This window comes from Elephas maximus, chromosome 4 (genome assembly GCF_024166365.1).
Source record: "Elephas maximus indicus isolate mEleMax1 chromosome 4, mEleMax1 primary haplotype, whole genome shotgun sequence".
NCBI lineage: Eukaryota > Metazoa > Chordata > Mammalia > Proboscidea > Elephantidae > Elephas > Elephas maximus.
Window position 1 is genome coordinate 108,053,700 of NC_064822.1, and position 71,260 is coordinate 108,124,959.

The following is a 71,260-nucleotide window of genomic DNA, read 5'->3' on the forward strand; positions in this document are numbered from 1 at the left end:
CCTGTGCTGATGTGTGAATGTCAACAAACCATGTAAGTCCCTCAACCTAGGGTGACTAACACAGGGCTCCAGTCCCCCAGGGGCTAAACTCCGGAAGAACAGAAGAGCTTTATGAATAAAAGATTAGAGGTATGCCAAAGGATGAGGGGCTAATTTTGACTGAGGGTTTTAGGGGCCTCCAGAAGGCTGTGCTTATATCCCCCCAAGCTGGCTAAGCATAGGCACTCAGAGATAGTGAGGTTTGAAGTGTTATTTGTAGGAGCAGTAGCAAAGATGGTGGCAAAATATCAGTTACAGGGATAGGGATAAAACCAGTTTCCACCAAGTCAATTTCAACTCCAGTAGCTGAAAGAGCATTTATTATTTACTTCGCAGGTGCCAGGCACAATTGTCAAGGACTACATGTCGTCATTGTTAGGTGTCGCCAAGTTAGTTCCGACTCATAGTGACCCTATGTACAACAGAATGAAACACCACCCAATCCTGTGACATCCTCACAATCGTTCCTATGCTTAAGACCATTGTTGCAGCCATGGTATCAATCCTCTTTTTCGCTGACCCTCTACCAAGCATGATGTCCTTCTCCAGGGACTGGTCCCTCCTGATAACCTGTTCAAAGTATGTGAGAAGAAGTCTCACCATCATCCCTTCTAAGGAGCATTCTGGCTGTACTTCTTCCAAGACAGATTTGTTCCTTCTTTTGGCAGTCCATGGTATATTCAACATTCTTCACCAACACCATAATTCAAAGGCGTCAATTCTTCTTCAGTCTTCCTTAATCACTGCCCAGTTTTCAGAAGCAAATGAAGTCATTGAAAATACCATGGCTTGGGTCAGGTGCCCCTTAGTCCTTAAAGTGACATCATAGCCTTTTAACACTTTAAAGAGGTTTTTTGCAGCAGATTTTCCCAATGCAATGTGTCTTTTCATTTCTCGACTGTTGCTTTCATGGGTGTTGACCATGGATCCAAGCAAAATGAAACCCTTGACAACCTCAGCTTTCTCTCCATTCAGCATGATGCTGCCCATTGGTCCAGTTGTGAGGATTTCATTTTCTTCATGTTTAGGTGTAATTCATACTGAAGGCTGTGGTCTTTAATTTTCATTAAAGACCACACTTCATTTAATTTCAAGTCCTCTTCACTTTCAGCAAGCAAAGTTGTGTCATCTGCATATGGCAGGTTGTTAATGAGTCTTCCTGCAGTCCCAATGCCCCGTTCTTCTTCATATAGTCCAGCTTCTCAGATTATCTGTTCAGCATACAGATTGAATAAGGTATGGTGAAAGGCTACAACCCTGACGCACACCTTTCCTGACTTTAAACCATGCCGTATATCCTTGTTCTGTTTGAACGACTGCCTTTTGATCTACATACAGGTTCTCGTGAGCACAATGAAGTGTTCTGGAATTCCCATTCTTCACAATATTATCCATAATTTGTTATGACCCACACAGTTGAACACCTTTGCATAGTCAATAAAACACAGATAAACATCTTTCTGGTATTCTCTGCTTTTAGCCAGGATCCGTCTAACATTAGCAATGATATCCCTTATTCCACATCCTCTTCTCAATCTGGCTTGAATTTCTGGCAGTTCCCTGTTGATGTACTGCTGCAACTGCTTTTGAATAATCTTCAGCAAAATTTTACTTGCATGTGATATTAATGCCATTGTCTTAGTCATCTAGTGCTGCTATAACAGAAATACCACAAGTGGACGACTTTAACAAAGAGAAATTTATTTTCTCACAGTCCAGTAGGCAAGAAGTCCAAATTCAGGGGCTCAATTCCAGGGGAAGGCTTTCTCTCTCTGTCAGCTCTGGAAGAAGGTCCTTCTCATCAACCTTCCCCTGGACTAGGAGCTTCTCCACACAGGAACCAAAGGATGCACTTTGCTCCTAGCACTGGTTTCTTGGTGTATGAGGTCCCCCACTCTCTGTTCACTTCTCTTTCCTTTTATCTCAAGAGATAAAAGGTGGTACAGGCCACACCCCAGGAAAACTCCCTTTACATTGGATCAGTGATGTAACCTGGGTAAGGGTGTTATATCCCACTCTAATCCTCTTTAATATAATCTATTGCCTCATTTACCACAGGCAGAGATTAGGCTTTACAACACAAGAAAATCATAACAATCACAACATGGAGGACAACCACACAAAATGGAGGACAACAACACAATATGGGGAATCAAGGCCTAATCAAGTTGACACATATTTTGGGGGGACAAAATTCAACCCATGACAGATATTGTTCGATAATTTCCGCATTTGGTTGGATCACCTTTCTTTGGAATAGGCATAAATATGGATCTCTTCCAGTTGGTTTGTCAGGTACCTGTCCTCCAAATTTCTTGGCATAGATGAGTAAGCACTTCCAGCCCTGCATCCCTTTGTTGAAACCTCTCAATTGGTATTCCGTCAATTCCTGGAGCCTTATTTTTTGCAAGTGCCTTCAGTGCAGCTTGGACTTCTTCCTTCAATACCATCAGTTCTGGATCATATGCTACCTCCTGAAATGACAGAATGTCAACCAATTCTTTTTGGTACAGTGACTTTGTGTATTTCTTCCATCTTCTTTTGACACTTCCTGCATAGTTCAGTATTTTGCCCATAGAATCCTTCAATATTGCAACTTGAGGCTTGAGTTTTTTCTTCAGTTCTTTCAGCTTGAGAAATGCTGAGCATGTTCTTCTCTTTTGGTTTTCTAACTCCAGGTCTTTGCACATGTCATTGTAATATTTTTTGTCTTCTCAAGCCACCCTTTGAAATCTTCTGTTCAGCTCTTTTACTTAATCATTTCCTCCATTCGCTTTAGCTACTCTACATTCAAGAGCCAGTTTCAGAGTCTCTTCTGACATCCATTTTGGTCTTTTTTTCTCTCCTGTCTTTTTAATGACCTCTTGCTTTCTTCACATATGATATCCTTGATGTCATTCCACAACTTGTCCGGTCTTTGGTCATTAGTGTTTATTGCATCAAATCTATTCTGGAGATGGTCTCTAAATTCAGGTGGGATACTTTGGCTCAAGATCGTACTTTGGCTTTCATGGACTCATTCTAATTTTCTTCAGCTTCAACTTGAACTTGCATATGAGCAATTGATGGTCTGTTCCACAGTCAGCCCCTGGCCTTGTTCTGACTGATGATACTGAGCTTCTCCATCATTTCTTTCCACAGATGTAGTCAATTTGATTCCTGTGTATTCCATCCAGGGAGGTCCACATGTATAGTCACCTTTTATGCTGCAAAAAAAAAGTATTTGCAATGAAGAAGTCGTTGGTCTTGCAAAATTCTATCATGCACTCTCTGATGTCGTTTCTATCACCAAGGCCATATTTTCCAACTTCCGATCCTTCTGTTCCCAACATTCACATTCCAATCACCAGTAACTATCAATGCATCCTGATTACATGTTCGATCAATTTCACATTGCAGAAATTGGTAAAAGTCTTCAATTTCTTCATCTTTGGCCTTAGTGTTTGGTGTGTAAATTTGAATAATAGTCGTATTAACTGGTCTTCCTTGTAGGCGTATGAATGTTATTCTATCACTGACAGCGTTGTACTTCAGGATAGATCTTGAAATGTTCTTTTTGATGATGAATGCAATGCCATTCCTTTTCAAGTTGTCATTCCTGGCATAGTAGACTATATGATTGTTCAATTCAATTGATGTTTATGTGTTCCATTACATTTTTGATGATTTCCAATTTTCCTAGATTCATGCTTCGCACATTCCATGTTCCAATTATTGGTGGACATTTGTAGCTGTTTCTTCTCATTTTGAGTTGTGCCACATCAGCAAATGAAGGTCCCGAAATCTTGAATCCATCCACATCATTAAGGCCTACTCTACTTTGAGGAGGCAGCTCTTCTCCAGTAGTCTTTGAGTGCCTTCCAACCTGAGGGGCTCATCTTCTGACACTATATCAGACAAAGTTCCACTGCTATTCATAAGGTTTTCACTAGCTAACTTTTTTCAGAAGCATACTGCCAGGTCCTTCTTCCCAGTCTGTCTTAGTCTGGAAGCTCAGCTGAAACCTGTCTACCATGGGTGACCCTGCTGCTATTTGAATACTGGTAGCATAGCTTCCAGCATCACAGCAACACGCAAACCCCCACAGTATGACAAACTGACAGACAAGCACTACACAGAATGCCTAATTCAACCCTTATTTTATTAGCTTCATTTTATTGTTGAAGAAACTAAGGCTTAGAGACATTTAAGAACTTGTCCAAAGCCACTCAGCTAGTAAGTCAGAACTGGGACTTAAACTCAAGCATGCCTAGTTTCAAGTCCATGTTCCCAACCATCATGTTGTATGAAAGAGATGAAAATTAGGCTTTTTGGATTCATGTGGCAGGCATGAGATCTATGGTCTATGAGTCTCTCGTGCTTATGTTTCTATTAGGTTTTTGAGATGAGTGTATAACGTAAGGAAAAGGTTGCTGCTGAAGTATGAGACTGCATAAGGTGGCTTCTCAAGATTAAACATCACGCTAGTGTTCAGAGAGAAAGTCAGCCAAAATGGGGATACGCAGAGGGAGAGAAAAAACTCACTTTTATGGGGAGTATTTTATTCTAGAACCCCAGTAGCCAAGTTGAAGGAATTCAGAAGGAAAATAAATACGGTTCTGGTTATCGGAGTCTCCTGGGCCAAAATCTGCACTCTGCTGCCTGGCTAAGTGTGAGCCCCAATCTCATAGGGGAGCTGGACCTCATATGGTGAACCTCAACAGAAGAACATTTACAATGCAAGAAAAGACACTAGATCTTCAAGACTGGAGAAGACTTTGGGTGAAAAGCAGATTTTCAGGTGGCCATACAAATACTACAGAATGAACTGAGGCCATCCATGCTCAGAAGTGGGGCTGGGGAGAGCTGGAACTAGGACTAGGGGTCCAGGCACACTTTGTATTCATTCCAGAAGCAATTAATGAGTGCTTCCTATGTGCTAGGCCCTGTGCTGGAGTTTAATGAGTAAGGGTCTAATGATAGTGGTGGTGATGATGATGATAATGATGATGATGACAATAATGGTAGTGATATTAGTGGTAGTTGTGATGAACACGGAAGAGAGGAATTTCCTGACAACACTGTTGTGAACGTGGCCACCCATAGTGGCCTTCCTAATCTCCTAATTGATTCCTAGGGAATTTAATTGCAGGGGAATTGCCTTTGGCCTACGCAGTAGGATCTCTGACACTTCCAACCTTCACCTGTGTTGGCTACTATTTCATTAATCATCACACTCTACACCCAGTCCTTAAGTTGATTAGATTAAGGAGTGTCCCAAGGTCTGAATATATTGGTTCATGCAATAAGTATAAAATTGAGCACCTACTGTGTGTATTGCCCTATGCTAGACATTGAGAGAGATGTCTAAGACACACTCCTTCCCCTCTAGAAAGTTAAAATTGAACTGGAGGAGACAAAATAGAAGCACATGTAAGTTGTCTTGCTGTCATTATTGTTAATGTTTTAACTCCACATGCCTGTAATGAATTAGACGCTTAAATACATGATTCAGATAAACTCTTAGTGGAATGCAGATTAAAAACAAAAAATAGAATTAAGTAGGTGGGGACATCTGGGGTGGGGGCTGGGGACTTAAACTAGGGGCTTGAAGGTGGGCCAGATCTGGGTAGGTTCACTGTGCAACCCAGTGAGCAGTGAGCAACCCATGCAGATTGTAGGATAAGGCTTCGCTTGGGGAGTAGAGGTTAGCAAAGTTGGCCAGAGAAAGATGGTGGGCAGGCTAAGATGGTTCCCTTTTCCCTGCAGACACTGTGGAATTATGGGAGGGTTTTGAGGGGAAGCAACCTCACAGAGTCAGTGCTTTAGGTTAAAGAATAGGTGCCAAGTAACACAGGAGAACTGTGGGGGAGACAGGTAGCACAGGGAGCCCTGAGGGAATTGAATCCATTTGGACCACAACCTCACCACCATCTTGGTTTAGGATATTTCTGGGCAGTGAGGGCCTGACTGAAGGGCACACCACACTCTTCAGTGTCATAAGTAATCCTAAATGGACATAACCAATGTCATGTCTGTTTGGTTTGAGAATGAAGGTCATTTTTCTATAGCCCATTGGCCTTTTGACTGCCCTGGGTACAGAACAGAAGCTTAAAGGATCTCTGGGCTAACTTGAGAACAACCAGCCTGGGGAGAAAGCACAACATCTTAGAGACGGAAAGAACCTCAAACTGAATTCTTTGATTTCCCTTTGAAAGTGAGCTCTGTGGGGAAATCTAACACCCTCTGCCTGTGTGAACTGGTTTGAAAGGAGCTTGTTTTTCAATTCTCTTCCAAAGTTAGATAGTTCAAATAATACAGTTCACCTTATTTTTCTTTCATTGTCTCCATGCCCTCCTGCCAACACTGTTCACCTCCCTGACATGAAATTTACTGGGTCCTGGGAGTACCAAGTCCAACAGCAGATGACTCAGAGAGGTGGGGCAGGGCTCACTGCAGCAATTTAGGGCTATAGACACAGGGCTGAGGAGGGCTGGGAAAGGATATGGAGAGAATGAAGCAGAAAGGTCTGTGTTAGTGAGAAGAAGAAGGGGTAACTCTGGGCAGAGAAGATGAGGAAAAGCACCCAGAGAAGATCATAGGGAGTATCTAAAAACCATCTTATAAGGTAATCAACTGTCCTAGTTTGCTATGGACTAAGGGGTTTTCCTGGACATGATAATTTCGGTGCTAAAATCAGAACAGTTCTGGGAAATTGAGATGGTTTGTCACCCTAACATCAACCACCATATTTCAGAATATTAGTGTCTCCAGTAGTTAGTATGGATCATTGAAGTTACATGTATCCAAATCCCAGACAGACAGACAACAGGGTCAAAATTTCCACTTCTTGGTGCTGTATAACTCCAGTAGATATTGTACCATAAGTCTATTTACCAAAACTATTATATCTGTGGAAAGAGGCAATATATCAATATCATCAGTCAGAACAAGCCCAGGGGCCACGAGTGGAACAGACCATCAATTGCTCATATGCAAGTTCATGTTGAAGTTGAAGAAAATTCAAACAAGTCCATAACAGCCAAAGTATGATCTTCAGGATATCCCATCTGAATTTAAAGATCATCTCAAGAACAGATTTGACACACTGAACACTAATGACTGAAGACCAGAGAAGTTGTGGAAGGACATCAAGCACATCAAACATGAAGAAAGCAAACGGTCATTAAAAAGGAAAGAAAGAAAAGACCAAAATGGATGTCAGAAGAGACTCTGAAACTTGCTCTTGAACATCAAGTAGCTAAAGCGAACAGAAGAAATGATGAAGTAAAAGAGCTGAATGCAGAATTTCAAAGGGTGGCTCGAGAAGACAAAGTAAAGTACTGTAATGAAATGTGCAAAGACCTGGAGTTAGAAACCAAAAAGGGAAGAACACACTCAGCATTTCTCAACCTAAAAGAACTGAAGGAAATATTCAAGACTCAAGTTGCAATATTGAAGGATTCTATGGGCAAAATGTTGAATGATGCAGGAAGCATCAAAAGAAGATGGAAGGAATACACACAGTCACTACACCAAAAAGAACTGGTCAACGTTCAACCACTTCAGGAGGTAGAATATGATCAAGAACTGATGGTATTGAAGGAATAAGTCCAAGGTACACTGAAGGCATTGGTGAAAAATAAGGCTCCAGGGGATGACGGAATACCAATTGAGATGTTTTAACAAAATGGATGCAACACTGGAAGCAATCACTCATCTATGCCAAGAAATTTGGAAGACAGCTACCTGGTCAGCCGACGGAAGGAGATCCATATTTCCACCCATTCTAAAGAAACGTGATTCGACAGAATGCAGAAATTATCAAACGGTATCATTAATATTACATGCAAGTAAAATTTTGCTGAAGATCATTCAAAAATGGTTGCAGCAGTACATTAACGGGGGACTGCCAGAAATTCAAGCCAGGTTCAGAAGAGGACGTGGAACAAGGGATATCGTTGCTGATGTCAGATGGATCTTGGCTGAAAACAGAAAATACCAGAAAGAAGTTTACCTGTGTTGTATTGACTATGCAAAGGCATTTGACTGCGTGGATCATTACAAATTACTGATAACACTGCAAACAATAGGAATTCTGAACACCAAAGTGTGCTCATGCAGAACCTGAACATAGACTAAGAGGCAGTTGTTCAAACAGAACAAGGGGATACTGTGTGGTTTAAACTCAGGAAAGGTGTACACCAAGATTGTATGCCCTCACCATACTTATTCAGTCTGTATGCTGAGCAAATAATCTGAGAAGCTGGACTATAAGAAGAAGAACAGGGCATCAGGATTGAAGGAAGACTCATTAATAACCTGTGATATGCGGATGGTACAACCTTGCTTGCTGAAAACGAAGAGGACTTGAAGTACTTACTGATGAAGACCAAAGACCACAGCCTTCAGTATGGTTTGCACCTAAGCATAGAGAAAACAAAAATCTTCACAACTGGACCAATAAACAACATCCTGATAAACAGAGAAAATACTGAAGTTGTCAATGATTTAATTTTACTTGAATCCACTATCAACACCCAGGGAAGCAGCAGTTAAGAAATAAAATGATGTATTGTGTTGGGCAAATGTACTGCAAAAGACTCTTTAAAATGTTCAAAAGCAAAGGTGTCACTTTGAGGGCTAAGGTGCTTCTGACCCAAGCCATTGTATCTTCAGTCCCCTCATATGCATGTGAAAGCTGGACAATGAATGAGGAAGGCCAAAGAAGAATTGACGTCTTTGAACTATGGTGTTGGCAAAGAATACTGAACATACCATGGACTGCCAAAAGAACGAACAAATTTGTCTTGGAAGAAGTACAGCCAGAATGCTTCTTAGGAGCAAGGATGGTGAGGCTTCATCTCACATACGTGGAATATGTTATCTGCAAGGACCAGTCCCTGGAGAAGGACACCATGCTTGGTAAAGTAGAGGGTCAGCAAAAAAGAGGAAGACCCTCAATGAGATGGACTGACATGGTGGTTGCAACGATGGGCTCAAACATAGCAATGATTGTGAGGATGGCGCACGTATGGGCAGTGTTTCATTCTATTGTACATAGGGTCACAATGAGTTGAAACCAACTTGACTGCACCTAAACAAAAAAAGTCTATTTATTTAAAAAACTTAGCAACGAACATCTGGTGACTTTAAACCTGATGGTGGTCCCCTTATCACTGAGGGTCTCATAGGACATTCTACCAGTGCTCCTCAAGGTAAAGTGGGGGAACCATCTTGCCACGAACACCTTTCCCTGCGCACAGGGTCCTTCCGACTTCCTCTTCTCAGCATTAGCATCTCCTTCCTTCTCACTGCTCACGAGAGGCATGTCTCATCCTCCCTCCTCAGGGGAAATGTCAGGACAGTTTTACTGAATAGCTTCAGGGCTGCCACTGGCCCATACAGCATTTTTCTCCCCATTAGGAAAAGGTGCCCCTTCCTCTGGGCTGATGCAGCCTTATGCCAGGGAACACACTTGAATTTCAGCCCCCACTCACCCCTTCACTGGGCACTTAGTCCTGGATACAACCTGTATGTCTCTCTGGGGCAGCTCTGGGTGGCTTGGCTACATCTCAAGAACAAAACCGGGAAAAGCCAGTTGCCATTGAGTCAGTTCTGACTCATGGAGACCCCATGTGTGTCAGGGTAGAACTGCGCTCCACAGAGTTTCCAGTGGTTAATTTTACAGAAGTAGGCCACCAGGCCTTTCTTCTGAGGTGCCTGTGGGTAGACTCAAACCTCCAACCTTTCTGATAGCAGCTGAGCACATTAACCATTTACACCACTCAGGGACTCCAATCTCAAGAATAGGCTCATATTGTACAAATATGTTGGAGCTTCTGGTCAGGAGTCTCCCTTCTGCCCAAAGGGAGGGTCATCAGGGTCTCTGATTCTCCCTGAGCTCTCGCCCACTTTTTCCAGGCTGGCTGAGCTCTCCGTTCCAGTCCTCTGGGTCTTTTCTTCTCTGAGCCTTCGGCAGAAGTGATGGCTCCCAACTTCCCCCCAACCAGTATCCCCAGGGCTTTATCCAGGGGAAATCTGCCCATCTTCTCTCTGGCTTAGGGCTCTGCAGACCAGTTTTCATTTTCCCAGCCCGGATATCCCTTTTCCTTCAGCACATCCTGGATTCTGTCTCCCCCAAGCCCCTCCATTCTTGTTTTCCTCTCTCTTTCTATTCTTGTGCTAAGACCTTTATGCCAGAACAGCCTCCTAGCCCTTTTATTCTAGATCAAGCAGTCTTTAGTTCTCATTCTTTCCTCCTTTTTGAAAGAAAAGCTCTCTGAGGCCTTTACAACTCTGCCCCACCACCTACCTAGTGATCACAGGAGCTTTGTCTTAGTTCAAGCGCACAGAACTATGTCAAAGACAAGCACGGGCTCGCTCAGGGGAGACACGTTTTCTTCAATTCACATCACAAAACACCACTAGTCTCCGTTCATGGGTTATTTCATCCACCCCCTTACCTCAGACCCCTCCACCCCAGCCACTTCTGCAGGAGGCTTGGAAGGCATTTTCTGATCCCCAGGCCCTTTACTGTATGATTCGTTCTTGAAAGAGAAGAGACAGGCTGGGAAAAAACTCCTTAATCTTTTGATCACGACCGTGGAGTTTGCTGCTTGATCTGCCTCTTCCTCTCTCTGCTCATTTCCAAAGCAAGCAAGCTGAGCTGCTTCGCGGGCTGTAATTACGCCCACAGTCATCACTAATGACATGCTCCCTATCTCCCATCTGAGCGTTGCACTTTACTGTCCAAACAGGAAGGAGAGTCCCCTCCACCCCACCACCACCTGGCCCCTTAGGGAGAGGCTAGATCGTGGGCTAACCAGGGGGTGACACCATGCCTGGCAGGGGAGGATGGCCAGCTCCCTCCCTGTGCCCACACTATAACTGAGGCCGCTGGGGTCTGAGGAAAGGGGTTAGCACGGAGACAGAAGGGGAGAAACACAAACACTGTGGGGCCTGGATAACCATAGATAGGGTGGAAATTGAGAGGAAAAAATACAAAAGTAGGGCATCAAGAAGGAAATATAAAAATAAGAAATGGGTAGTTTACAAAAAGGAGCCCCTGGGTGGCACAAACAGTTAGGCTCTCAGTTACTAACCAAAAGGTTGGTAGTTAGAAGAGAGCCTTGGTGAGCTGCTTCCGAAAGGTCACAGCCTTGAAAATCCTATGAACACGGTTCTACTCTGCAACACCTGGGGTCGCCATGGGGCAGAATTAACTCCATGGCAACTGTTTCTTTTCTTTTTAGGGAAACCCAGTTGCTGCCAAGTTAACTCGGACTCACGGCAACCCCATATGTGTCAGGGTAGAACTGTACACCATAGGGTTTTCAGTGGCTAATTTTTTTGGAAGTAGATTGCCAGGCCTTTCTTCTGAGACACCTCTGGTGGACTTGAACGCCAACTTTTCGGTTAGCAGCCAAGCACATTAACTGTTTACACTACCCAGGAACTCCAGTTAGGAAAAGGGAGCTAAAAAAGGCTGGGTCAGTGGGGGGAGGATGGGTCGATACTGAGGGGAAGGGCTACGAACACATAAGAGGTGGAAGATAAACCCAAGGCTGGAGGCAGGGGTTGAACTGAATCCTCCACAGTTCCATGAAAGACATTTCCATCAAGCCCCAGCTTGGGGGTAGAAGGGCTGAGTTCCCTGCTGGATGCAGGAAGCCTCCTTACTGCAGGGGGCTGAGGGATCCAAACACCACCTTCACAGATACAACCCTGCCACTGACTTAGAGGCTGGGGAGGTGAGGCTTAGGTGATGGCTTGTTTGACGCTGAGGTTCGGGGTTAGTGTGTGAGCTCCTCAATCGGAAGCCAAGACCACACAGAAGCCCTTTTGAAAACTTCTATCCACCTTTCCCATTTGGAGAAAGAGGCAGGAAGCATTGCAGCTGGAGTCCCCATCTCACCAGTTTCATGTGCCCCCTACTGAGGTGAGTAGGCCTTGATGGCTAGGCTACAAGTTGTGACACGCAGCTATGGGTTGAGGGGCAGGTTGTGAAGTGAGCTGCGAGCCTGAGATCAGCAAGTGGGGAGAATGACGCACACTAGGGAAGCCAGTGGTCTGGAAATGTGAGCCAGTGAACACAGGGGACCGGCAACATGGCTCTCAGTTAAGAAAAAAGCAACAGAGGGCTGCGTGAGACAAGGGCAGGGCTGCATGGCATAATAGAGGGAGGGCCAAGAGGGCCAGCAGCATGGGGGAGAACCTTCTGGAAATGGATGTGGGAGGGCCAAGGAGAATGCAACTGAGGAAGAGCCTTTGGCCTAGGGTTGGAATGGAGCAGGAAGCTAGCCTGGAAGTTTTGCCTCTAATGCAGACAAGCCTTACTGAGGGCTTGCGCTAGTCACAATGCTGGACCTGAATGCTTTAACTCATTTTATCCTCACACCGACCATGTGAAAAACATACTCTAATTTTTGCAACCTTACAAATGAGGAGATAGAAGAGGGAGACTGGATTGCCCAAGTCACAGTAAGTGACCAAAGAAAAAAAGCAAACAAAAGAATATAGCAAAGTGTGTGCCCTTATCTACTGCATGACCTTCAAGATCCCTTCAGCTCCGGGTCCACCGAGCTATGGTTCAGGTCACAAGTCAGAAGAGGTTTTTAATCTGGAATTTGGCGCTACATCTGGAGTTTCAGCCAGAAGGATCTGGAATTTTCTGAGAGCTGGGTCTAAGAGGAATAACTCAGCCATCCTGGAAATGGGCAGGTTGGAAGGAAGAAGGAGGGATTTAAGGGCCATGCTCATGAGAGGGTTCTGCATCTTAGCAGGAACGCGGCATGGATGACTCACTGGAGGTGGAGGAAATGGGATGGGTGATGGAAGGTGGCTTGCAAGAGTGGAGAGACCCCTCAGCCTCTCTGGTGGCCAAAAGTGAACGTGAGGGCTGAGCAGGCAAAGGGATTGTCCCAAGTGCAGTCGTCACCCACAGGGGACAGAAGTGATGGAGGCAGTGGGAAGGAGGTTGGAGGTTGGCAAAGCGCCACTCAAACCCCAGAGCAGCTGCCAAATGGGACCTTAAACATCTTCAGGAAGCTCCCTCTCTCCAGCAATTCATGTCCCTGTCCTTTCTTGCAGAAGCCTTCCCAGATTGTCTGTGTTCAGCTCTGATCCCTTCCTTCCTCTGTAGTTCCTGGGGTACCAGGGTAGGAATGACATGGTGATGAGATGACATGCCTGGATCATTCACTGCATCAGAGAGAGTTCTTAGAAGGCTCCCCTTGCATCTGCCGCAGATGGGCTCAGGAGTGGTAGGTATTGCCAAGTGATGGGACCTCTGGATCAGTACCAAGATTCTGAGGAGCTTGTTGCAGAATTGCTAGCTGAAGCCCTCAGGTTCTCTAACTAGAAGGGAAGAGGTTCAATCGTTGGCAGGTGGCATCAGCCCTCCCCACCTCCCTCCTGCAAGAGGAGAGGTCAGAGAGGAGAGGGAGGGAGACGGGAGCTGGGGCCAGGGTTAAACAGTGGGTGGGGTCAGCCTGGGCATGGCAGGGAGAGAAGCTGCATCCCGCCAGCTGGCAGCTCCGTGGTGGGCACAGAGCCTGTCCAAGATCTGCCCACATCCTATCTCAGTTGTAGGGCCGACTTTCCTCTAGGCACAGAGATGGAAGGTGCAGTACCCGGGACCAATGGCAGAGGGCAGTGTGTGTCCAAAATAGAAACACGAAGGCCTTCTTTACCTGCTTGGAAATTAGCAGCCGGTGACTGCATGGGAGCGTGCATTAATGACTAGAGCCTGTGCCCTACACCCCTCAGGTAGCCCACTTGGTCAGATCTCTGGGCTCAGTCTGCTGCTAATCCACGCCCTTCAGTCATGAGCCAGTGCCCAGCCGGCAAACAGAAAGGCCACCAAACCAAAAAACCAAACCCACTGCCATCTAGTTGTTTCTGACTCATAGTGACCCTATGGGACAGAGTAGAACTGCCCCATAGAGTTTCCAAGGAGCACCCGGTGGATTCAAACTGCCGACCTTTTGGTTAGCAGCTGTAGCTCTTAACCACACCACCACCACCAGGGTTTCCCAGAAAGCCCACAAACAGATAATATATTATTACCATATACCCAAACCAAAACCAAACCCACTGCCTTAGTTGATTCCGACTCATAGCAACCCTATAGGACAGAGTAGAACTGCCCCATAGGGTTTCCAAGGCTGTAGTCTTTGCAGAAACAGACTGCCACCAACATTTCAGTTAGCAGCTGAACACTTAACCACACTGTGCCCCCAGGGCTCTTTTGCACTAGGCCACGGCTAAAAATTGGAAGAGCCAGGATTCGAAGCCAGGTGTATGATGACTCAGCCAATGTGCTAGACCTAGGGGACCATTTGCCTGAGACAGCTCTGGCTTGTTGTGTTAGGATCTGGTTTAACATTTTTCCAGAATAAAAGTGTCCCTGTTAAGACAATAAATTATATAAACTGCATAATGTGAATGTAGATAAAATTTATTAACACAAATGTATTTAATCATTTGCATATCACATCTGCATTCCTGCAGCAAATGTGAATTGAGTGCCTGCTGTGAGCCAGACCTGAGGACCCTGAGACAAGAGGTCAGGAGGTGTGGGGTGAGGGGACAGACATATGAGCTGCTGACGTGACTCCAGGAAACTAACGCACCAACTGTAACATGGGTTCGGGAACGGTGCTGTGGGTGTCGACCCTGCCACTCACCAGCACTGCAACTTGGGGAGATCACAACCATCTGGGCCTCAGTTTGCTCCCTTATAAAATGGATAGGGACGGTAACGGAGCGAGTGGCTAAAATGTTGCCTGTCGTTTAGTGTTTGATAACTTTCAGGAGGGACCAGGAAAAGCACGAACATGGCTGAAATGCTGCGCCGTGAGGGATAAGCAGGCTTTCAATCCATGGAGAATGAGCACCTACAGCTGAGATTCGCTAAGTGCACGGGGGTGAAAATTCACGGCATACTTGGAGAAAGGCTAGCGTTTAAGGACAGGGAATATTGTGGAAGGAGAAGCGGTCACGGACACCCTGAATGCCACTCCCAAATGAGGCTCACACTCGTAAGTGGCCATACCCTTACCAATCCTGCAACTGTGTCTTGCTCAAATGCACTGTGCTAACCAATCCTTAGAAAACAAACACCCTTGCAGAAAAATACGCACCTGTAAGAGCATCCTTGTATCCCTCTGGCCTCTTACTCCACCTTATTGGTAGCAGTTATCACTCCTTGACATCGTATTATATGTTTCTTTGTTTGTTTTTTGTTACATTCTCCCCAGTAGGGTATAAGCTCTATGAGAATAGGGTTTGAGCCTGTTTTGTTTCCTCTGGCCTCCCAAATGCCTGACTGATGCCTGGCACAGTCTGTGCTCACTGAAAACATGTGCAGTGAATGACCACTGTATATACACAATAGATAACAGATGCAGCTATAAACTGATATACACACAAGCCTCAAGCTTCAGGGTAGAAAAGACATTGACTAGAAGAATAAGAAAGCCAGTGGTCGCAGGGGACTAGGACTAAGATCAGCTGTCACCCAGTGCCCACCTGGCCAGAACCAGACTACTGGGGAGTGGGTTGGCAGAAATTAAAAAAATAAAAAAGAGGGACCACTCTAGCAACAACAGGCAGTTGGTGTGGTAAACTGCAGGAGCTTTTGAGAACCAGAGCTAGAAGCCACACCGAAGCTTTGATGTCTGACAGCCCAGGTGTCTCCTGGGAGCCTCTGTATTATGGGATAATGACGCCCATCTCAGAGGGCCATTGTGTGGGATAGGTGACACCATGCATGGGAAGCCCTAAGCCTGCCTGGCAGCAGCATCAGTAATAAAACTCAGCTGTTCACTAAGATCAGCTGTCACCCAATGCCAGCCTCGCCAAAACCAGACAGCAGCAACCAGCCGCCAGGACCCTGAGGGCAGCACAGGTTAGACCAGGAAAAGTCAGGCAGGGCAACGCAGCTGTCAACATCCTGGGTAATGGATTATTCCACCCGGAGAACCAAATGGCATTGATTGTTTATTGAGGGAGAAGCAGAGAACTGGACATGGTCCAAATCACAGGATAAAATAAGCCCCTTGCAGCAAAGGCCCAAGAAAGACAGGCGGGCAGAAGAGCTGGCAACTGGGTATGTGTGTTCTCTCTGCATCTTGGAGCAGTAACCCAGTGAAGGGGACTAAGGAGGAGTGGTCGCCAAGAGAGCCCATGACGGGACTGTCCCTATCAGAGCATCACCCTGCTGGGGACAGAGGGGAGGCGGATGGGATGGGGACTGTGGTGACAGGAGGAGACATTTGCTGGCTGGAAACGGAACCCGCAGAAGGACAGGGAGATGCAGGGGTTCTGAGCTTTCTGCTGCCCTTCATCTGGAGGCCTTTTTCATTCCACGGCTGCTGCCCGAGGTTTTGGCAAGAGAATCCTTGAATTTGCTGCCACAGCTGCCTTTGGTTTTGACATCGGTGGCTGCAGGTTTGTAGCTGTAACTGCTCGAGGCGCCAAATCCCAGGCTGAAGCCCGCCCCACCTGCCCCAGCGTTGGTGCTGCTGATGACGGCTGAAGTGGATGAGAGAAGACCCCAGCCCCAGTCAGCCCTGCACCCTGCCTCAAAGCCCTTCCCGGGCACCCCAACCACTTCCGTAGTTCTCTGCCCTGTGGTGGCCTCATGTGGAGACAGGGCTCTCTGTTGTGTATTTTTAGTTTACTAGGAGATTTATATCAGCACTGACCTGATGTGGTTTCGTTTTTCATGTACTTAGCCCTTTCTGTTATCAGCCTATGTCCATCTATCAATGCCAGACTTCAAGCTATTAGCAGACAGGGCTCTATCAGTGAACTTCCCCATGGGTAGGACCAAATGAAGAAAGGCACGTCATTGGGGTCTTCTGATGCTGCTGATGCTGTTGCTGGAGAAGGGGCAGCTGGGAGCATCCCTGCCTCCTAGTAATACAACACTTCACCTACACTCTTTCTAGTTTTCAAATCTGGAGGAGGTTGTTTCAGCTCTTCTTTTGTCTTTTGGCCTTTTGGGCTCCCCTCAAGCCCTCTTATTGCAGCTTCCTCTTTGTGCCCCTAAGCCTCCCCTGAACCGTCTATGTTATTCTGCCTTTTCTTTCATGTCATGGAAAGACTTAGACTTCTGGTAAGGTGACCACAGGCAGGACCAAGTCCTACAGGTACTTACAGATGCTCACGGAATTTGGATATTCACCAGACATCCTGAGAAGGTGAAAGAAAAATATAGATAAATCCTCCATAAACAGTCACCCCATCTGTCATCTCTGAGAATTAGCCTCCTCTCCTCTCGGAATTGCTGGCCCCCACTCCGTTCCATAGGCCCCAGTGAGACCACTCAGAAACTGTCGAACTAGAATGGTAAACCTGCTAGAGGTATCGGCCCTGCATCAGAGTGGCTTTGGGATTATCTGCTGTGTGGGGTAATTGTGCCTCTGCTTCCCTCTAGCTAGACCATTGGTCTTAGACAATTACAAGAAGCGAGCTCACCACCTCTCTGGGTCCCAGACTTTGTCAGAGAAACTGAATCTGGATGACTCTTGGAGGCCATCTTGCCCCTTCCCCACCCACCAGAAAGAATGCTTCATGAAGGACCAGGGGTGCTCTGTATCTCAAACACTGATGATGCTAATACTATCTCTCTCACCACCTCTTTGATATTTTTACAACCTAGTCCTTCTTACTAACTTTGGCCTTTCCTACTTCATGGCAAGCCCATTCTCTAGATGCTTTTTCCCCAATGGAGCAGAACAGAAACAGTTTGCCTTCCATCTTCCTGCTAAAGTGATAACTGCTCCAGGCAAAAGATATCTGGCCTCTCACCGGCTCTCCTCGCCCTCTAGCAGCTTGTGGTAGGTGGCGATCTCCATGTCCAGGGCCAGCTTCATGCTCATCAGCTCCTGGTACTCACGGAGCATCCGGGCCAGCTCCTCCTTGGCCTGATGCAGGGCAGCCTCCAGCTCATCCAGCTTGGCCTGGGCGTCCTTCAGGGCACAGTCCCCCCGCTGCTCAGCATCAGTGATGGCCATCTCCAAGTTGGCACACTGAGGGGCAAACAGATTCAGCCCTTTGAGTCAGATCCCAGTTCTGAGATCCTGCTCACGCAACCTCCTCTCCCTTGGATCTGACTGAAGTAAATTCTTTGAGGCCCTCCTGATTTATCTAATTTTGTAAATCGCCAGAGGTTAATCTGTCCTTCCCCCTGACTCCAGGTGCACTTCTTCTGAGCTCAGCCCTCAGCATCTGAAGGTGAAGAGCCCTCACCATGGGAGAGAGGAGGGGAAGGGCACTGAGAAGGGGGTACCTGGCATGTGACCCATGCCCTCTCCCTCCTGGTCTGTAAAACTGGCTGTAAGATTCTAAGGTCAATCCTGATAAAAAAAAAAATCCCTGGGTGGCTGGACTTGATTCAGTCCCAGAACGTGAAGGTTGTCTTGGGAGATCCTGTAAATTGTGAAAAAAATTGGGACTCATAAAGTTTCAATTAATATAATATTACTATATTAATAATAAACCCGCCACACTTGGAATGTGGCTTTCAGAATTCCCCAGAGGGTCAGGCTAAAAGGCAACAGGCTTAAAAGATACTTTTGCATAACTAACAGGTTTTACAATTTTACAAACACCTGCTATGAAGTGGAAACACATAACTTGCTAGAGAAAACTGCAGAAGGGGCTCTGCGCTTGCGTTTAAGAGAAAGCTTCCAGGTGGGCTTTCTAAGCCTTTGAGTCTTGGGTGTATGTTCTGGTCTCCCAGCCAAGGTCCTGGGGGATTGGTGGCACAAACGGTTTGCACTCAGCTGCTAACCCTAAAGGTTGCAATTCAAGCCCACCCGGTGGCACAGCAAAAGAAAGTCCTAGCAATCTGAGTCCGTAAAGATTACAGCCGAGCAAACCCCATGAAGCAGGTCTACTCTGTAACACGCGGGGTCACCAAGAGTCAGAACCGACTTGATGCGACGTGGTGGTTTTTGGTTAAGCACTTGGATTCTCTTTCTGGGACATCTCCTTCCTGGGTTGTCAAGTCTGCGTTATCCCAAGCAGAACAGCTGGAACTGAGGCCAGATGGGATTCTAGACTGTTGTCGAGCTGGCACCACCCTCCCAACAGCACAAGCACCGCTACATTTTGGATGAGCGCCCCACAGCCTCAGAGGAGTCACCAAAGGCCCAGTTGCTCAGTCATGGAAAACTGTATCGCATTCTTGGGTCTGTGGCCATGTATTCATCGGGCGGGGGGGGGGTAGAAACAAACACTGTGATTTGAATTCATTCAAACTGTCCTCTGCTTTTGTTCACTGACCCAGATTGGGGTAAGCTGTGGCTCCAAAGCCTGGCTCTTATGAATGTGGTCCAAGTTGAGAGGAGGTGAAATTCTGGCCTCCTCTGAGACAAATATTCAAAGGGATTCTGGGGTCAACACATGTCAAAAGACTCTGCAGGTAAAACTGTGGGCTACTTCTTTTCTGGAAGGGGCCAGGAGGGCAGAAAAGGACCTTGGCTGAGGGCCTTCAAGAAGAACCACAATGGAAGCCAAACCTTGCGTGTGACCCCCACTTGTTCCCCTTGGAGGACGTCTTCCCTGACCTCCATGGCGCAGTGTCATTCTGATCACTTTAAAAAGTCTCTTTCTGGTAATAAGCTCACCCAAGCATGAACTTGCAGTGTTTTATCAGTTAAACACTGTAATCAACCTCTAAGCGTAGCTTCAAACACCTTTGCACTTTTCCTGTATTTATGCACATCTTGATTTAAAACAAAAAGAACCCACTATAGGCTGTTAGTTAACACTGGTCTTCCTTCGTTCACTGCCATGAGCTCAGCGCACAGAGGAGACCCTCCTCCCCTCTTTCCCTTCCCCTCTTGTATGTGTGCAGGCCTGGGGGAGGGGGACAGTGAAAGGGAGGGCAAGGAGATGGGGCGACTTGACTTACCTAGAAAACTGAGCCTTAAATCCTCGCACTGACTCCCACAAACTTTGGGGAACTCATCGGTTTGCCTGCTTCCACCATGCTAAGAAACCATATTTACCAGAAGGTAAGAGACACCTTCCACATTTATCAGGAACCACAGGTGTGGCCCCAATAATGCCCAGAAAGGGACACCTCAGTGTATGCCGCAGCCACAACCTCGGGGAAGGCTAGGCCTGTGGCAGAGCCCTGAGGCTAGGGTGGGAGGCACTTCCTTCTCCACTCTTCTAAAATCCACTGCTGGCCACAGTTCATCATGTGAAACCTACAAATAGCTCCCTTTTACTTCTACTTCAAGTCTAACCTCCCCGGCCTGGCTTCGATGGCTGCTCATAAACCGCCCATTCCTACCCAGTGGATCCTCTACTTGCCAGGCCCATCCCCACTGTGAACATTCTGTACCAGGAAGGTGCACTTCCTCCCTACATTTGTAATGTACATCCCCACCTCTGATCCAGGCTTCACCTGGCCCCTTCCCTGAACACCTCCTCCTCTCCTCTCTGCCCCCCAGCCCAAGGTAATCACCTCCTGCAGAAAGCTTCCTTCTGGACCTCATCCACCTCCCACGTCTCTGAACTCCCCCAGCATTTACAGAGTGGCCACACAGGGTGTGGGATGCCTTATCATTTCATATGTGTGTTGACTGTGCTCTCTGGATGGACTGCAAACTCCTTAAGCAGGGGCTGTGTCTTATCCTTCTTGCATATTCTTGTTAGCGGACCCATTTCAGAGACCCACCTGCTTCTTCACATTCCCAATCTCTGAGCGGATCCTCTGGATCAGCCGACTGAGCTCTGAGATCTCAGTCTTGGTGAGTTTCAGGTCATCACCATGCTGGCCTGCTGTCACCTGGAGCTCCTGGATCTGGGGTTGGGTGACAAGAGAAGACAGCTGAGAATTCACCCTGCTTAAGAGTGGTTAGCATGGTGGTAGAGGAGGGTGACCACATGCCATTCTCAATGTCTAAACAGTGTAGGCACAAGTGAGGAGGGAAGGAAGGAGGGGGAAAGTGATGGGAAGAAGGAAGAGGAAAGGAACACCCTCATTTCCTTCTGGGCAGGAAGGCCCTGCTCCAGGTCAATAGGATCCTTGAGATCTCAAACATGAGAACCTCTGTGGAGTTTGAATTTCCTGTCTGCATTTTGCCAAAGCTGGAAATAAGAAGAAAAATAGAGATACATGGCTTACCCAGAGACACTGTGTCAGAGTCTCACCAGGGCTGTGGCTGGTGTGAACTCAGCTGTCAGCCAAGGACCATGGCAGGGGAAAAGCTAAGCCCCATGTATGTCACCAGCACATGTAGAGACTGTGACTGAGCTCTCTGGGCTTGTGCAGGCAACAAAGCTCAGCATCAAGACAAAGGAGGTCTCTGTTGAGCCCAGATAAACATGCATGCACACACAGACACACATGTGCACACACACGCATAATGAGAGGGCAGCAGCTGTGATCATGGTGCACTCAGCTCTCACCTTGCTCTGGTACAGGGCCTCGGCCTCGGCCTTGCTCTTCAGGGCGATGTCCTCATACTGGGCACGGACCTCGTCAATGATGCTGTCCAGGTCCAGCTCACGATTGTTGTCCATGGAAAGAATGACAGACGTGTCACTGGTATGGCACTGGATCTGAGCAATCTCCTGGGGGACAGTGGGAAAAGGGGGTCCAGTTAGAAATTCCCCAGGAAGGGCCACCTCCCCTGACCCTCCCTCGGACAAATTCCTCACTGCCACTTTCTGCTCTTCTTCAGTGTTTGAACCCTACCTTCAGTAGTAGCCTGCCATGCCTGTGAGAATGAAGGCCTTGGATTTTCAGCTCCAAATGGTAGGTCTTGCCTCTCCATCATGCACTAAGGATTTCTCTTACCCTCATTCCACACTCTCTTCCTCAAAAACCCACAATGACTCCTCTCCAGCCATAGAATTAAGTCTGAACTCCCTGTGGCACTCTGAGCTCTCTAGGGAGTCCCAGTGACCTTCCCCTCTCCAGGCCTCTGCATCCTGCCACACCCCTGATGCCCTTGCACCTCTCAGGCTTCTGAGTCTGCACCTGTACTGCTCCTTCAGCCAGGAATGCCATGCCCTTCCCTGCACCCACTGAAATCTTTCTGATCTTTCTCCAGGAACCTTTCCTGATACCTCAGGCAGAATTCACCATGCCTTCCTTGGTTCTCTCAAAACTCATCAACATGTTGTTTTCCCTACCAGACTGTCACCTCCTTGAGGACAGCAATCATTTCTTGTCCATCACGGTCTCCGCAAAACCCTAGCTAAATGCTCACCACATAATAGTCCCTGGTGCTTGTCAACTGCACTGAGTTGAATGGTTTCTCCCTCCCAAGCCTGGGCCCACACAATCATCCAGGATGCAGGCAAGGACCAGAGCCACTTGTAAGAGGAGCAGACCACAAAAGAGATGCCAGCGAAGTCCTTACCCCTTCGTAGAGGCACTTGAAGAATTTGATCTCGTCTGTCAAGGAGTCTACTTTGGCTTGGAGCTCAGCCTTTGTCGTGTAGATGGCATCCACATCCTGGAGACACATGACAGTTGGGCACTCTGTGAGGGGCCAACTGCCCACCTTTCCCCTCCTCCCTGCCATGAGGAGCCTTGGGTTCTCTAGTGACAGCCATGTGTAAACAGCCTTCTCCATCCCTCCACCCCGTGCTTCACAGGGGAGGGCCCAGTCCCCAAGAGACGAACCAACTAATGAGCTAACATGTTTGGCGCACATGGCTGCACCAGCAATGTGGAAAACTAGCTGAATTTTAAGCTGGAGATGCTGGGAGCAGTAGGCATCCCAGCCAAGGACTTGGAGGGGTAGCTGGGAAGTGTGAACCCCAGTCACCCTTGCCCCAGGGACTGAGTGATCCCCAGCGTCCCCTTTGTCATCCTACAACCATCACCATCCAGTCTTCTCAGGAAGCCCTCTGGGCTTTTTTTGGCCCTTCCTGCTCCCTTCTTACCTTCTTGAGCACCACAAACTCGTTTTCAGCAGCTGTGCGTCTATTAATCTCCACCTCGTACCTACATGGGGAAAGAGAGAGGAAACAGCATTACTGTTGGGATAATTCATTTCTTCAAATGCTCGCTATCAGTTAGTGTTCACTTCTGTGCCAAGAGCTGTGGGGTGGCTGTCTTCAAACTGAGGGTCCATGCATCCCTAGGGTACACAGAACAAGGGAAATTTTAAAGGAATTAATTTCCAGCTCCTCAGTACATCTGCAGTCTTCCCTAAAATGCGCCTGCCTGAGAATGCACCTGCAGTTAAGGGGTCAAGCAGGCTCTATGTCCCTGTGGCTTCCCTTTTCACAATTTTCCTTTTTTTTTTTTTTATGGCTACAACAGAAAGCTGCTGCTCTCCACCATCTGGCACTTTAGTCAGGTGCATTGGCCCAGGGTGCAAAGCTTCCCAGGCATCAACTAAACACCATTCCTTTCTTGGCTGATCAAGACATCATAGCCCCACCTTTGGGCTGTGTGTATACCTATTTCTCTCACAGACCAAAAGTTTTTCATTTTAATGAAGTCCAATTTATCGATTTTTTTTTTCTTTCATGGATTGCGCTTTTGGTGTTATATCTAAAAAATCAGCGCCAAGGCCAATGTCACCTAGATTTTTCTCCCCTATTTCTTATACATATTTCTGTTCTAGGTGAAGCAAGGCCTTAGAAAGAGGGTGTTTAGATGGGGCTGAAATGTTCTTAATTCAGATACATTGCAGACTAAGGAGGTAAGATTACCGATTATTTCGTTTAAAGAACTCATTTCTTCCATCCCCTGCTACTATCAAAGAATGTATTACAGGACACTTGTGACAGCAAACCAAATAGACCGCTGGTAAGAAATACTTAATGCCAGAAAATGGCTTTTTTCATATATTTAAACATAAACAATTCTTTTCAGTTCTTCCTTCATTCCCATGTCACCCCACTGACTGCAAAAGAAGCACTGCTGATTGGCTGAAGAAGTACAGGTTAGTGAGGTGGGTTCTTTAAATGCAGCTGAAACGATTTCTGAGACTGCTAAATTTGCTAGTTACACTGGATAAAACCTACCGTTTCTATTACAGTTCATTCTTACCTCGTCTTAAAACCAAAAAATCAAACCCATTGCCATCGAGTCAATTTCTGACTCATAGTGACCCTATAGAGGACAGGACAGAACTACCCCCATTGGGTTTCCAAAGAGCAGCTGGTAGATTCAAACTGCCGACCTTTTGGTTACCAACCAAGAGCTTAACCACTCTGCCATCAGGGTTCCCCTATTGTCTCAGTAAACGTTTAATATTGCTCATCTCCTATCAATAAAAATGAAGGTATATGCTAGCAGCCAGACCAATTAGCTTTTAGCAGTTTATGTCTTTATTTCATACAATACATAGGAAAAGTTTGATCATGCTGCCCATCAAAATTAATGGCATTAATCTAATTTTTTCATTATTTACTTATTATTTACTTCTAGAAACCAAATGCCAGAGTTCAGTACATATGTACACATTTTTTAAAAAATATATTTTACCATGTTATTGACTTTTAAATAAGTAATTTTTAAAATATATTACAATGCATAATTAAGAATACATTTATCTTGTTTTGTAACATAAATAGATGTAGAAATTATACTAAATCTACATCATTTTAGTCTTGAATGTTTTTAATAACTTATTGTACAAGATGTATTCCTTAGTTCATTGCTGAGTGGTTTTTAGAATAGTCCCCAAAATGCCTTTTGCATTTTTATTTGAATTTAGAAACGAAGTCAGGCTTTTTTCCAACAGAAAGTAAGTCTTATTTCTCTAGCTTGACAATGAAGACTGGATTAGCCAATTAAGTTAGATGACAGATATTTTCCATAAATTGAATGAGCTAAATCTGCAGCTCCAAAGTTGTGTGTGTGTGTGTCTGTGTACATATATAGAAGCACGGGATAAAAGCATATTATAAAGGAATGGCAAAAATGTATTGAATACTAACAATGTTTTTATTTTCCCAGTCCTTTCTGTTCTATTGGATTAAGCATGATGTCTCTAAAAGGCAGATTAAATAATATAAGCAATGGTTATTTATCAGTTTTGGTGAGGGTATTTTGAAAAAATTCCTAGAAATTGGGAAAGAAAATGAATTTATTGACTAGGAAACAAACGCTTTTTGCAAGTCAGGTGGTTTTCAACCAAAAGAAAGAATGATCTGAGTTGTTGCTGAACAATTGTTCAAAATGATCTCCAGTAAGTCCTTCTGTGACATGTAATCATTCATCTAAGAGACACTTGTTGAGTGTGGGGCACTTTGTAGGCACTTGGGATAAACCACTGAGCAAAACCAACAAATACGCCTGACCTCACGGAACTCAGGGAGGAAAAAATAAACAATAAACATTGTAAAACAGTTGCCAGGTAGTGAGTGGCAACTCTGGAACACCTGGCCTTTCCCCTCCAAAAGGCCCAGAGGCAGGATGGCCCTGAATGCCTCTGACCTGAGCTGTGCCTGGCGGCCTCCCCTTCTTTCCAGATTCCGCACAAATCTCCACTTCCCTTCCTAATTCCACTCCATCTCAGTTCACACTATACTCATTTCCATTTATTGGTGGCTATCAGAAAGTGTCCCCAGTTTCTGGGTGGTCTCTGAGGGCAGTAACCATGTCGCCTCCTTCCTCATGATCTCCATGCAGGACTCAGGACAGAGTGGGCTCTGCTTTGGGGGAACTGGCAGAATAGTTATGCACACACAAATTGAGCATGGGACAGGAGAAAGAGCCCAATTCCTATCATCTCCACCCTCCTTGAGTTGTGGAAGAAGCCACTAATCCCTAGAAATCCTGGCACCTCGAAGCAAGCTTCCAAAAGACCCAGTCTCACTGAGCCTAGATTGATCACTCTCTTATCCTTGGCTCATGTCAGAAAAGAAACCATCTCTGGTTCCAAATACATTCTCAATTATTCTCTTTAGCAGTGGGATTCCACAGCACAGATAATGCCTCAACATGAAATAATTTTTAAAAACTCATTTTTGCTTGGATTTAAGATTTGTTCTGGGATTGGTGGGGTGTTTCATTCTGAGAACTGCCATGGCAAACCTCACTCAAGAGGAGCTACAAAGCCATCTGGATTGTCCTTCTGGTTTTGAGATCATTCTCTTTCAGTGCTTGAAATTGAGCACATCACTTCTTAAGCAATTCAGAGTACCATTTCATGTACATTTATCTTCTTTTTAAGTCCCGTTCTATCTGGATCTCCCTCCCTCCCCTATGAGAAAGGAAATAGCAATGGTATCAGTAAAAGTTCTAATGAGGCAAAAATGCTGGAACCTAATGAAAACCTCATCTGTAGTCAAGACTCTCCAGGGGAATATTCTCTGCCTCTCCACCCACCTCTTCTTGTAGTCTTCCACCAAATCCTGCATGTTTCTCAGCTCCGAGTCCAGCCTCACCCTGTCTCTTGATTGTGTCTCTAGCTGCTTCCGCAAGTTGTTGATGTAGTCCTCATAAACAGGCTCCAGGTTCTTCCTGTAGTTGTTCAGGTCCAGCTGCTGCAGCAGGTTCCACTTGGTCTCCAACACTTTGTTCTGTTGCTCCAGGAACCGCACCTGGAACCCAAAGGTGGTCATGGCCCAGAATCCCCATCCTGTCTGCCTCACAAGAGTAGGGGGAGGACCGTAAACTAGAGGCAGTCATCCTGGGGGTAGGGAAGGAGAGGCGGGGCAAGAAGGAGCCAAGGCTCATCAGAGGGTACCTTCGGACAGGTGGACCTGCCCATCTGGGTCTCCAAGGTAAGAAATAAGAAAAAGAAACCAGGATGATTGAGGTAGATTCTTTTGCTATAAATGCTGGCAATTTCTGAGTAAAAGTAAATGGGAAGCAGGGGAGAAACAGTGACTGGGGAATAGCCTTAGAAATTTGCTCTTGTGATTAGGGTGTTCTTTCTTATGTGTGTCTCCATTGTTCTTGGTTTGTTTATTTTTCAAAGCAGGTTACCATATCTTTACATAGTTCCTTCATACTTGACTAAAGATTTCACATTTTGGACTCATGAACTTCAGGCTGTCTTCCACTCACAGCTGTCCTCTTCTCACCTATTTCTTTAGCTTGAGGGAGAGAAGGGAACATGCTGGGGACAGGCTGACTTAGTAAGAGGGAGAAAATGATCTCTTCCTCTGGGATCATGGTGATGTTCCTCCCACCACTCCCTTTCCCCTCCAACCACATTACTTTTTCCTCCCTAGTCTCGTGGTGAGGGACACAGACCACTCTATCGCTGACTGCTCTATTAATGTGAGCACACTTCTAGCCTCCCTATGTCTCACTTTTCCCATCTGCAAGGCAGAATAATACTAGAATCATGGTTGTGCATTGAGAATGAGAACCACTTGGGACAGTACCAGGCACTGATTCTCCATAAATATAAGTCGTTGCTATTATGTCCCCTGTCAGTCCTGATCCAGACCTTCTACCCAGAGGGAGATAAGGGTAAAATTAGGCTGGATGTGGGCATTCACTGGGTCATTGTCTCCAAATCTTCCAGAGACATCCGCCCTATTACCCCAATTTCTCAGCATCCCCCCAACACATATGGGTTGCTTGACATGCTCTCCTTTCGAATCTTCTCTCAGTCCCATCTTTCCTTTTCTGGCCCTTTCTCTTATCTCCTCCAGAAAACTTCCTGACTTACATCCTTACCCTGCTTCCTTCCTTCCAAGCCCTTCCCCATTTGCAGAGTATCACGTTCTCGTGATGCTCCTTGACCTGTGGCCCACTAGTGACCCTGTTCTGGATGTGTGTCCCAACACTTGTCTGATATCAGGAGCCTTCAGAGGGCCCATTCCACTGGGCTCCTGCCCCTAGAGCATCCTTCCCCACCCAGGGTCTGGACAAGGAATGAATGGCACTCCTGTTTATTGGGCGTGCGTGCCAGGCACTGTTTTAAGTACTTTGTAAATGTCCCGCTTAAGCCTCATTACAGTCCTCTGTGGTAAGAAACATTATTGTGCCCATTTTACAGATGAGGAAAGAGACGCTTAAAAAAATCGGTTAAATACTTCCCCCAATTTCTCACACCACTCATCAGTGACAGAGCTGGGCACCACTGGGGCACCAGTGTCGGGACAGGCAGATGCTCCAGGACTCACCTTGTCGATGAAGGAGGCAAACTTGTTGTTCAGTGCCTTGATCTGCTCCCGCTCCTGAGCATGCACTTTCTGGATCTCAGGGTCCAGCTCCACGCTGAGGCGGGCCAGGAGGCTCTTGTTGACAGTGACCTGAGGGATGCCCCCAGGTGGGTATACGGACAGACTTACCGGCCCCAGCCCCGCCCTGCCAAAGACCGTGCCCACGAAGCCGCCCACGCGGCCCCTACAGCCGCCTGCGCCCTGAGCCAGCGTGTAGCCGCCGCCCCGGCCGCTGATGGAGATGCGCCGGCTGCCTCCCAAGCTGAAGAGGCTCTTGCTGCCAAAGGCGGCCGAGCCCTTGACGCCGGCCCTGAACGAGGCTGAGCTGCTGCGGACCCGGCCCGAGATAACAGCTGAGCAGCCGCTGAAGCCCAGGTGCTCCCCGCCGGAGTAGAAGTTAAACTGGCGGCTCATGGTTGCACGGAGGGCGCTAGGGGGCGGTGCAGGGGGCGAGGAGCTGGTTGCGCAGAGGAGCGGTTGAACACTCAGCTCCCGCTTGTCCCTTAAATAGCTCAAGTGCTGGGTTGGGCCGGCTGCAGTCAGCCTAATTTGTAGTTCGGCCACATCTTTTAGGTCACGCGGGCCTCTTGGTTCTTCATTTCGGAAATTACCACCCCCTTTTTTATTTTCTCAGAGATGTTTGTCTCTTCCACCCTGAACTCCCCATGAATCCTCTATAAAATGGCCCAGAACCCTGCATTTGTGCTGCTTCCATCCTGTATTATAATAATTTGGCTACCTTATCACCTGCGCTGCCCTCCAATTACTGGGGTTATCACTGTTAAAATCTCTGGCAGGAGCTTCCAGTGGGTCTGGCCCTCTCAGGTTGTGTGTGTTTAGGGTAGAGAGGAAACAAATGTCCAGACTGATTCTGCCCCAGAAGGGCATGAACAGGGTCAGGTATGTTCCAGGGAATCATCCTTAGCCTGTCCCCTCCTGCTTCCCTAGACTTCTGAAGGGGTCAGCTCTGTCCAGAGTGCTGACAGCGAAGTTCCAGGGAGGAGCATTCTGCCGCACTGGCAGGGACCTCTCATCTGTTGGCGGAGGCAGGACACAGTGAACCCAGGTGAGATTTGTGGTCCATGAGAGCTCTGGTCATAAGTGCTAGCAAGAGACTTTGGCCCGAGCAAAAAGGTTCCTCCAGAAAAGCATTTCTGGAATAAGAGTGGGGAGATATTAGCTGGAAAGGAGGGAAGAAGAAGGCCTGGGTAGGGGGTTCAAGAAGGCTTAGGGCGTGGTTTGGAAGATGGTCTTTCTTGAAAGTTTTTGTTTTCTTCTTTTAGTAGTAAAGAGGCTCATTCATCCAATCCAAGGAACCTCTGATCCGGACACTTGCTGCCTGGCATTGCTGATTCAGGACTGGAATGTTAATAGGACAAGAAAGGCCGAGGAAGTCTACTCAGACCTGAAACCAAGAACTAAATTCTAGAACTTCATTCCATATGCACCCAGGAGTATCTTTCTTTGGTCTAACCTAATTTTCTACTCTCCAACTTTAGCTGCTTTCAGGTCTTCTCTTAGAAACAGCCTTTCCTAGACTGCCTTCCTGGCACCCAGGCTGAGTTCTATTTGATCACACTGATTTCTCAGTCTATCTGTCCTGGGTGTGTGTCTCATTTACCCCATCAGGTTGACAGGTCCCTTGGCTTTACCCCTCCCTCCCCTACACCCCCAGGGCTCAGCCCAGGCCCTGGCATGAGGGACATTCAGGATGCAGGTGACACAGACTGGTGCTTAGGACAAGCCTGTGTCCTCAGTCATACCCTGGAGCCTGAGCTTCCTGTAGGGCCTGGGGACTATTGAATGACAAAGCTTCCACAGAGCCAATCACAGGGCCTAATAACAGCCAAGGTGTTTATCCCATGGGGACAAAGTTGTGGGGGCATTGGTGAGTGGTAGAGATGGCGCCGGCCACAGATGAGCAGATAGAGGAGCCTAGCGTGTCACGGGTAGGTTCTATCTGAGAGGAGGGGCTGTAGTCCAGTCCCTCTGGAGAGGGGAGGGCAGTGTTAGTGTGGCTGGGTGACCAGCAGCCCCTTTAAGAAGCTCAAGGTTATGCTTTTCATTATTTCATGAAACTTCTTCCACCCCATGGTTCTAGACAGTGTTTTTGCAAAAGCACAGGAAAGTTTATTAATTCTGGTTATTGAGAATAGAAAACGAAGAAAAGGGTTTAATGGAAAGAGGAGAAACTTACATAGGATTGGCTTACAAAGAGAATTTTGGAATCACCTTTTTCTGGGAACTTTCTAAGACACTCATCCCTCTGGGACCGGGGCACTTCTGCCTGGGGTCAGGACAGTGAGCTGACCTTTTCTGATCTTCCTGTGAGGGGATGACTGGCTGGATGAACCAGGAATCCCTCATCCTCCAGGACCTCCTTTCTTACAGATTATGATGAGAAAGAAGTGACACACCAGGTTTCAGAGGCATCAGGTGTGTGGGAGACGTGGGAAGATAAAAAGATATGTCTGTAGCTTGGGAGGAGGGCTTCTCTGACAGCAGTTTACTGTGTCACCTCAGGCCCTGCTGGCCACCACTGCCATTATTTCTCGGGCTACAGCAACCCTTGGATTGGTAGAAAGGCCAGAAACATCACCCTTTGAAACCAGAGCACAGCAACATAGAACGGTTGGGACTGGCCACTGGCAGAAGAAACACCCCAAACAGGGATTTGCAAATGTGTTGCTGATTAAAATGGGTCTCTTTTGCCCAGACACGTATGTCTAGAATACTAGCTCTCGGGAAATTAACGGGACTCGTGTGGAGAAAAGAGGGGGCAGAAGAGGGAGCCTATGCTGGGTAATAAGGACAATAAGGTATCTTATAGCAGGACTTCTTAGATTTATTAATAAGCTTAGTGCTTTCTGCTGCTCCAAAGTTTGTTTTAAAAAAGACCACCCTCTCTTTAGTCAAATGTCTTATGGGAGCCAGGGTTTCAAGGAATACACTTGAAGAAACACTGAACAAAGTTATCTTCACTTCACCACTTAAATTTCCAAAATGTAAGCAGTCTTACAATGTCTCCCAAACACATAAAGAAAATCTAAATGTAGTAAATGTAATATGCAACATGACCTAATTTATGGCAGTGTGCCCAGGGTTCTATTGTACGGGCTTTCAAGAATAGTTCCAGCATGCTCAAGGGAGAAAAAATTTTCAGCCTAGTGGCCAGAAGATTGTGCCAGAGACTAGGAGTATTCACAAAATATCCACATTCTCCTCCTCATTTCCCAGCCTCCCTTGTGATTTGGTAGGGGTTTGGGGCCATGTAACTAGTGTTGGCTAATGAAATGTGAGTGGCAGTGAAATGTGTGCCAGTGTGCCTCCTCCTCCTCTCCTTTCCGCTATCTCGATGACTTTGGGTTTTTTGTTTTGTTTATTTTATAGTGCTTTAGATGAAAGTTCACAGTGTAAATTAGTTTCTCATGCAAAAATTTATGCACAAATTGTTTTGTGACATTGGTTGCAATCACCCCACAATGTGTCAACACCCTCTCCCTTTTCCTGTACACTCTGGGTTCCCCATGTCCATTTCTCCAGTTTTCCTGTCCGTTTCTGCCTTTTCCTCTTTACTTTTGGACAGATGTTGCCCGTTTGGTCTTGTATACTTGATTTAACTCAGAAGCACATCCCTCGTGCGTTACTGTTTGTGTTATGGGCCTGTCTAATCTCTGGCTTAAAGGTGGGCTTCAGAGTGGCTTCAGTTCTGAGTTAGCAGGGTATCCAGGGCCCATAGTATCAGGGTGTCTCAATAACTTTGAAGCCCAGGCGTTCCATTTGGTGAAGCTACAAGACAGAAGAAACCCAGATCCCCAGCACTCCCATTGGAGAAATCACTTAGACAAGCTTTCCCAGTCTGCAATGGACTGTGAATAAACAATAAACTCAGAGGCTGTGTTAAGCCACTGAGATTTCAGGGATTGCCTGTTGAAGGCAGCCAGTGTTAATTATCTGAATCCAAGCATGAAAGTTAGATGGTAGAAATATCCTTTAATAGTCAATGTTCTTTATCCCAAGTTCATGCTCATCAGTCTTCTGATCTCTATTAGACCTTCTCTGCTTCCTTTCTCACCCCCAAAATCTCTCCCCTGAAACTGCTCTCATTAAAGTCACTAATCTCGCCTTAATAGCCAAGTTCAATGAATACCATTTCAATTCTTGTCTGACTTGGCCTTACTGACTGTGTTGCCCAATTCTTCCTCTTTCAAATTCTTTCTCCCTTGCCTCTTTGGTTATTCCACCCCAATCTTCTTCCTAGACCCTCTTCCTCTACTTCCTCCAGGGATTCTGCCCTCTTCCTGTCTCCCTTTTCAATGCACATCTTCTCCCTACATTATCTCATCCACTTGCCTATTGTTTTAAGACCATGTTAAGGACTCCCAGATCTACTCCTTCAGCCAACTGCCCTCACCTTCAACCAGCAAGATCTGTACTTCTCCTGGAACCCCTTTTCCACAGGGTGGTACTACCACTTATGCTCAGAGAAATCAGAGGCCTGGGAGTCATCCTAGGGTTCTCCCTTACTTACCCTGCCGCCCCAACATCCAACCAGTCATTGCTTCTTACCGATTTACCCCCTCAGAGGTCTCATGAACTCTGTCCTTCCTCTCCATCCCTTTGCCACTGCCCCCATCAGGCCTTTGTCATACCTGTCCCAGCCCACTGATATAGCCTCCTAACTGCTCTCCCAGCTTCCAGTCTGGCCCATCTCCAACCCATTTTCCATATTTCTCTGAGAAAGGTCTACACACAAAACTCAAATTTGACCACCTTTCTCACCTATTTTGAACTACTCCCCCACCCACCATAATCTACGGGATACAATCTCAGCTGCTTAACAGACATGAAAGGGCCTCTCTGATCTGGCTGCTGCCTCCTTCCCCAGCTTCAGGTATCACTGTAGCCTCCCTCTCCATCTGCTGAACTTCCTTCAGCCTTATACTTCATGCTCCAGCAAAAACTACCCATTCTTACCATTCTAGTCCCTCAGTCTACAATGCCTACTCCCTCTTCTCATCCACATAGTAAACTCCTATCCATCCTTTAAAGCTCTGCATGTATGCCTCCCTGAAATTCCTCACTCACATTTGTACTGCCTCTGTATCTTGCGTATACTTATTTTGTTGCCAATACCCCACCATGTTGCAGGTACGTCTTTTATAGCTGTGTCTCCATTAAACCCTTTCAAGACGTGTGGGACATACGGTACCCAACCCACTTTTTATGCCACTGAAGTTCTTTGGAAAGGGGGTAGCCTGATTTTAATGCATTTAGCCTTGAGGTGGGAGCCTTTTGAAATGCATAAAACTAGAAAATCCTGAGTGGGAGCCTCATTTTTGTGTACATTGAACATTGTCTTAGGTGATGCCTTCTGGATGTGCGAATTTTCTAAAATTTTTACATGTTTTGACAGGTTTGCCTTCAATTCTGTGAGATAAGCCTTCTCACTGTTTCTTTTTTCTATGTTCTCATGAAAACGTACTTATGGCAGGAATAAGCTATTGCCAGTCTTCAGTCAGTCATAGTGGTCATTTTCTCTTTTATGCCTTTCATCATTTCTAGGTATTAACTAGCTCCTTTCTTTTCTAGCTTCTGAACAGTAAATAATTCCTTCTCAATAAGGAATAATGCATTGCAGTGGTACTTTTCAAGAAATTAGAACTCCTGTAAACTCATCGGTTCCATGTGTAGCAGGTAGACTGCACTGCTATGAGCAGTTCTGCAGTATTCCAGGGCAGCTGCTTCTGCTTCTTAGCTGTTAGTGTTGCTTTTGTTATAATGAAGAATATATTGTTGTTGTTGTTGTTAGGTGCCGTCGAGTCGGTTCTGACTCATAGCCACCCTGTGCACAACAGTCCTGAGCCATCCTTACAATCGTTGTTATGCTTGAGCTCATTGTTCCAGCCACTGTGTCCCTCCACCTCATTGAGGGTCTTCCTCTTTTCTGCTGACCCTGTTCTCTGCCAAGCATGATGTTCTTCTCCAGGGACTGATCCCTCCTGACAACAAGTCCAAAGTACGTAAGACGCAGTCCCACCATCCTTGCCTCTAAGGAGCATTCTGGCTGTACTTCTTCTAAGACAGATTTATTTCTTCACTCATTTGGCAGTCCATGCCATATTCTTCGCCAACACCACAATTCAAAGGCGTCAATTCTTCTTCAGTCTTCCGTATTCATTGTCCAGCTTTCACATGTGTATGATGCGATTGAAAATACCATGGCTTGGGTCAGGCGCACCTTAGTCTTCAAGGTGACATCTTTGCTCTTCAACACTTTAAAGAGATCCTTTGCAGCAGATTTACCCAATGCAATGCATCTTTTGATTTCTTGACTGCTGCTTCCGTGGCTGTTGATTGTGGATCCAAGTAAAATGAAATCCTTGACAACTTTGATCTTTTCTCCCCTTATCATGATGTTGCTCATTGGCCCAGTTGTGAGGATTTTTGTTTTCTTTATGTTGAGGTGTAATCCATACTGAAGGCTATGGTCTTTGATCTTCATTAGTAAGTGCTTCAAGTCCTCTTCACTTTCAGCAAGCAAGGTTGTGTCATCTGCATAAGAGATGCAGGTTGTTAATGAGTCTTCCTCCAATCCTGATGCCCTGTTCTTCATATAGTCCAGCTTCTCGTATTATTTGCTCAGCATACAGATTAAATAGGTATGGTGAAAGAATACAACCCTGATGCACACCTTTCCTGACTTTAAACCAATCAGTATACCCTTGTTCTGTCCGAACAACTGCCTCTTCATCTATGTAAAGGTTCCTCATGAGCACAATGAAGTGTTCTGGAATTCCCATTCTTTGCAGTGTTACCCATAGTTTGTTATGATCCACAAAGTCGAATGCCCTTGCATAGTCAATAAAACACAGGTAAACATCCTTCTGGTATTCTCTGCTTTCAGCCAGGATCCATCTGACACCAGCAGTGATATCCCTGGTTCCACATCCTTTTCTTAAACCGGCCTGAATTTCTGGCAGTTCCCTGTCGATATCCTGCTGCAGCCGTTTTTGAATGATCTTCAGCAAAATTTTGATTGCGTGTGTTGTTAATGATATTGTTCTATAATTTCCACATTCGGTTGGATCACCTTTCTTGGGAATAGGCATAAATATGGATGTTTTCCAGTCAGTTGGCCAGGAAGCTGTCTTCCATATTTCTTGGCATAGACGAGTGAGCACCTCCAGCGCTGCATCTGTTTGTTGAAACATCTCAATTGATATTCCATCGATTCCTGGAGCCTTGATTTTCACCAATGCCTTCAGAGAAGCTTGGACTTCTTTCTTCAGTACCATCAGTTCCTGATCATATGCCACCTCTTGAAATGAACATTGACTAATTCTTTTTGGTATAATGACTCTGCATTCCTTATGAGTCGGAATTGACTCGATGGCAACGGGTATTCCTTCCATCTTCTTTTGATGCTTCCTGGGTCGTTTAATATTTTCCCCATAGAATCCTTCGCTATTGCAACTTGAGGCTTGAATTTTTTCTCCAGCTCTTTCGGCTTGAGAAATGCCGACGTGTTCTTCCCTTTTGATTTTCCATCTCCAACTCTTTGCACATGTCATTATAATACTTTGTCTTCTTGAGCTGCCCTTTGAAATCTTCTGTTCGGTTCTTTTACTTCATCAATTCTTCCTTTTGCTTTAGCTGCTTTACGTTTGAGAGGAAATTTCAGAGTCTCCTCTGACATCCATCTTGGTCTGTTCTTTCTTTCCTGTCTTTTCAATGACCTTTTGCTTTCTTCATGTATGATGGCCTTGATGTCATTCCACAACTCGTCTGGTCTTTGGTCACTAGTGTTCAATGAGTCAAATCTATTCTTCAGATGGTCTCTAAATTCAGGTGGGATATGCTTAAGGTCATATTTTGGCTCTTGTGGACTTCCTCTGATTTTCTTCAGTTTCAGCTTGAACGTGCATGTGAGCAATTGATGGTCTGTTCCACAGTCGGCCCCTGGCCTTGTTCTGACTGATGATATTGAGCTTTTCCATCATCTCTTTCCACAGGTGTAGTCAATTTGATTTCTGTATGTTCTATCTTCCAGCATCACCCCCACGTGTCTGTCAGTTTGTCATACTGTGGGGGCTTGTGCGTTGCTGTGATCCTGGAAGTTATGCCACCGGTATTCAGATATCAGCAGGGTCACCCATGGAGGACAGGTTTCAGCTGAGCTTTCAGACTAAGATAGACTAGGAAGAAGGACCCGGCAGTCTACTTCTGAAAAGCATTAGCCGGTGAAAACCTTATGAATAGCAGTGGAACGTTGTCTGATATAGTGCTGAAAGATGAGTTCCCCAGGTTGGAAGGCACTCAAAAGATGACCGGGGAAGAGCTGCCTCCTCAAAGTAGAGTCAACCTTAATGACGTGGATGGAGTAAAGCTTTCAGGACCTTCATTTGCTGATGTGGCATGACTCAAAATGAGAAGAAACAGCTGCAAATATCCATTAATGATTGAAACCTGGAATGTACGAAGTATGAATCTAGGAAAATTGGAAATTGTCAAAAATGAAATGGAACACATAAACATCGATATCCTAGGCATTAGTGAGCTGAAATGGACTGGTATTGGCCATTTTGCATCGAACAGTTATATAGTGTACTATGCTGGGAATGACAACTCGAAGAGGAATGGTGTAGCATTCATCGTGAAAAAGAATGTTACAAGATCTATCCTGAAGTACAACGCTGTCAGAGATAGGATAATATCCATACGCCTTCAAGGAAGACCAGTTAATAGGACTATTATTCAAATTTATGCACCAACCACTAAGGCCAAAGATGAAGAAATAGACGATTTTTATCAGCTGCTCCAGTCTGAAATTGATGGAACATGCAATCGAGATGCATTGATAATTACTGGAGATTGGAATGCAAAAGTTGGAAACAAAGAAGAAGGATCAGTAGTTGGAAAATATGGCCTTGGTGATGGAAACAATGCCGGAGATCAAATGATAGAATTTTGCAAGACCAACAACTTCTTCATTGCAAATACCTTCTTTCACCAACATGAACGGCAACTATACACATTTGGATCTCACCAAATGGAACACACAGAAATCAAATTGACTACATCTGTTGAAAGAGATGATGGAAAAGCTCAATATCATCAGTCAGAACAAGGCCAGGGGCCGACTGTGGAACAGACCATCAATTGCTCACATGCACGTTCAAGCTGAAACTGAAGAAAATCAGAGCAAGTCCATGAGAGCCAAAATATGACCTTGAGTATGTCCCACCTGAATTTAGAGACCATCCGAAGAACAGATTTGATGCACTGAACACTAGTGACCAAAGAGCAGATGAGTTGTGGAATGACATAGAGGACATCATCCATGAAGAAGGCAAGAGGTCACTGAAAAGACAGGAAAGAAAGAAAAGACCGAGATGGATGTCAGAGGAGACTCTGAAGCTTGCTTTTGAGAGTCAAGCAGCTAAAGCAAAAGGAAGAATTGATGAAGTAAAAGAACTGAACAGAAGATTTCAAAGGGTCTCTCGAGAAAAAACAAAGTAAAGTATTATAATGACATGTGCAAAGAGCTGGAGATGGAAAACCAAAAGGGAAGAACACGCTCGGTGTTTCTCAAGCTGAAAGAACTGAAGAAAAAATTCAAGCCTTGAGTTGCAATAGTAAAGGATTCCATGGGGAAAATATTAAACGATTCAGGAAGCATCAAAAGAAGATGGAAGGAATACACAGAGTCATTATACCAAAAAGAATTAGTCGATGTTCAACTATTTCAAGAGATCGCATCTGATCAGGAACTGAGGGTACTGAAGGAAGAAGTCCAAGCTGCTCTGAAGGCACTGGCGAAAAACAAGGCTCCAGGAACTGATGGAATATCAATTGAGATGTTTCAAAAAACACATGCAGGGCTGCCAAGAAATATGGAAGACAGCTTCCTGGCCAACCGACTGGTACAAATCCATATTTATGCCTATTCCCAAGAAAAGTGATCCAACCGAATTTGGTAATTATAGAACAATATCATTAACATCACACGCAAGCAAAATTTTGCTGAAGATCATTCAAAAACGGCTGCAGCAGGATATGGACAGGGAACTGGCAGAAATTCACGCTGGTTTCAGAAGAGGACGTGGAACCAGGGATATCACTGCTGGTGTCAGATGGATCCTGGCTGAAAGCAGAGAATACCAGAAGGATGTTTACCTGTGTTTTATTGACTATGCAAGGGCATTCGACTTTGTGGATCATAACAAACTATGGGTAACACTGCAAAGAATGGGAATTCCAGAACACTTCATTGTGCTCATGAGGAACCTTTACATAGATGAAGAGGCAGTTGTTCGGACAGAACAAGGGTATACTGATTGGTTTAAAGTCAGGAAAGGTGTGCATCAGGGTTGTATTCTTTCACCATACCTATTTAATCTGTATGCTGAGCAAATAATACGAGAAGCTGGACTATATGAAGAACAGGGCATCAGGATTGGAGGAAGACTCATTAACAACCTGCATCTCTTATGCAGATGACACAACCTTGCTTGCTGAAAGTGAAGAGGACTTGAAGCACTTACTAATGAAGATCAAAGACCATAGCCTTCAGTATGGATTACACCTCAACATAAAGAAAATAAAAATCCTCACAACTGGGCCAATGAGCAACATCATGATAAACGGAGAAAAGACTGAAGTTGTCAAGGATTTCATTTTACTTGGATCCACAATCAACAGCCATGGAAGCAGCAGTCAAGAAATCAAAAGATGCATTGCATTGGGTAAATCTGCTGCAAAGGATCTCTTTAAAGTGTTGAAGAGCAAAGATGTCACCCTGAAAACTAAGGTGCGCCTGACCCAAGCCATGGTATTTTCAATCACATCATATGCATGTGAAAGCTGGACAATGAATAAGGAAGACCAAAGGAGAGTTGACGCTTTTGAATTGTGGCGTTGGCAAAGAATATTGAATATACCATGGACTGCCAAAAGAGTGAACAAGTCTGTCTTGGAAGAAGTGTGACCAGAATGCTCCTTAGAGGCAAGGATGGAGAAGCTGCATCTTACATACTTTGGACTTGTTGTCAGGAGGGATCAGTCCCTGGAGAAGGACGTCATGCTTGGCAGAGTACAGGGTCAGCGGAAAAGAGCAAGACCCTCAATGAGGTGAATTGACACAGTGGCTGCAACAATGAACTCAAGCATATCGATTATAAGGATGGTGCAGGACCAGGCAGTGTTTCGTTCTGTTGTGCGTTGGGTCGCTATGAGTCTGAACCGACTCGAGGGCACCTAACAACAACGTGTTCCGTCTGGCGAGATCCATGTGTATAGTCGCCGTTTATGTTGGTGAAAGAAGGTATTTGCAGTGAACAAGTTGTTGGTCTTGCAAAATTTATCATTTGATCTCTGGCATTGTTTCTATCACCAAGGCCATATTTTCCAACTACTGATCCTTCTTCTTTGTTTCCAACTTTCGCATTCCAATCGCCAGTAATTATCAATGCATCTTGATTGCATGTTCCATCAATTTCAGACTGGAGCAGCTGATAAAAATCGTCTATTTCTTCATCTTTGGCCTTAGTGGTTGGTGCATAAATTTGAATAATAGTCCTATTAACTGGTCTTCCTTGTAGGCGTATGGATATTATCCTACCATTGACAGCGTTGTACTTCAGGATAGATCTTGAAATGTTCTTTTTGACGATGAATGCAGCACCACTCCTCTTCAAGTTGTTATTCCGAACAAAGTAGACTATATGATTGTCTAATTCAAAATGGCCAATACCAGTCGATTTCAGGTCAGCAATGCCTTTTTTTTTTTTTTTTTTTGCCTAGGATATCAATGTTTATGCATTCCATTTCATTCTTTTTTTTACCTGTGTTTTATTTTTTTTAACTTTTTTTGAGCTTCAAGTGAATGTTTACAAATCAAGTCAGACTGTCACATATAAGTTTATATACGCCTTACTCCATACCCCCACTTGCTCTCCCCCTAATGAGTCAGCCCTTCCAGTCTCTCCTTTCGTGACAATTTCTCCAGCTTCCAACTCCCTCTATCCTCCCATCCCCCCTCCAGACAGGAGATGCCAACACAGTCTCAAGTGTCCACCCGATACAAATAGCTCACTCTTCATCAGCATCTCTCTCCTACCCACTGTCCAGTCCCTTCCATGTCTGATGAGTTGTCTTCGGGAATGGTTCCTGTCCTGGGCCAACAGAAGGTTTGGGGACCATGACCGCCCGGATTCCGCTAGTCTCAGTCAGACAATTAAGTATGGCCTTTTTGTGAGAATTTGGGGTCTGCATCCCACTGATCTCCTGCTCCCTCAGGGGTTCTCTGTTGTGCTCACTGTCAGGGCAGTCATCGGTTGTGGCCGGGCACCATCTAGTTCTTCTGGTCTCAGGATGATGTAAGTCTCTGGTTCATGGGGCCCTTTCTGTCTCTTGGGCTCATAGTTATCGTGTGACCTTGGTGTTCTTCATTCGCCTTTGATCCAGATGGGTTGAGACCAATTGATGCGTCTTAGATCGCCGCTTGTTAGCATTTAAGACACCAGATGCCACATTTCAAAGTGGGATGCAGAATGTTTTCATAATAGAATTATTTTGCCAATTGACTTAGAAGTCCCCTTAAACCATGGTCCCCAAACCCCCGCCCTTGCTCCACTGACCTTTGAAGCATTCAGTTTATCCTGGAAACTTCTTTGTTTTTGGTCCAGTCCAGTTGAGCTGACCTTCCATGTATTGAGTATTGTCCTTCCCTTCACCTAAAGTAGTTCCTATCTACTAATTAATCAGTAAAAAACCCTATCCCACCCTCCCTCCCTCCCCGCTTCGTAACCACAAAAGTATGTGTTCTTCTCAGTTTAAACTATTTCTCAAGATCTTACAATAGTGGTCTTGTACAATATTTGTCCTTTTCCCTCTGACTAATTTCGCTCAGCATAATGCCTTCCAGGGTCCTCCATGTTATGAAATGTTTCACAGATTCGTCACTGTTCTTTATCGATGAGTAGTATTCCATTGTGTGAATATACCACAATTTATTTAACCATTCATCCATTGATGGACACCTTGGCTGCTTCCAGCTTTTTGCTATTGTAAACACAGCTGCAATAAACATGGGTGTGCATATATCTGTTTGTGTGAAGGCTCTTATTTCTCTAGGGTATATTCCGAGCAGTGGGATTTCTGGGTTGTATGGTAGTTCTATTTCTAACTTTTTAAGATAACGCCAGATAGATTTCCAAAGTGGTTGTACCATCTTACATTCCCACCAGCAGTGTATAAGAGTTCCAATCTCTCCGCAGCCTCTCCAACATTTATTATTTTGTGTTTTTTGGATTAACGCCAGCCTTGTTAGAGTGAGATGGAATCTCATCGTGGTTTTAATTTGCATTTCTCTAATGGCTAATGATCGAGAGCATTTTCTCATGTATCTGTTAGCTGCCTGAATATCTTCTTTAGTGAGGTGCGTGTTCATATCCTTTGCCCACTTCTTGATCGGGTTGTTTGTCTTTTTGTGGTTGAGTTTTGACAGAATCATACAGATTTTAGAGATCAGGCGCTGGTCGGATATGTCATAGCTGAAAATTCTTTCCCAGTCTGTAGGTGGTCTTTTTACTCTTTTGGTGAAGTCTTTAGATGAGCATAGGTGTTTGATTTTTAGGAGTTCCCAGTTATCTGGTTTCTCTTTGTCATTTTTGGTAATGTTTTGTATTCTGTTTATGCCTTGTATTTTTTTTTTTTTTTATGCCTTGTATTATGGCTCCTAAGGTGGTCCCTATTTTTTCTTCCATGATCTTTATTGTTTTAGTCTTTATGTTTAGGTCTTTGATCCACTTGGAGTTAGTTTTTGTGCTTGGTGTGAGGTATGGGTCCTGTTTCATTTTTTTGCAAATGGATATCCAGTTATGCCAGCACCATTTGTTAAAAAGACTATCTTTTCCCCAATTAACTGACACTGGGCCTTTGTCAAATATCAGCTGCTCATATGTGGATGGATTTATATCTGGGTTCTCAATTCTGTTCCACTGGGTATGTGTCTGTTGTTGTACCAGTACCGGGCTGTTTTGACTACTGTGGCTGTATAATAGGTTCTGAAATCAGGTAGAGTGAGGCCTCCCACTTTATTCTTCTTTTTCGGTAACGCTTTCCTTATCCGAGGCTTCTTTCCCTTCCATATGAAGTTGGTGATTTGTTTCTCCATCACATTAAAAAATGTCATTGGAATTTGGATCGGAAGTGCATTGTATGTATAGATGGCTTTTGGTAGAATAGACATTTTTACTATGTTAAGTCTTCCTATCCATGAGCAAGGTATGTTTTTCCACTTAAGTAGGTCCTTTTTAGTTTCTTGTAGTAGTGCTTTGTAGTTTTCTTTGTATAGGTCTTTTACATCTCTGGTAAGATTTATTCCTAAGTATTTTATCTTCTTGGGGGCTACTGTGAATGCTATTGATTTGGTGATTTCCTCTTCGATGTTCTTTTTGTTGGTGCAGAGGAATCCAAGTGATTTTTGTATGTTTATCTTATAACCTGAGACTCTTCCAAACTCTTCTATTAGTTTCAGTAGTTTTCTGGAGGATTCCTTAGGGTTTTCTGTGTATAAGATCATGTCATCTGCAAATAGAGGTAATTTTACTTCCTCCTTGCCAATCCGGATGCCCTTTATTCCTTTGTCTAGCCTAATTGCTCTGGCTAGGACCTCTAGCACAATGTTGAATAAGAACGGTGATAAAGGGCATCCTTGTCTGGTTTCCGTTCTCATGGGAAATGCTTTCAGGGTTTCTCCATTTAGAGTGATGTTGGCTGTTGGCTTTGTATAAAAAGATGCCCTTTATTATGTTGAGGAGTTTTCCTTCAATTCCTATTTTGGTGAGAGTTTTTATCATAAATGGGTGTTGGACTTTGTCAAATGCCTTTTCTGCATCAATTGATAAGATCACGTGGTTTTTGTTTTATTTATACGGTGGATCACATTAATGGTTTTTCTAATATTAAACCAGCCTTGCGTACCTGGTATAAATCCCACTTGGTCATGGTGGATTATTTTTTTGATATGTTATTGAATTCTATTGGCTAGAATTTTGTTGAGGATTTTTGCATCTATGTTCATGAGGGATATACGTCTGTAATTTTCTTTTTTTGTGATGTCTTTACCTGGTTTTGGTATCAGGGAAATGGTGGCTTCACAGAATGAGTTGGGTAGTATTCCGTCATTTTCTATGCTTTGAAATACCTTTAGTAGTAGTGGTGTTAACTATTCTCTGAAAGTTTGGTAGAACTCTGCAGTGAAGCCGTCCGGGCCAGGTTTTTTTTTTTGTTGGGAGTTTTTTGATTACCGTTTCAATCTCTTTTTTTGTTATGGGTCTATTTAGTTGTTCTACTTCTGATTGTGTTAGTTTAGGTAGGTAGTGTTTTTCCAGGAATTCATCCGTTTCTTCCAGGTTTGCAAATTTGTTAGAGTACAATTTTTCGTAATAATCTGATATGATTCTTTTAATTTCAGTTGGGTCTGTTGTGATGTGGCCCATCTCGTTTCTTATTCGGGTTATTTGTTTTCTTTCCTGTATTTCTTTTGTCAGTCTGGCCAAAGGATTATCAATTTTGTTAATTTTTTCAAAGAACCAGCTTTTGGCTTTGTTACTTCTTTCAGTTGTTTTTCTGTTCTCTAATTCATTTAGTTCAGCTCTAATTTTTATTATTTGTTTTCTTCTGGTGCCTGATGGATTCTTTTGTTGCTCACTTTCTATTTGTTCAAGTTGTAGGGACAGTTCTCTGATTTTGGCCCTTTCTTCTTTTTCTATGTGTGCATTTATCGATATAAATTGACCTCTGAGCTCTGCTTTTGCTGTGTCCCAGAGGTTTTGATAGGAAGTATTTTCGTTCTCGTTGCATTCTATGAATTTCCTTATTCCCTCCTTAATGTCTTCTATAACCCAGTCTTTTTTCAGGAGGGTATTGTTCAGTTTCCAAATATTTGATTTCTTTTCCCTAATTTTTCTGTTATTGATTTCCACTTTTATGGCCTTGTGGTCTGAGAAGATGCTTTATAATATTTCGATGTTTTGGATTCTGCAAAGGTTTGTTTTATGACTTAATATGTGGTCTATTCTAGAGAATGTTCCATGTGTGCTAGAAAAAAAAGTATACTTTGCAGCAGTTCAGTAGAGAGTTCTGTATAAGTCAATGAGGTCAAGTTGGTTGATTGTAGTAATTAGGTCTTCGTGTCTCTATTGAGCTTCTTACTGGATGTCCTGTCCTTCTCCGAAAGTGGTGTGTTGAAGTCTCCTACTATAATTGTGGAGGTGTCTATCTCACTTTTCAGCCTGTTAAAATTTGTTTTATGTATCTTGCACCCCTGTCATTGGGTGCATAAATATATAATATGGTTGTATCTTCCTGGTCCATTGTCCCTTTTATCATTATGTAGTGTCCTTCTTTATCCTTTGTGGTAGATTTAACTTTAAAGTCTATTTTGTCAGAAATTAATATTGCTACTCCTGCTCTTTTTTGCTTATTGTTTGCTTGATATATTTTTTTCCATCCTTTGAGTTTTAGTTTGTGTCTCTAAGTCTAAGGTGTGTCTCTTGTAGGCAGCATATAGACGGATCATGTTTCTTTATCCAGTCTGAGACTCTCTGTCTCTTTATTGGTGCATTTAGTCCATTTACATTCAGCGTAAGTATAGATAAGTATGTGTTTAGTGTTGTCATTTTGATGCCTTTTTATGTGTGTTGTTGACAATTTCATTTTTCCACTTACTTTTTTGTGCTGAGATGTTTTTCTTTGTAAATTGTGTGTTCCTCATTTTCATAGTATTTGACTTTATATTTGCTGAGTCGTTATGTTTTTCTTGGTTTTTATTTTGAGTTATGGAGTTGTTTTACCTCTTTGTGGTTACCTTAATATTTACCCCTTTTTTTCTAAGTAAAAACCTAACTTGTATTGTCCTATATCGCCTTGTATCCCTCTCCATATGGCAGTTCTATACCACCTGTATTTAGTCCCTCTTTTTGATTATTGTAATCTTTTACATATTGACTTCAATGATTCCCTGTTTTGAGCATTTTTTTTAATTAATCTTAATTTGTTTTTGTGATTTCCCTATTTGAGTTGATATCAGGATGTTATGTTCTGTGACCTTGTGTTGTGCTGGTATCTGATATTATTGGTTTTCTGACCAATTTCCTTTAGTATTTCTTGTAGCTTTGGTTTGGTTTTTGCAAATTCTCTAAGCTTGTGTTTATCTGTAAATATCTTAATTTCACCTTAATATTTCAGAGAGAGTTTTGCTGGATATATGGTCCTTGGCTGGCAGTTTTTCTCCTTCAGTGCTCTGTATATGTCATCCCATTGCCTTCTTGCCTGCATGGTTTCTGCCGAGTAGTCTGAGCTTATTCTTATTGATTCTCCCTTGAAGGAGACCTTTCTTTTATCCCTGGCTGCTTTTACAATTTTCTCCTTATCTTTGGTTTTGGCAAGTTTAGTGATAATATGTCTTGGTGTTTTTCTTTTTGGATCAATCTTAAATGGGGTTCAATGAGCATCTTGGATAGATATCCTTTCGTCTTTCATGATGTCAGGGAAGTTTTCTGTCAGCAGATCTTCAACTATTCTCTCTGTGTTTTCTGTCGTCCCTCCCTGTTCTGGGACTCCAATCACATGCAAGTTATCCTTCTTGATAGAGTCCCACATGATTCTTAGGGTTTCTTCATTTTTTTAAATTCTTTTATCTGATTTTTTTTCAGCTGTATTGGTATTAATTCCCTGGTCCTCCAGATTTCCCACTCTGCATTCTAATTGCTCAAGTCTGCCTCTGACTTCCTATTGCATTGTCTAATTCTGTAATTTTATTGTTAATCTTTTGGATTTTTGAATGCTGTCTCTCTATGGATTCTTGCAACTTATTAATTTTTCCACTATGTTCTTGAATAATCTTTTTGAGTTCTTCAACTGCTTTATCAGTGTGTTCCTTGGCTTTTTCTGCAGATTGCCTTATTTCATTTCTGAGGTCATCCCTGATGTCTTGAAGCATTCTGTATATTAGTTTTTTATATTCTGTATCTGATAATTCCAAGATTGTATCTTCATTTGGGAAAGATTTTGATTCTTTAGTTTGGGGGGTTGTAGAAGCAGTCATGGTCTGCTTCTTTATGTGGTTTGATATCGACTGCTCTCTCCGAGCCATCACTAAGATATTGTAGTGATTTATTCTATATTTGCTCACTGAGTCTTATCTTGTTTTATTTTCTTTCAATATACGTGGATGGGCTGCTAGATTGCGCTGTCTTGATTGTTGTAGCCCTTGACTCACTTATGACCTATTACCAGCTGGTTTGGGCTGTTACCAGATATATATGCCTGAGTCCATTCACTATTCTTGAGTAGAATCTGATTTTGGGTCATCAAGTGTGTGATGCACACTGTCACCTATTCACCTTGAGAAGTAGTGGTGATAGTTGTGTGCACCAGAGTCTAGTAGCAGCTGGGGTTCACACTCCGGGGGGGACAGGATGCTGACAGGCTTCCCCCAAGTGTCAGTGAGGTAGGTGTGCCTCTATTCCTAAAGCACCTTGGTGGGTGGGCTCTGCAGCTGTACCTTAGGCCCCCAATGCAAGTACCTCTACAGATTAGTAGGTGTCACCCTCCTTAGATCCCTAAGGCAGGAGGCTAGGTGGTCTGGGGGGAGCTTCAGCCCTCAGTTCCCTGTTGTGGGTCAGTGAGGGCTCTGTTGAATATGCAGAGATATCAGACCTGGGAAACTTGTCTTTCCAGTAAATCCGCTAAAACAAATGCAGTCAGATCCCTATCAGAAATGCCTTTGCATTATAATAGCCACCTTGTTCCCTGTAGGGATGAAAGCCCAAGACTGTGGATCACATATGCTTGGCTGGAGCTGGTTCTGTGTTTTTAGTCCAATTAGGGAAGGATTTTTGGTCCCTGGATTTTTTGTGGTTGCTTCTCTCAGGCCAGAAGAATGGGTTAGGAAAAGACCAAAAAAAAAAAAAAAAAGGAAAAGAAAAACCGCGGAGCAGTTCTCCCTCTGGCTCAGGAAATTCCAATGTTAATGAAGCCGCCTGGGAAGGGGAGGGGAGGGGAGGGTTCAGAAAAACAGGATAGAGTAGCACCCCGGAATACAGACAAAGTTACTTATCTTGCTTGGGATGACTGTTTTATCTGAGATTCCTGAAGGGCGTATCACCTGTGTGCCCTGGCTGGGTAGAGATTGCCCCTGAGGGTCAGGTCCACATGCCCTGCTTGTGCTGTCTCAGAAGCCGCGGTCAGTTCCTCTGCTGCCAGTCCAAAACCCAGCATCAAGGTTCCCTGGCTGGGACACTGCACTCCCGGCTCCAAAAACAGTCGCTGCCTCCCAGCGACTTCTCCTCCCACCAGCCACGTCGCTGCACTGCCCGTGATGACTGGCTGGGCCCCCTCCCGAGGTCAGTTCAGGGGGCTGGGGCTGCGCCCTGTGTTTGCACCGTCACAGGATGTGGTGCTCAGCTCCCCTGCACCCAGTCCAAAGCCCAGTGCCAAGGTTCCTCGGCTGGGACGCTGGCTCCAGGCTCCGAAAACAGTTGCTGCTTCCCCGTAGTTGTTTGTTCTCAGTCTCTGTCACTCAGGTCAACTTTTTAAATCTGTGTTTGTTGGTCAGGGTTCGTAGATTGTCATGTATGTGATCGATTCACTTGTTTTTCCGAGTCTTTGTTGCAAGAGGGATCCGAGGTAGCGTCTACCTAGTCAGCCATCTTGCCCCCCCTTCTCCATTTCATTTTTGACAATTTCCAATTTTCCTAGAGTCATACTTTGTACATTCCAGGTTCCGATTATTAATGGATGTTTGCAGCTGTTTCTTCTCATTTTGAGTCACGCCACATCAGCAAATGAAGGTCCCGAAAGCTTTACTCCATCCACGTCATTAAGGTCGACTCTACTTTGAGGAGGCAGCTCTTCCCCAGTCATCTTTTGAGTGTCTTCCAACCTGGGAGACATATCTTCCAGCACTATATCAGACAGTGTTCTGCTGATATTCATAAGGTTTTCACTGGCTAATGCTTTTCAGAAGTAGATTGCCGGGTCCTTCTTCCTAGTCTTTCCTAGTCTGGAAGCTCAGCTGAAACCTGTCCTCCATGGGTGACCCTGCTGGTATCTGAATACCGGTGGCATAGCTTCCAGCATCACAGCAACACGCAAGCCCACACAGTATGACAAACTGACAGACGTGTGGGGAGAAGAATACATAACAGTTATAATTTTTCTGATATTCAAATTCCTTTAGTTTTATTCGTTTTGCCTCTAAATACTTCTTTTGCAGTAATGAAGAATGCATTGCAGTGGTAGTTTTCCTGAGTTTAAAAAAAAAAAAGAAAGAAATTCCTTGGGTTTATTTATTATTTGGGCTATAAGCACTGCTTTTGCAGTAAGGAATAATGCATTGTACCATGTTTTGAGAAGTTTCATGAAAAATAATAAAAAGTCTAGGAAGAAGGAAACTAGAATAAAATGTATTTGCAGTCATTGCCAGCTGCCTTTATGTTTTACCTCATGTTTTGCAAATTTTCAAGAAATGAAACTTAAAAAAATTTTTTTAATAATTTTATTGGCAGGATTTATGTCATCCAGAGGCTGCTTGGACATACATGATCCCAGATAATGGTATCAAAATCCATAACTCATAACAAAAAGTCTCAATTGGTCCTTTAATCAGCATGCCTTCATTAGTGAAAACACACAGTATCAGCAGATAATTCAAAGGAGAAATTAATTGAATATTGAAAGGGTTAGGGATACCAGGTTTATTCGTCACTGTATCTCCAGCACTAACACATGCCAGGCACATAATAGATGCTAAATTTGTTAAACTGATCACAGTTTCTTCACTGGCCCTACCGCTAAGAACATATTCCCTGAGATTAATTATTCTGCCAGCCAGTTCTCCATTTGGTAATAAGTAAATTGCTGTTATAGTTTATAAGGTAATCTCTTTAAAGTTTGGGTTTTGCTCATTGCTTTAAATCCATTGCTGTCAGGTTGATTCCGATTCATAGCAAGACTATAGGACAGAGTAGAACTGCCCTGTAGGGTTTCCAAGACAAATCGTTATAGAAGCAGGCTGTCACATCTTTCTACCACAGAGCGGCTGCTGGGTTCGAACCACCAACCTTTTGGTTGGCTACTGGCCATTTAACCACTGCACTACCATGGCTCCTGCTAATTGCTTTAACTGCATCTAAACAACATTTTCAGTAAGCTAATTAAGTCAGTTTTGAATCAACAAGATTGAGGACAAGATTCTGTTTCCACTAACATTTATTAAGCATGAACTTTGGTCCAGGGATTGCGTAAGACATCCTCATGTTGTCTCCTTTTAGCCTAAGGACAATCTAGGGGTATTATTCTATCTATTTTACAGATAAGACAATGGCACTCAAATAAGTTGAGAACTTTGTCCATCATCACCAGTTAGTTGCAGAGCCTGAATCTGAATCCAAGTCTATTAACTTGAAGTTTAGGACTCTCTCTGGACCCACAGGGACCCTGTTTAGATGCAATATGTGAACTCCAGCCTCAGTGTGTGTGATCCTCTTACTTGCTTTTTTGCATCTTGTTGCATCCTATCAGTATCATCATGGGCTGGGGACCTATGAGAAATCTCTGAGCACAAGGTCGTTATGGAAGCTGAGTGGTGTGTGTAATGGAGATGGTCCCATACCTATACACACACACATACACACACAAACTCATAACATACATACTCAACCTAGTGGAAACTTCACTAAGGACCAAAAGCAATGGGTCATTACTTTAAAGAGAAATCTACCTTAGAGCTTTTTCCAGGGAGCAGGGAATAGCCATAACTGAAGCCATAGGCTTTCTGGAAGTGGCCTCCGGCTGCCTCTTGGCCAGTTTTAAATCTCACCACCAGACAAGTGGCAAGATACTCCAGACAAGTGTTGGCTCTTTCTCCTCTAATAACCTGAATGTTCTTAAAGGTTGCCCACTCATGGACCACTGGCCTGAGGAAGGCATGACTTAGAAGATACATTGCTGGGGGTAGAGGATATAGATGAACCCCATGTATTACAAATCCCAGAGGAGGTAATGGTAGGATCGTCCAGTCTGTGTGAATGTCATCCCACCAATCTCTTCCACTCAGGTCAACAGATACTTTGGGGCTCTATGGTAAAGGCCAGACTTTGAATGCCCCAAGTTCTAGGTCACTGGCCACTCCATGTGTAGAAGAGATGTGGCCTGAGATTAGGGTTCCCTCAGAAGAGCAAAGCAGCCTGGCCTGCATGAATCTTACAAGTTTATTGGTAGATGCAGGAAGCAGGAAGGTAAGGATCGAACAAGGGCAAGAACTCACGTATTTTAGAGCAAACATTCCTTCGTTTGTAGGACCAGCCTCAAGGGGTACTCCTGGCTATCTAGTTTGCAGTGACCATGCAAGATACAACCTGTAACCAGGTATTTCCCCTTAGCTGGTGTTTCTTTAACAGGAAATCCAGGCTAGAGACAATTCTTGCAGGCCTGTCAGTGGATCTGAAACTTCATGTACACGTGGAGCACCTGGCCAAGTAACTACCTAAGTCAAGGCGCAGCAAAGGCAGCAGGAGGATCGGGGTTACACTTGAGAAAGACATCTCTCCTCTGAAAGGGGACATGCAGGTCAGAGAAGGGGTCAAGTCTTTATCTTTGGCAGTGTTTGCAGAAGGAGAGACTGAGTTAAGGGGTCTCTTTGTATGGAGGCAGAAGGATGGGCAAAATTACTCCAGCCCTAGAATCTTGATTCTACATTAAGAAAGACTGAGACAGAGAGGTCGAAGAAGAGGTGGTATCAGTGGCAAAGAAAAGCAAGAAGATTAGCATGACAGGGAAATTTCCTGGAGAAGGGAGTCAGAGGAAACTCAGGCAAGGTGGACAGCTAGAAAATGTGCTGTCTTTCACTTTATCTCATGATTTTCTTTGTGGGTGAGCTCAGAGCTGACGTCTTTCCCGGGGGTCCTTGAATTCACTTGTACTTCCCAACCTGGTCCTGGCTTCCCCACAGGGACTGCAGTTCCCACTGCCAGTGACGCATCCCCCAGACAGGATGCTGTAACCCCCACTGGCAGAGCTGGGTCGGTAGCCATAGGTGCCAGCACCGCTGAACCCAAGGCTGGCCCCTGTGCCTGCAGTCCTGGCTGGGGAGCTGCTGATGACTGCTGTGGAGGATGAAAGGAGGAATGATTAGTCTGTGTCCTAGAATAGGGGTTGCCCCAGCTTTCCAGCCCTAACTAGCTTAAAAGTCATCCTCTTAAGCAAATGTGTCACATCAAACATGAACTTGGGTTTAGTGGCACACACTCAACTCCTGAGCATCTCAAGCATGGGGGAAATATCCCAGATCCTACGGGACCCCCAAGCCTGGCACCTTCTCATTTGTTGAACAAACAGGAGTAGCAGGGGTAATATATACTTCTCCTCAAAGAGCAGCTGAGGCCCAAGTATCAGTTCTTACATTTAAGTTTAGAATACATTCTTAACTCTTTGCAAAGAATGTCCTTATTTCTTGATGGCTCATCTCTCAGAGGGAGACCAGGCTAGGCCCCATGGGGGTCATTAAAACCAATTACGAGTGTCAGTCTACCCCCATTGGTGACAGTGTCTGCACTCTCAGTGAGGAAGTTTGACTCTTCAAGCTCACAGTTTCCCTTTATGCAGGAAAGCCCAGGCTGGGGCCACTGGAGGAGGAGCAGGGTTGAGAGTTTCATCCTAACACAGGTGAGATTTCTGGGGAAGGTGCCATTGTGAAATGTCAGAATATTATGGGGCGCTGACTCTGCTCAGCAAGAAGCAGCTCTGAATGGGGAGGCAGCAGGGCTCAGGGAGGCAAGTACATGACAATGGTGGTCTACCAGGCAGAGCCCAGGCTATTCCACGAGGGTCCCTGTGGAATCACTTTGTGATTGTTTATGACCTAGAAATATTCCTTCAGAGGCATTACATACTCACAAATGCTCACAGAGTTGGTGTACTCTCCAGACATCCTGGACAGAGAGAAAAGCACAGGGAATCTCTGTCACATGGAATCCCATAGTTAGTTTTACCACAGCCTGAACACTGGCCCATGAATCATGAGCCAGACTAGCTCAGCCTGCCTGAACCCCTCCAGCTGGTCAAATGGCATTAATGGCATTAATTTCACCTATGTATCTCTAATCAAAAGGAGCCCTGGTGGCACAGTGGTTAAGTGCTGAGCTGCTGACTGAAAGGTCAGCAGTTCGAACCCACCAGCCACTCCTCTGTAGAAAGATATGGCAGTCTGCTCCTATAAAGATTGCAGCCTTGGAAACCCTATGGGGCAGTTGTACTTCTGTCGTGTAGAGTCAGAATCAACTCGAAGGCAATGAGTTTCGGTTTGGGTTTTTTTTTTTTCTAATCACCCCCCTCGCCCTTCTTAATCTACCCGTCACACTTTGGAGATGTGTAAGCCCACAGCCTTGGAGCTTCCACCACTATTACCACTCCCAGGACCCCTCCTGCTGGGTTTTTCTTGAACCTACTTCTTTATTCTTGTGTGACTTCTGCCTGAATAGACACATTTATGGCAATATTAGGATCAGGAGTTGCCACTGGTGTACTAAATATATAGTGTTGATGCTTCATGTACCACCTTCCCAATGGTTGCTATGACCATATACAGCCCATACTGCTATATATTTAGCATTTTTAATTGACTGCTTTTTGTAATAAAAAATGCGTTTATCTTAAAAGAAAATTTTATATCACTAGGATAAATGGAAAACCTGTACTACCTGCCCCCCCCCAAAAAAAGCTGTAAAAGTAAATACAAGGAAAACAAACAAAATTTTAAAAACCTTTGGCTAGATAGGGTTGTCTGCCCAGAGACCCTGAACCTGAGATAGATCTACTCTCTCTTGATTAAAAGGAGAGATTTGCAAGTGTCAGAGGGCTGTTAAAGACACAACAGCACCAAGCTGAGACTTTCTCCTTGACATAATCTGAAGGGTTGAAGTAGAACTGAAAAGGAAATCACTGTCTCCTTACCTGATTGGATGCTGTTTAAGGCTAAATTTGTAGGTGACCTAACGAGAATCTCCAGCTCCTCTAGCAGACTGTCCCCACACTCTGGAAAACTGAATCAGAGGGTTCCAAAGTTTCTTCCAGCCGTGAGGCCATAAGACCCATCCCACCACCCACCTGCACTCCTCGCCCTCCAGCAGCTTTCGGTAAGTGGCAATCTCGATGTCCAGAGCCAGCTTCACACTCATCAGCTCCTGGTACTCGCGCAGCATCCGGGCCAGCTCCTCCTTGGCCTGGTGAAGGGCTGCCTCCAGCTCATCCAGCTTGGCCTGGGCATCCTTCAGGGCACAGTCCCCCTGCTGCTTGGCATCGGCAATAGCTGTCTCCAGGTTGGAGCACTGAGGGTCACAAGATAGCATTGCCCCTGAGTCCTAAGGCACCTCAAGCCTCACTTGGCCTTCCCTCCCCAGTGTGTTCTCTTCAAATGGACCCTCCTCTGTCCTGCCCCACTTCCTAGAGCACAGACACAGCCAATTCTGTGGCCATGGGGTCCTATTAACCTGGGACTGTGGGCTTGTTATTCTGAATCCAGTGGCTTCTAGCTGTTCCAGGCATTGGATGGGAGCTCAGTATCGGGGATGAGAACTACGCCTCCATTTGAAGGAGGGGTTCTGAGATGGAAGACCAAGAGTAGGAAAGGAGCAAAGGGGAGTGTGCTAGACAGTTCACCCCTCCCTAGGGGATGAGTCAGGAGCCCCAGCCCCCTATCACCTGCTTCTTCACACTCTCAATCTCTGAGTACAGCCTTTGGATGAGACGGGTCAGCTCTGAGATCTCATTCTTGGTGTGTTTGAGGTCGTCCCCATGCTGCCCGGCAGCCAGCTGGAGCTCCTGGAACTAGAGGAGAGGGGCCAAAGCAGGGTCATTTAGAGCCTGACTGAGCTAAGCCTGGTACAGACACTGTGTCTTTGCTTAAGGAATGGGATGGAAGTGGTTAGGGGGTCCCCTCCTTCACCAGGTGTAGGTAGCCTGCCACTCAAGCATCTGTTAATTGAATTTGTTTGCCTTAAGCACAGTTGATCTCACTGATGGTTACAAGGACTGTTGATGTCCCACCCAGAGCTCTCCACACTGCAACTCCAATTATTATGACATTCCTCTGCCTATAGCCCTTCAAAGCTCACCATTGTCTTCAAGGTCAAATTCAAACTCTTGAGCATGGTATCAAGGTGCTTTGAGGTCTGATGTCCAACTTTATTTCCCACCACCCCTGTGCATCTCCTCTCCAGCTGTGCCAAACAGTCCCACATTTCCATAAATGTCCTATGTGCTCTCATGTCTCTGAGTCTTTGCATGAGCATCTCCCTTGTCTTGGAAAACTCTTCTCCATCTCCTTTCTCTTTCTTTAGCTAGCTCCAATGCAGAATTATTTCCTCCAGGAGGACTTCCCAGTTGGGTACACTTCTGTTCCCACAGCCCCTGACATACCACTCCATAGGTCTTACGACACTGACCTGTGATCACACATTTCTATGTCTTTCCTATCAGACTGTTTGGCAGGGACTATTTCTTTTATTTCTGAATTCTCAGTACTATCATACTGTCTGGTTGGTGCTCAGAAAAGTTCTGATGAATGAATGAATTACACAGAGTCGGTGAGCTGGGCGTCTGTATTTTCTATTACTTCCTCCCCTGCAAGGCTCAGCTAGGCCCCAGGTTACTGGCAGTCTTACTGGGCTGGGAGGGAGGGAGGGAGAGGGTTTAGCATGGAAAGGCTTATTGTGTGTGTGTTTGTGGGGAGTAGGAGGTTTGACTATACTCCAACCCTACAAGCCCTGCATTTTGAGTCATCTACAAGTTTTTCACTATTCCTGCCTTTGATGTCATCTCTTGGATAGTTAGAGGGGACTTCAATTCTACCCCAGAATTTGACTTAAGGGAAACAAAAAATATGTATGACATTCAGAACTCTGGTGGCTGTGCACTGCCCAGTCTCTGTCCCCAAGTGCTCAGCTTTGCCAGTTGTCTCTTAGCTGGCCCCAGCATGGCCTAGATTCAGCATTCCTCATAGAGATGCCAAGTTCTGTGGGGGCTTCTCTCTATCCTTCTTGGGTGCTAACCTATGGACAGGAAACCCTGGTTAGGATAGGTAACGATCTCCTGCTTCTCTGCAAGGTTGTGTGAGCAGAACGGCCCTTCCCACACATTGACCAGGAGGGAGGTACTGACTCCTTCTCCAATACTTACACCAAGTAGTTTCCTTCTGAGGTGAACAGGTGAGCATCCTCCTGCCGTTCAACTCTCAACCCATGTAATGCCCTTATCATAAATATTCCTTAACCAAAATCATCTGATTTTCTGTCTAAACACCATGGAATTTGCAGTCAGTCACCTAGATTCAGATGCAGCTCCATTATTTACCAGCTAACTGCCTTTGGCAAGTTCCTTAAACCCCCTGAACCTCAGTTTCTTCATCTTTAAAAGGACTGTTAAAACAAACAAACAAAAAAAACCCTTTGCTATTAATTCCAACTCATAGCAACAGAGTAGAACTGCCCCATAGGGTTTCCTCAGAGTTGCTAGTGAATTCAGTTAGCAGCTAAGTTTTTAACCACTGCACCATAAGCCCTCATAATATTATTGTTATGAATGAAATTCTGCTCAATAAGCATTTATCCCCTAACCAGAGAAGTGGAGGCATGGATAACCCCAACCAGCAAATGGTCCAAAAATCATGCCTGTGTAAACCTGCTTAATTCTTCCAGAAGGGGAACAGCCTGAGGTTAAGCAGTGGCCACTAACAACTGCAGACTGCTTAGTCCACATGGTCATCCCCTGACCCTGTTTTGTAGAAGCAATATGGAGGGACTGGGGACTTGAGTTTGAACATTTATCAAGAAGTCCTGGCCTGTGTTATCTCCTTGGCCTTGAAAGCTTCTCACCCTCTCAAACCTGAAGACCAAATCTCTCTATCTCTAGGGTAGCAAGGAAGCAGGAGGAGGGGCAAGATAAGATCTCTTGAGAGTATGGCTTTTCCTTGAGAAAGAGCCTGCGAAACAGCAAGGGAAAACTAGGAAGGTGCCATCTTGATCTGAGAAACCAAGTTATCTGAAGAATCACGTCTCACCCACAGCCCACTAGAGGAGGTAAGATCTAAATGACTCAGATTCTCCCTTCATCTTTTTAGTTGGACTTGAATGAAAAGGTAGGAGTTACCTGATCCCAGATCACACTGGAAAAGACTCCCTAATTTACTATAATTAATGAGGGAATTGAGATGCTAACTCTTCAGTTTCCTTCCCTACCAGACTCAGTGTAGAATTTTCTGCCTCCAGGAAGTCATTCCTTGTGCTGCCCCACCTGTCCTGCTAGTGTTCACAGATTCTGTTCCACTACATTCACTGCGCTTGGCTGTGTGCATTCTCCAATGGCTGCTGTTAGGACTGAGCTCCCTCCAGTTCCCGGGACAGCTCTGTGCTCACAGCAAGTGTGGGCCTTGGTGGGCCACAGGGAAGACAAACAAAACAAGGACTAGACCTGAGGATGACTCTGAGGTGGATATAGCCTCACCTTCGTCTGGTACAGGAACTTGGCCTCTGCCTTACTCCTCAGGGCAATCTCCTCGTACTGGGTGCGAACCTCGGCAATGATGCTGTCCAGGTCCAGTTTGCGGTTGTTGTCCATGGACAGGATGACAGACGTGTCACTGATGTAGGACTGGATCTGAGCAATCTCCTGCAGGGGAGAAACAAGGAAGAATGAATTGCCATTGTGGCCAGAGGAAGAAGCCAAGCTGATGGCTCTGTCCAGCAGGATGGCCCCCAAACCATCCCAACAAATGCAAGCTACATTCCCCCGAGTTTGTAAAAATGGTGCTCACCATCCCAGAGGTTTCAATATCACATCTAAAAATTGCTGACTGGGTTTCGAGCAGCACAAGAAAAAAAACAGCCCACCTGTTTATGACTTGAGACAGGTCACAGGTGGAGAAGGTGGAGGGGAAACAGTCTGGACACCATACAAGGGAAACAAAAGCCCATGGATGCTTGGTCAATGGGTTGAGGCTTGAAGCCAGATGGGCACTGAGGAGATAGAAAGTGTCTGTGAATTCCTCACCTCCATCCCTGGGGATTCCTGTCCAAGAACCCAGGAAACATTCCAAACAGCAGAAAGGAGACAGGCAAGAATAAGAATATGCTTGGCTGACCATCAATGGGAATCCCCATAAGGACCCAGGGATTCCTGAAGGACATGGGGGAAAGACATTGGAGGCCAGGCCAAGAGTGATGGGCACATCATTTTGGGGCCCTGGGATAGATTTATACTCCTTCTTTGATCTACAAAGCTCCTGACAACCTAATGCTGGAGATCCCCTGTGCTCTCAAAGTTATTGGTGAGTAAATAACCACTCATTCACATGTCTGTCCTTCCTGAAGGCAGAGTGAGGGTGGGAGTGGGGAGGCTTACCCCTTCATACAGACACTTGAAGAACTTGATTTCTCCATCCAGGGCATCCACTTTGGCTTGTAGCTCCACCTTGTTCATGTAAGCAGCGTCCACGTCCTGAGGAGAATCCCAAGGGCCTTGATTCAAATCCAGGCAGGGCTTTCCCACCAACTGACACCCCAGACCCCAACCCTGTGGCTAGTTGCCCCAGGGAATAGAGTCAAGACCTAGTGGGCAGGAAGCTGACTTTCACCCTGCACTCATTTCGAGAACTTGGGCCAGTCCCTTGTGCCCTGGACTGCCTTCTGCCCTATTCAAAACCAGAATCTTTTTACTGCCTTCTGTTTCTCCAAGAGAGTATAGGAGCCTTATCCCCATATGGTCACTGAGCAGTCAGAGTGAATGGAGGGCAGCCACAGTGATTCACCAGGGACAGTAGAGTTGGAAGGTGAACCTGCAGCCCTCCCAAACCATGTCCTGCCAGACCTAGGAACTGACTATCCACACCTGGGCTCATCTCCATCCACACAAAACTAGAGGGCTAACAAAGTGATAGATGCTAGATAAACGTCAAGTTGTCCCAAGACGTCCTCAGCAATAAATCCTTCCAACTTCTCCTTTGCCACCTCGGCTCCAGGCCCTTCTGTAGCGAGCACAGACCTTAATCTGTCATGTCTGATGCCACCTCTCCATGCCCTCCACATGACACCTCCAGGTGTTTGAGGGAAGTGCCCCGCCCTCCTCACCTTCTTGAGCACCACAAATTCGTTCTCAGCTGTTGTGCGCTTGTTTATTTCCTCCTCATACCTGCAGCAAAAAGGGCAAAATGAGCAAGGTGTGTGAGTGTGTGTGTTCTCACTGTGAAATGAGAAGGGGGATTCCCATATTATATATCTTTTATGTTTTGCATGTATTATTCTACATATTTGCAAGCCTGTCCCAACTCAATAGAACTATTTGGTCAGAGGAGTGGACAGGTGACCAAATGGTTTGGGATCTGGATTACTTCTGATGCTTAGGAAGTAAGTAGATTCTTCCTCCTCCCACTCAGTATCCAAATCACAGGGACATGCCCACTGCCCCTTTCAGTCATGATTTCTGTGTCATGCCACTGCCTAAACCCTTCCCAACAACTCCACTCCATCCCTAGGCATGAGTCCCAAGGAGCCAGAACTTTCCCCCAGAGTAGGAAAAAGGAGCAAGACCCAATGTCCAATAGAAATTCAAACATTCTGCCCTGCTGGAAGGGTTCCTTGAAACTTGGGGGCACACTGAGAAAGCTGAGGAACCGAGAGACTGTGGGGTACCCACACTATGGCTCTCTTGAGTGGAAAATGGGAGGGCATGTGCCAAGGAGGTGGATACCTGACAGGACAGCACTGCCACTGCCCAAGAGGCTGCCTGTCCATTGTGTGTCCCACCAGCCTCCTAGAGAAGGCACTCATCTTTCCTGGGCAGAGGAGCTGAGGACAGGTCACTCCCACCTGACCTCAGTCCCCTTGAGGCCAGAGACAAAATGCCCCAGTGTCTCTTGGGAACCACAGCCCAAAAAGGCAGGTTCTTCCTGGGCCCCTCTCCCTGCTCACCTCTTCTTGTAGTCCTCAACCACATCCCGCATGTTCCTCAGCTCTGAGTCCAGCCTCACTCTGTCCCCAGACAGCGTCTCCAGCTTCTTCCGCAGGTTGCCAATGTAGCCCTCGAGGATGGGCTCCAGATTATTTTTACAGTTGTTCAGGTCCAGCTGCTGCAGCAGCTCCCACTTGGTCTCCAGCACCTGGTTCTGCTGCTCCAGGAACCGTACCTGGAACCCCAAACAACCGACACCTGGAACCAGCTCCACGGACTCTCAGTAAATGGAGAGAAAGCCTGTGGGGTTTCCTTTTCTGGAAAGCAGCTGTGTTTTGTTATGCTGCACTAGTTTGAATAGGCAAGCCTCAGTTCTTGGAAAGAATCAGCTGCTCATGCCCCTCCCTACCTGGGCCCTTTTTACCTGGCGCTCTGACTCTAATTCTTTTTCTGGGGCAGCCCGTAAGGTCAGGAGGGGCCTCAACCTATTCTGTTCCCTCCATGATCTAGTCAAGATCTGCCATCTCCATACTTACTGAAGCCTTCCTGGGTAGATTTCTATGTTCACCCTGGGCTGCTTTCTAAGGCAAGTCTTTAGACATGTGAAGCTGGCCTGTACTGCTTACTCTTCACACTCTTGGACCCTTCTGCTTTGGTCTGATCACATAGCCTGTGCTCTGCCAATTCTCTGTGCCCTTGGTCATGGCCTCTCCCAGCCTAGCCAGAGGGCAGGTGCTCAGTGTTTGAGGATCTCAAGCCCTTCTATGTTGCTTTTACGTCTAGATCAATCTAATCAGAACATTTCCCTAGAGAGAACAAACTTGCTTAAGTTGCATTCTACAAGTATATCATTCCCTTGCTTAAAACCCTCTGGTGACTCACATCATCTATAAGATCAAGTCCAAATTCCTTATTGTGCCCTTCACAATGTACCCAGCCCTTCCTCTCCCTCCTCCACTGTTCACCCAACACTCAAGCAACCTCCAAGTTCTCACCATCCTCCAGACGTCTCTCTGCATTGCCTTTTCCCCACCTCTGTCTGGCAAACTCCTGCTCATGCTTCACCACCTTACCTACCTGTCACCTGGTAAGCTTTCCCTGCTTCCCTAACCTCAGGAAATCTCCACTTCCCAAGATCCTCCCGCCACTTTGTTCCTCAGTGGTCCTAAAACTTGAGCATGGAACTGGTCACTATCTGCCTTGCCTCCTAGGTTGGGTGTATTATAGGTTATGAGTCTGTCTCCTGATTGGGATCTGAGTTTCCTAGGGCAGGGGCTTGGTCCCATGCCATTCTAGACATCCCAGGTCTGAAAACCTGGCACAGGCCCCTCTTTTCCTGGCATGTAAGTTTTGCAGGTGGTCACTGTCCTACTTCTCAACACTAGGCCACTTTCCCTGCCTCCTGGAAACCTTCCCAGACTAAGCTCTCTAGCTCCTCTCACCCCTCTAGTTCCCCATGCCTCAGCACTGGTGTCCACAGCTTTGTTCAGCTCTTCCTTGCTCTATCCTTGGCTGTGTCTGAATCCTGGGAAGGTGTGCTGCCTTCTTCTGCCTCAGTGAAAAGAAAGGTGGTAGAAGGGAAGGGGCTCTGTGCCCAGCTTTGCTCCAGAAAACCCAACCTTGTCGATGAAGGAAGCGAACTTGTTGTTCAGCGCCTTGATCTGCTCCCGCTCCTGAGCGCGCACTTTCTGGATCTCAGGGTCCAACTCCAAGTCAAGGGGGGCCAGGAGGCTCTTGTTGATGGTGACCTGGTGGATGCCCCCTGGAGGGCACACAGTTGGGCACACGGGCCCCAGGGCCAAGCTGCCAAACATGCTGCCCGCAAAGCCGCTGACCCGGCCCCGGCCAAATCCATAGCCACCTGTCAGCCCACTGCCACCTGTCACACTGATGGAGATGTTCCGGCCACCCCCCAGACTATAGAGGCTCCAACTGCCAAAGCCCCCACTAAGCCCTTTCCCCCCTGCCCGGTAGGAGGACGAGCTGCCCCCAGGAAGCACCGCCAAGCAGCTACTGGAGCCCCCCTTGGTGGCAGCTCCGGACTTGCAGGTGAATTGACGGTTCATGCTGAGATGGCCAGAGAGCTGGAATAAGATGCTAACCCTTAGCTAAGATGCAGTTCACCACTCTGCAATCTCAGGCTTCCCGTTTATAAGGTGCAGGAGAGAGCCACAGCCCTAATTTGTGGGTCCAGTTTGCCTGCAACCAAGAGATTATTTTCCCCCAGCAAAATCCAAGATACTAGGTAGATAGCTTGAAAACCCTCAAAGTGCTGGGCTTGCACGACTTGCTCATGTAATTTGGGTCTTATCTAATTATTAGCTGTTCATGGGGTAATTAGCCAGGCCAATTTATCCCTAGAAAGATCTTGGCTGGGAGGTTTATCACAGCCTCAATTGACCCTTCCCCAGGGAGTTGTAGGGGCCAGGATTGCGGGGGTGCAAAAGGGAGACCTTTAATTGGCAGCATCATCTGCGAGAAATCTCACAATGGTGCTGCCATCAGATGGGTTGCTGTAAGGGACCCTGACTGGCCTGCTTTTATGTGGTTGGGAAGAGATTCCCACAGCCTTGCTTCCCAGGGCTACTGGAAACAGTTTTCAGACTGGCCTAAGCCATGGGAGATGAATCCACTAGGAATCCAGGCCCAGCTTCCAGGGACCTGCCTCTGGTTGCTGCCCTATGCTGTGCCCCAGAAAGACAAGTATCCTGTCCTCTGTGCTGCTCTGCTCACCTTCACCTGCACAACCTGACTTATTTGTTCCTGTACCCACCCACTGCCCCCACCCTTGACATTCACCTAATGATAATTGCCTCCACTTGTGATGGCCAGCATTGGGGCAGCTCTTTACAGCACTGAAAGAGCTCTTTGCACACAGAAGCTCATTTAATCCACTTAGTATGCCTACGGACTACCTGTGCTGATCCATCAGACAGTTGATGATGTCACTGATTTAGCATACATTCAATGAGCCCTTTATATGTGCTAATCCTAAAGGATCAGTTTGTTGTGCTGTGGGGGCTCACCTGTTGCTGTGATGCTGGAAGCTATGCCACCAGTATTCAGATACCAGCAGGGTCACCCATGGAGGACAGGTTTCAGCTGAGCTTCCAGACTAAAACAGACTAGGAAGAAGGACCCAGCAGTCTACTTCTGAAAAGCATTAGCCAGTGAAAACCTTATGAATAGCAGCGGAACACTGTCTGATATAGTGCTGGAAAATGAGCCCCCCAGGTTGGAAGGCACTCAAAAGATGACTGGGGAAGAGCTGCCTCCTCAAAGTAGAATTGACCTTAAGGATTTGGATGGAGTAAAGCTTTCGGGACCTTCATCTGCTGACGTGGCATGACTCAAAATGAGAAGAAACAGCTGCAAATATCCATTAATAATCGGAACCTGGAATGTATGAAGTATGAATCTAGGAAAATTGGAAATTGTCAAAAATGAAATGGAACACATAAACATCGATATACTAGGCATCAGTGAGCTGAAATGGACTGGTATTGGCCATTTTGAATCAGACAATCATATAGTCTACTACGCTGGTAATAACAACTTGAAGAGGAATGGTGTTACATTCATCGTCAAAAAGAACATTTCAAGATCTATCCTGAAGTACAACGCTGTCAGTGGTAGGATAATATCCAAGGAAGACCAGTTAATAGGACTATTATTCAAATTTATGCACCAACCACTAGGGCCAAAGATGAAGAAATAGAAGATTTTTATCAGCTGCTGCAGTCTGAAATTGATGGAACATGCAACCAAGATGCATTGATAATTACTGGCGATTGGAATGCGAGAGTTGGAAACAAAGAAGAAGGATCAGTAGTTGGAAAATATGGCCTTGGTGATAGAAACAATGCCGGAGATCAAATAATAGAATTTTACAAGACCAACAACTTCTTCATTGCAAATACCTTCTTTCACCAACATAAATGGAGACTATACACATGGACCTCACCAGATGGAACACACAGAAATCAAATAGACTACATCTGTGGAAAGAGATGATGGAAAAGCTCAATATCATCAGTCAGAACAAGGCCAGGGGCCGACTGTGGAACAGACCATCAATTGCTCATATGCACGTTCAAGCTGAAACTGAAGAAAATCAGAGGAAGTCCACAAGAGCCAAAATATGGCCTTGAGCATATGCCACCTGAATTTAGAAACCATCTGAAGAATAGATTTGACTCATTGAACACTAGTGACCAAAGACCAGACGAGTTGTGGAATGACATCAAGGCCATCATACATGAAGAAAGCAAAAGGTCATTGAAAAGACAGGAAAGAAAGAACAGACCAAGATGGATGTCAGAGGAGACTCTGAAATTTCCTCTCAAACGTAAAGCAGCTAAAGCAAAAGGAAGAATTGATGAAGTAAAAGAACCGAACAGAAGATTTCAAAGGGCAGCTCAAGAAGACAAAGTATTATAATGACATGTGCAAAGAGTTGGAGATGGAAAATCAAAAGGGAAGAACACGTCGGCATTTCTCAAGCCGAAAGAGCTGGAGAAAAAATTCAAGCCTCAAGTTGCAATAGCGAAGGATTCTATGGGGAAAATATTAAACGACCCAGGAAGCATCAAAAGAAGATGGAAGGAATACCCGTTGCCATCGAGTCAATTCCGACTCATAAGGAATGCAGAGTCATTATACCAAAAAGAATTAGTCAATGTTCATTTCAAGAGGTGGCATATGATCAGGAACTGATGGTACTGAAGAAAGAAGTCCAAGCTACTCTGAAGGCATTGGTGAAAATCAAGGCTCCAGGAATCGATGGAATATCAATTGAGATGTTTCAACAAACAGATGCAGCGCTGGAGGTGCTCACTCGTCTATGCCAAGAAATATGGAAGACAGCTTCCTGGCCAACTGACTGGAAAATATCCATATTTATGCCTATTCCCAAGAAAGGTGATCCAACCGAATGTGGAAATTATAGAACAATATCATTAACAACACACGCAATCAAAATTTTGCTGAAGATCATTCAAAAACGGCTGCAGCAGGATATCGACAGGGAACTGCCAGAAATTCAGGCCGGTTTAAGAAAAGGATGTGGAAACAGGGATATCACTGCTGGTGTCAGATGGATCCTGGCTGAAAGCAGAGAATACCAGAAGGATGTTTACCTCTGTTTTAGTGACTATGCAAAGGCATATGACTATATGGATCATAACAAACTATGGATAACATTGCAAAGAATGGGAATTCCAGAACACTTCATTGTGCTCATAAGGAACCTTTACATAGATCAAGAGGTGGTGGTTCGGACAGAAAAAGGAGATACCGATTGGTTTAAAGTCAGGAAAGGTGTGCATCAGGGTTGTATTCTTTCACCATACCTATTCAACCTGTATGCTGAGCAAATAATACGAGAAGCTGGACTATATGAAGAAGAATGGGACATCAGGATTGGAGGAAGACTCATTAACAACCTGCATCTGTTATGCAGATGACACAACCTTGCTTGCTGAAAGTGAAGAGGACTTGAAGCACTTACTAATGAAGATCAAAGACCACAGCCTTCAGTATGGAAGAAAACAAAAATCCTCATAACTGGACCAATGAGCAACATCATGATAAGGGGAGAAAAGATTGAAGTTGTCAAGGATTTCATTTTACTTGGATCCACAACCAACACCCATGGAAACAGCAGTCAAGAAATCAAAAGATGCATTGCATTGGGTAAATCTGCTGCAAAGGATCTCTTTAAAGTGTTGAAGAGCAAAGATGTCACCCTGAACACTAAGATGCACCTGACGCATGCCATGGTATTTTCAATCGCATCATACGCATGTGAAAGCTGGACAATGAATAAGGAGGACCGCAGAAGAATTGACACCTTTGAATTGTGGTGTTGGTGAAGAATATTGAATATGGCATGGACTGCCAAAAGAACGAACAAATCTATCTTAGAAGAAGTACAGCCAGAATGGTCCTTAGAAGCAAGGATGGCGAGACTGCGTCTTACGTACTTTCGACATGTTGTCAGGAGGGATCAGTTCCTGGAGAAGGACATCATGCTTGGCAGAGCATAGGGTCAGCGGAAAAGAGGAAGACCCTCAACGAGGTGGATTGACACAGTGGTGCAACAATGAGCTCAAGCATAACAACGGTTGTAAGGATGGTGCAGGACAGGGCAGTGTTTCGTTCCGTTGTGCATAGGGTCACTGTGGGTTGGAGCCGACTCGACGGCACCTAACAACAACAACAACAATCCTAAAGGATACATATGGCCAAAAAAACACTGACCCCAGCCTTGAAGACTCCCTCAGCTGGTCTTCTGACTCCACATTCAGTGCTATGCAGACCTTTTGGGGTCTTGTTCATCTATTTGTCTGACCATCCATCCATTCATCTACTCATTCATTCATCCATTCACTTAATAAACTTGTATTGAGGGCTGATTCTGTCCCAGGTACTACGTTGGGATCTAGGTCATAAATTATTAAGATAGAAATCTATCTCACTTTTCTAGGGATAGAGTTAGGGAGAGAACAGACACTGAATTTCATCATGCCATCAATATTGCCAAAGGATGTATCCCAAGTGTCTCCTAATTCCCAAATCCCAAATATACCCATTTTATGTTATTCCCTCCATAAAAATTAAATTGGTTTACTAGCTAGAGTACTTGAGTGAACATCCTACCAACTCTTCTTTCCTATTTCTGTACAGAGAATATGGTGTGCCACTAACACTGTTGTATCAAGCAACCACAAAATTCAGCCTCCCCATTTTTTTTGTACAAAACAGTGATTTTCTGGTTTCAAATAATCCTTTTTCTTAGACCTCCTCAATTTCATTACCAGCAATGGCACTTGGCTATCTTTTCCCTCTTTTTTCACTAAAAACAAAGGTTTCATCTTTTGCAAGTTTCTTCATATGGCACAATGAGTAAAGACCAACAAAACTGCATTGTGATGGGAATGTTGAGTGTTCCAGCCAGAATCACCGCTTAATTGACTCCTTTCAGCACACCAGCATCAGGATGGACATGATTCAGGTCATATCTCAGCAAAACTACAGATGGCTGTATGCCTTGAGATCAGTCCCTATGGGTCAGTCAAGACCATGAGTGTTCACACTGTGTCACGGATTGAATTGTGTCCCCCAAAAAATATGTGTCAACTTGGTTAGGCCATGATTCCCAGTATTGTGTGGTTGTCCTCCATTTTGTGATTGTAATTTTATGTTGGAAACCCTGGTGGCATAGTGGTTAAGTGCTATGGCTGCTAATCAAAGGGTTGGCATTTCAAATCTGCCAGGTGCTCCTGGAAACTCCATGGGGCAGTTATACTCTGTCCTATAGGGTCGCTATGTGTCGGAATCGACTCGACAGCACTGGGTTTGGCTTTTTTGGTTGGTAATTTTATGTTGAGAGGATTAGGATGGGATTGTAACACCACCCTTACTCAGGTCACTTCCCTGATCCAAGGTAAAGGGAGTTTCCCTGGGGTGTGGCCTGTACCCCCTTTTGTCTCTTAAGAGATAAAAGGAAAAAGAAGCAAGCAGACAGTTGGGGACCTCACACCACCAAGAAAGCAGCACCAGGAACAGAGTGCATCCTTTGGACCTGGAGTCCCTGTGCCTGAGATTCTCCCAGAGCAATGGAAGACTGATGATAAGGACTTTCCTCCAGAGCCAACAGAGAAAGAAAGCCTTCCCCTGGAGGCCGTGCCCTGAATTTGGACTTGTAGCCTACTTGACTGTGAGAGAATAAACTTCTATTTGTTAAAGCCATCCACTTCTGGTATTTCTGTTTTGGCAGCACTGGATGACTAAGACACACTATGAATGCTGCCTCTGCAGTGCACTGTGTGAGTGCTATCCTCTCCTTTCTCACTGTTTTCATGACATTGGAAGTTAACAGCAAGCAACAAGTAGCAAAAGAGAAGGAGAGTTAACTGATAATGAGCATTGTCTTCAGCACTTTCCTGGTAAAGATCATGAGACAAGTTTTCCCTACAGCAAATCTCCTCACACCACCCAGCCCTTCCAGCTCCCTCCTCCCAACCACCCAGCAGCCTTCCAAGGCAGGCAAGGGAGGGATGTGGTTCCTCAATGCAGGGGTCTACACTGATAAAAAAAAACACACTGATAAGACAGCCCTAAACACTGGGTTTGGGGCACATTCACCAATTCTACTTTAATTCTTACTGGCTCCTCTTCATTTTTCCAGCTCCAAATCTATGCAGTAATGCTAATCCACAGTTGCCACTCCCTAAGGAAGGGCACCCCAAGAAATGTGGGGCTAGGCAAAAATAGAACAATCTTCCCAGATAATCCCGAGTGTCCTATAGGAGCAAACTCAAGATATAGCCTGCCCACCTCATCTTCTCCCAGGACTCTCTCCAGCCTTACTCAAGGTGATTTTGTATGGCTAATGTGAGAAGTCTGGCCTCCTTTTGGTGTTAAAGAGTAGACAGATGGTCAGGATTTGAGCAACGAATATAGTTCACCACTCCCAGCCTAGCCAATGGAATTAAAAAATCACCTGGCCAAATCATTTGCCTTGGTTCTATGCTCCTTTTCCTGAACCCATTAACTGACCCTGGGCGCCATCTCATTTTGTGCCCCCCTCCTTATTTTCTGACTGAGAGCAGAATTGTCAGTTTGCTGCCAACATGATCAGAAAGAACCTCCTAGACTCAGAAACACATGGCAACTTAGGGGGAAGAAAACATTTGCCAATTTCTTAGCACATTCGCTTACAAAATATCACTGACTATCCCGAATTCATTAAGACCGGACATGTCAGCCAGACATGATTTACTGTGCACACAGGAGGAATCACCTTTACCTCAGAGTGATGCTGCCAGACCCCAAGACTGACACTCCAGTGGAAGGTTGCTGAGGTTCAGACCCAGTTTTCTAGGGAGGCTTGGAGAGCATGAAAAACAAGATGAGCACCTTTCACCTGGGTCAGATTCACCAGACAGGGACTGAATAAATTGGCTTCAGATAATCCAGACCTACACTGTCCAATAATGTGGCAATTGGCCACATTTCCATAATCACAGAAAGACCTTTTCTGAAGGTCTCTGGAGTTATGCAGTCCTGGCCTGCTGTCCTCTAGGCATTGGCACTCATCTTGTCAATAAAGGAGACAAATTTGTTGTTAAGTTCCCTGATTGGTTCTTGGTCCTGCTGCTTCACCTAGTGGACCTCAGGGTTAATCTTCACATCCAGAGGCTCCAACAAGCTTTGGTTCGTTACAACTTCCCGGGTGCTCCCAGGGCAGAGAGCAGGGCGTACAGCCCCAAACCCCCCAAGACCAACTTCAAGGCCAAAGCCCCCTCCAACAAGGCTGCCCATCCTGAAACGTCCACCCTCATGATTCCCCAGCCTGTCGTCATGGCCGAGGCCTCCAGCTACACTGGCAGAGATGCTCTTGCCCCCACCAAGGCTAACAAGACCCTGTCTACTGAAACCTCCAGGCTCAGCACAGCCTTGGTAGCAGCTGCCACTCTTACAAACCAGCAGGGAGCTTCCTGCCCCTCTCCGGTACCAAGCAGGGTGACTGAGCCTCTACTGACACCTATGCTCTGGCTCCTCAGAGCAAAGATCTGCTGGCTCCTCAAGGGGAGTGAGTAACAGTGAGAAGGTGGAAGAAGGTGTCTCAATGTTTCTCTGACAGACATGGAGGGCTCCCCTTATTATACTTCCTGGAGTTGGCAGCTTCCCAAACACAAATATATGGGTTTGGCTCTCCTGCAGCAATAAGCTGAAAGTGACAAGAAAATAATAATACTATCTTCTTGGGAACAGTATGTCAAATAACTATTGCCTAGTTTATTATTATTATTTATTTTTCAGCTATCTGCTGACCTAAGCAATACGAGGCATGTGTGATTATACCCAAAAAGCTCTTGATAGGGTGTTTTCTAAGATTGTTGCTATTTCAACACTTTGAGTTTCTACCAGAGTGGTATTAAAACTCGAAATACATTTTCTAGAAGTTTTAGAACAGATACATTGATGAAACTGATATCTAGAAAGAATGGTGATTCAGAGATATCCACTCTATGGGATTTACTATAAACCAAAACCAAACCCACGGCCGTCCAGTCAATTCTGACTCATAGCTACCCTACAGGACAGAGTAGAACTGCCCCATAGGGTTTCCAAGGGACGGCTAGTGGATTCGAACTGGCGACCTTTTGGTTAGTGGACAAACGCGTAACCATTGCCCCACCAGGGCTTTATTTCTGCCTTTCTACTAAAATACAGTTATAGATATAGATGATATAGATATAGATATGGAGATAGAGATGTATGTTTTCCCAAAACAAATGTTCCAGACATAGTGTAGTTAAATACACTATGCCCATCAATGTAATATTATACAGATAGTTAAAACAATAGTTACAGGGCTTATGAAACTTAAAAGTATATCTGTTAAGTGAGAAAATCAGAAATCAAAATTGAATAATCATTATGACCATGAAAACACAGCAATATAAAAAAATCCTAGCATAAGATCGGAGGTATAGTATGAGTATAGCTATGTATTTTTAAAAACTGACTGAAGCTCAATACTTTAGAAGAGCATGTTCAAAAAGAAAATATATCAAAATGCTAACAGTAGTTGTTGCTTGTGGTTGACTTATGAAAATTCCATCTATTTTTCTAAGTTTAAAATAATGAGCAAGTATTATTTTTATAATAGAAACAATTCAGCCCCACGAGGCTCCAAATCCCTTTGAAAGGAGATGAAGCAACCCTCTTGCAGACACTTAAGCAGGCCAAGGACACTTGAGTCCTTTTGGTCCCTCCATATCACGAGGGCAGCAACCAGGGAGGATATTCTTGGCCCAGGCTCCTCTTCTCCCTTTTACCCAGGCCAGGAAAATGGAGGTTACCGCATTGACTAGTGGCCCCATCTTGGGCCCCTAATCTCTTCCCCCAAGGCTGCAGACTTCACAGAAGTGACTTATGAGACAACCACACACACTCACACACACAAACATGCACTGGCCAGGCTCGCACCCTCTCTCAGTTGATCTCCTTCTCTGGGCCCAGGCTGTCTCTCCACTCTATAATCCCGTGGCCTCCCGGCTGAGCCAGTCCTCAGTAGCAGGCCGGGACCGCTGTAGGAGCACCCTCTACCCGGTCACTGGGTGGAGATCCAGGCAAAGGAGCAAAACAGAGTGGGATGTAGGGAGAATGATGTGGGGTTTAACATTCTTAGTCTTGGTTTTCAAATCCAGGTCCACCGCTTCCTAGTTTTGTGACTATGGGCTTTTGAGCCTTAGTTTCGTTATCTATAAGACAGGGTGATAGCGACACCTGTCATTGTTACTAAACCAGGGTATTACAGAAGCTTTTCGGGGGCATGGGAACAAATGTTAGCTTTCACTGTGGACATTTTATAAAGATAAATTATCAAAGCCATTTCTTTTTCCAGCAGCGGCACTAAGCAGCTTGGGTAGCATTTATTGTCCGATTACTGTGTTCCAGATATGGTGCTAAATGAGATAACCTCATTTAATCCTCACAACAGCACTGCAGTTTAGGTGCTACTATTATCTTCATTTTTTAGAAGTGGAAACAAAATTCCAAAGATGAAGTGCTTTGCCCAGGAGATGCAACTAGTTAAGTGGTGGAAGCAGCGTTTAAACCAAGGCTGCCTGATTCCAGAACTCAATACATAAATGTTGAATTAAATCAAATATTAAATCCATAAATGCTTAGGAGATGAGGATTGGGACCCCATATAGGAGGCAAGTGATGAAACTTGAGCAGTTTTCAGAGCAGGGGAGGGAGAAGGGAGAGAATGCAATCTTAACAGAAGTAGGGGAGGGGCCCCACTGGATGTGAGGGCTGGGAAACCAGGGATCTGAGACGGGTCACAGAAAACAGGAAGAGTGAGAGAGAAACGAGGGTCAGAAGACAGACCAGGTCTAGGCTGACAATGTTAACTATGATGAAAGTGACAGGAGGAAGGGCTGTGGGTTCCCAGGCAGAGGCAGAACATGATTGTGCGACACCATCTATTTTTTCCTCCTCCTTTTCAGGCAAGGCTGGGGTCCTAACCCAGGTGGAATAGTGAAAGTCATCATTTTTTTTTTTAAATCACTTTCAAAAATTTTTCTGG

The 71,260-nt window shown here is 45.2% G+C and overlaps 2 protein-coding genes across 3 annotated transcripts; both read right to left on the reverse strand.

Moving 5' to 3' along the window:
* Window positions 1-16,366: 16,366 nt before the first annotated feature.
* On the reverse strand, window positions 16,367-28,554 carry LOC126075462 (keratin, type II cytoskeletal 72-like). 2 transcript variants are annotated; one of them, XM_049883217.1, is made up of 9 exons: window positions 28,102-28,554; window positions 26,348-26,562; window positions 22,945-23,005; window positions 22,416-22,511; window positions 21,457-21,621; window positions 20,723-20,848; window positions 17,839-18,059; window positions 17,186-17,220; window positions 16,367-16,557 (listed from the first exon to the last, which is right to left on the reverse strand). In XM_049883217.1, the coding sequence occupies exons 1-9, from the start codon at window positions 28,552-28,554 to the stop codon at window positions 16,367-16,369; spliced, it is 1,563 nt and encodes a 520-aa protein (XP_049739174.1). The 2 variants fall into 2 exon arrangements, with proteins under 2 accessions (XP_049739174.1, XP_049739175.1); XM_049883218.1 differs by lacking the exon at window positions 20,723-20,848.
* Window positions 28,555-51,090: 22,536 nt separating this feature from the next.
* LOC126075461 (keratin, type II cytoskeletal 73) lies at window positions 51,091-61,217 on the reverse strand. Its single transcript, XM_049883216.1, has 9 exons — window positions 60,771-61,217; window positions 59,172-59,386; window positions 58,332-58,392; window positions 57,607-57,702; window positions 56,710-56,874; window positions 53,911-54,036; window positions 53,317-53,537; window positions 52,108-52,142; window positions 51,091-51,317 (listed from the first exon to the last, which is right to left on the reverse strand). Exons 1-9 carry the CDS (start codon window positions 61,215-61,217, stop codon window positions 51,091-51,093), a joined length of 1,593 nt encoding a protein of 530 aa, XP_049739173.1.
* Between the last annotated feature and the right edge of the window lie 10,043 nt (window positions 61,218-71,260).

Excerpts from the sequence above, each read along its gene's own strand:
- LOC126075462 (XM_049883217.1), bottom strand. The coding sequence starts at position 28,554 with ATGAGCCGCCAGTTTAACTTCTACTCCGGCGGGGAGCACCTGGGCTTC. Across the intron at positions 18,060-20,722 it reads TTGGGAATGTGAAGAAGCAG|TGTGCCAACTTGGAGATGGC; the intron begins GTGGGTCTCTGA and ends TTTGCCCCTCAG. Across the intron at positions 16,558-17,185 it reads TCCAAATTCCGTGAGCATCT|CCGTCATCAGCAGCACCAAC; the intron begins GTAAGTACCTGT and ends CATCCACTTCAG.
- LOC126075461 (XM_049883216.1), bottom strand. The coding sequence starts at position 61,217 with ATGAACCGTCAATTCACCTGCAAGTCCGGAGCTGCCACCAAGGGGGGC. Across the intron at positions 58,393-59,171 it reads GTTGAGGACTACAAGAAGAG|GTATGAGGAGGAAATAAACA; the intron begins GTGAGCAGGGAG and ends TTTTTGCTGCAG. Across the intron at positions 57,703-58,331 it reads AATTTGTGGTGCTCAAGAAG|GACGTGGACGCTGCTTACAT; the intron begins GTGAGGAGGGCG and ends GATTCTCCTCAG.